Source organism: Lactuca sativa, chromosome 5 (assembly GCF_002870075.4).
Source record: "Lactuca sativa cultivar Salinas chromosome 5, Lsat_Salinas_v11, whole genome shotgun sequence".
In the NCBI taxonomy this organism is placed as follows: Eukaryota; Viridiplantae; Streptophyta; class Magnoliopsida; order Asterales; family Asteraceae; genus Lactuca; species Lactuca sativa.
In genome coordinates, this window is record NC_056627.2 from 319,309,874 (window position 1) to 319,381,962 (window position 72,089).

Consider the following 72,089-nt stretch of genomic DNA (forward strand, 5'->3'; position numbering starts at 1 on the left):
ATGATTTGAAAAGTTTCCCGTGTTGGAGTGCATTAGTGTTTTCCATGCTTGAATAATAGTGATAAAATTTGTGTTAACAATAAAATGGAAAACTGAAATGCATATATGAATCTCGTAAATCAAACTTCTTTTTATACTTTTATGTGAGTTTTATAACCATACTATTGACACTGACGGCCTGTAACAACATTCTTCGGGTGTTGTAGTGTTATGACATTTGTCACCCCAGACCTGCCGGTCTAACTGTAGCTAACAGTTTAGGTGCGGGATTGTCAATCCCGTATAGATCTATACACAAGTATCACGCTCCCCTACAAGGGATTATGGTATATAATACAGGACTTAATAATGCATACTCGAACGTACGTGAAGCTGTCTCACATTACTTGGTATAAACAGATTTACGATAATAAAGACTTTACTTCTTTTGAAAGCATTTCATTTGTCGAGATGTATATGTAAAATGTATGAATCACTTGAATACTACACTCATTATAGTTTCTCAAAAGTATGTTCCCATTTGGTAATAACAACTTGGTGATATAATAGCCCTTTAAACATAAAGTTATTTTTGTATCAAAACCCTATAAGAACGATATTATAAAAATGATACTTTGATTTGTAATGTACTTGTATTCCCCCCCTAAAACATGAAAAGAATTGAAAATTAGGGGTATGAACTCACCCGTTAAGTTTGAAGAGAGAGGCTAGGGTTGAGCAGAACTTCGACCGCGGAATGTGCGTCTTCGGGTTCTCGGGAATCTCTGCAGTGTAGATCTTTCGTCGGGGGCTTGAGTGTGGAAACCAAGGTAAGAAAATGGTCTCTGGAACTTAGTGATATGGGAGAATGACTGAGAAGTTGTGAATGGTGTGCAAAACTCGAAGCTCATGCCATCTATTTATAGTGTTGGAACTTCCTCGTACGCGGCGCGTAATCTTGGAGTACACGGGGCGTAATATGGCGTCATGGCTTACGACTCCTGGCTAGCTAAGCGTAGCTTGGGCGGGCCGATGGGACTCGACTCTGGGTCTAGTACGCAGGGCGTACTCCCAGAGAACGCGGGGCGTAATCTGGCCTGTCATCTTCTAAATTCCGTAACTTTCACGTACGAGCTCCGTTTTTCGTGTTCTTTATATCCACGCGTAGGTGAGATTATGCTCTACAACTTTCATTTAGACTCCGTCGGCTAGTTTTGACTTTATTTTTAATGATATATTTTTAATAGGCCGGGCCTCCTAAAGTTCGTTAAAAATTCATAGGTTCTTTATTCGACGTCGGTTTTCGTTTGTCTTTTTATTGTTTTATTACCACTGAGGAGATCTTCAACTTCCGTTTAGGTGGCGATAGCTAAATAACACTCGATCTTCAATCCGAGTTTTTAGCCCTATACTACTGTTACGAAACTTTGAAAATTCGTAACTTCTTCATACGAGGTCCAATTTGGGCGATCTTTTTATGCACGCTCACCTTTCAACGAGATCTACGACTTTTGTTTAGATACTTAAGGCTAAAATGTATTTTATTAAGATTTTTCTTTTTATGTCAAATAATGTTTTAACGTCGTGTCGTAAATATATGAGTGGTTATAATTTCTTCAATATAACTCGGTTTTGAGCGTTCTTTATGTTTTTGGAAACCTTGGCATGATATCTAATATTTGATGTAGCCCAACCTTGATACTTGAACGCTTTATTTTCGAGGTTAATTTCATTGTACTTAGCTTTCGAGTGTTTACAATGCTTTTGGAAAATATAGGGTTGTCACATCATCCCCCTGTTAAGGGAATTTCGTCCCGAAATTTAATCTAAGATAGTGTTTACAGTTTTAGGAAAAAGATGCGGGTACTTTTGTTTCATCTGATCTTCGCGTTCCCAGGTGTATTCAGGTCCTCGCTTGGCGTTCCAACGGACCTTTACAATGGGTATTCGGCTTTGTTTAGTCCTTTTGATTTCCCGATCCATGATTTCTACTGGTTCCTCCACAAACTGGAGGTTTTCATTTATTGCAATTTCGTCTAGAGGGACGACAAGGGTCTCGTCGGATAAGCACTTCTTTAGATTTGATATGTGAAAGGTAGGGTGTACGTTGTGGAGTTCCTGAGGTAGTCTAAGTTTGTAGGCCACTGGACCGATCCTGGCAAGGATCTCGAATGGTCCGATGTATCTAGGGTTCAGTTTTCCATGTTTTCCGAAGCGTATTAAACCTTTCCAAGGTGAGACTTTGAGTAGGACATGGTCTCCAACTTGGAATTCCAAGGGTTTGCGTCTCTTATCTGCATAACTCTTTTGTCTATCCCTTGATGCTTTTAGACGTTCTCGGATTTGAACAATCTTCTCCGTAGTCTCCCTTATGATTTCTGGTCCAGTGAGCGTGTTGTCAGTTGCTTGTCCTTTTGCTAGTTGTGTGTCCCCCACTTCGGCCCAGCACAAAGGTGACCTGCATTTGCGGCCATAGAGGGCTTCGAACGGGGCAACTTTGATACTGGTGTGGTAGCTATTGTTGTACGAGAACTCGACCAATGGTAGATGTGTGTCCCATGCTTTTCCAAAATCGATTACGCAAGCTCTCAGCATGTCTTCTAGGGTTTGTATAGTTCTCTCGCTCTGGCCGTCGGTTTGTGGGTGATAAGCGGTACTCATGTCTATTCTTGTCCCCAAAGCTTTTTGTAGCGACTGCCAGAACCTTGAGGTGAATCTACTATCTCGGTCCGAGATAATGGATATGGGCACACCATGTAGTCGTACAATTTCTCTGAGGTATGTCCTTGTTAACTTCTCCAATTTATCCGTCTCTTTGATCGGTAGGAAATGCGCTGACTTAGTTAACCTGTCGACAACTACCCAAATGGTGTCGAGTCCGCTTGCTGTTTTGGGTAATTTTGTTATGAAATCCATGGTTATCCGCTCCCACTTCCATTCAGGTATTTCTGGTTGTTGTAATAAACCCGAAGGCTTCTGGTATTCCACCTTGACTTTGGCACATGTCAGGCATTTGCTCACGTAGGTAGCAATATCGGCTTTCATGTTCGGCCACCAGTACAACTTCTTGAGATCGAGATACATCTTATCGGAGCCGGGATGTATGGAGTATCGTGTTTTATGGGCTTCGTCCATGACGATTTCTCTGAACCCACCAAACTTCAGTGTCCATATTCGATCCATGAAATAACGAACTCCGTCGCTCTTGGCTTCAAGGTTCTTATCCATTCCTCTTAGGGCTTCTCCTGTCACGTTTTCGGATTTCAAGGCTTCTATTTGGGCTTCCTTGATTTGCGTGGACAGGTGTGAATGGATCGTCATAGTTAGGGACTTCACCCGGCGGCCTGAGTATTCCTTCCGACTGAGTGCATCAGCCACTACGTTAGCCTTTCCGGGGTGATATCGAATTTCGCATTCATAATCACTAAGTAGTTCTACCCATCGTCTCTGTCTCATGTTGAGTTCCTTCTGGTTGAGGATATGTTGGATGCTTTTATGATCGGTGAAGATTGTACATTTTGTGCCGTAGAGATAGTGTCTCCATATCTTCAGAGCGAAGATGACTGCCCCTAGTTCAAGATCGTGCGTTGTGTAGTTCACTTCGTGCGTCTTTAGTTGCCTTGAGGCGTAGGCGATGACCTTCCCTCTTTGCATTAAGACACACCCAAGTCCTTGGTTTGATGCATCACAATAGACCACGAAGTCCTCCGTTCCCTCTGGCAGGGTTAGGATGGGTGCACTACATAAGGCTCGTTTTAGTGTCTGAAATGCGCTGTCTTGTTTTTCTCCCCAGTCGAAGATCACATTTTTCTGGGTTAGGGTGGTAAGTGGCTTGGCAATCTTTGAAAAGTTCGGTATGAATCTTCGGTAATACCCGACGAGTCCCAAAAATTGCCGGATTTCTGTAGGGGTTCTTGGAGTAGTCCAACTATCTATTGCCTTTATCTTGGAAGGGTCCACGTGTATTCCTTCCTTGCTTACAACATGTCCTAGGAAATCCACTTCCCGAATCCAAAATTCACATTTGGAAAATTTTGCGTAAAGTTTCTCTGCCCTTAATGTTTCCAGTACTTGGCGGAGATGTTGGTTGTGTTCTTCCTGGTTTCTTGAATAGATGAGTATATCATCTATGAATACGATCACGAATTTATCCAGGAAGGGACGACATACTCGGTTCATTAAGTCCATGAACACTGCTGGAGCATTCGTCAATCCGAAGGGCATTACTACAAATTCGTAGTGACCATAACGTGTTCGGAAAGCTGTTTTGGGGATGTCTCCCTCCAGTACTCGCAGTTGGTGATAACCAGATTTTAGATCGATCTTTGAGAAGTAGCTTGCTCCCTGTAGTTGGTCGAATAGATCGTCTATGCGCGGTAAGGGATATCGGTTCTTGATCGTGAGTTTGTTTAGTTCCCGATAATCGATGCACATGCGAAAGGATCCGTCCTTCTTTTTCACGAATAGGACTGGCGCTCCCCATGGTGAGAAGCTCGGTCTGATGAATCCCTTGCTCAGCAGCTCGTTTAATTGACCGGATAGTTCCTGCATCTCGGCTGGGGCTAAACGGTAAGGTGACTTTGCTACAGGGGTAGCTCCGGGGATTAAGTCGATTCTGAACTCGACTTGACGTTCCGGTGGGATTCCTGGAAGATCTTCTGGGAAAATATCCGGGAAGTTGCAGACTTCCGGAATATCTTTAATGTTTTTCGATTCTCGTTTCTTGTCTACTACATGGGCTAGAAAGGCATGATATTCCTTACGAAGATACTTTTGTGCTTTAATACAGGAAATGATTTGTAAACTTGAACTAGGTTTGTCGCCATAAATGACAAGAGTTTCGCCGTTTGGCAGATTTAGGCGAACAACCCTTTCGTGGCAAAGGATATCGGCATGGTGAAGGCTCAACTAGTCCATACCGATGATGACATCGAAACTTCTTATGGAAATGGGCATAAGATCGACTCGAAACAAGCGCTCGTTTAAATTTAGTGTGCACCCTACGTACAAATCGTTTGCGTGTTCTGTTTTACCGTTTGCCATTTCTACAGTGAATATTTTATTGAGTGGTTGGGGTTTTTGATTAAGTAGGTGTTTGAATTTATGACTCACAAAACTTCTTTCCGCACCGCAGTAAAAAAGTATGCATGCATAAGTGTTGTTGAGTAGGAACGTACCCGTAACCACCGTGGGGTCCGCTATTGCTTCATTCTGTCCTACTGCCAGCACTCTCCCCACACCGCCAATATTCCTTTCCTTGGGACAATCCCTCCTGAAGTGTCCAGTCTCCCCACACCCATAACACGCCCGACTTACTCCAGTGCCAGAAACTTGAGTGATTGGTCGTGCCGGTGCTTTACGGAAACGGGTTGTGTGCCCCTTCCTGTCACAGTTCTTGCAGTGCATCTCGCGAAAAATACCATGGTGATGGTAGTTGCACTTGCTGCACTTGGGCAGATTCCCCGCATATGGTTTTGTTGGTGCAGAGGTAGCAGGAGTTGTGGTGGAGGTAGTAGCAGCATGAACCGCAACCATTTGCTTCTTTGAAGGTTCTTGCGAAGTTTGCCCCTTCCTTTTGTTCCAAAATTTATTCTTGTTGTTGTTGTTGGCATTGATCTCATTGTTGCTGTTCCCTTTGGTTGGTTCAGCCATGATAGCCGTGACTCCTTGACAGACACCATGATCAACAAAAGATTGCGCTAGTTCTTTGGCGCTGGCGAAGGTCAAGGGTCTGGAAGCTAGCACACTTCCTCGAAGTTGGGGTGATAGTCCCCAGATGTATCTCTCGACCTTTTGGCTCTCCAGGGTTAACATTCCTGGGCAAAGTGTTATTAAGTCACTGAACCTGTTGGTGTAATCTGCTATGTCCGAACCTACCATCGAGAGGTTCCACAGTTCCTGTTCAAGCTTCTGAATCTCGCCTCTTGGGCAGTATTCTCGAAGGAGCATTCTTTTCAGGTTTTCCCAACCCATGGAGTTTGCCACCACCAGGGTTAGTGTCTGGACGTGGCCGTTCCACCATGTCAGGGCGCGTTCAGAGAGAGTAAAAGCAGCGAACTTTACTTTGCTTTCTTCAGGACATGCACAGATTTCGAATACAGCTTCCGTTTTCTCTATCCATTGAGATAGAGCCAATACTCCCCCAGTCCCGTAAAAGGGAATAGGTTTTCCGTTGGTGAAGTCTTTGTAAGTGCATACCCCTGAACGACTTTGACCTTGGCCATTTGTAAAACTGTTTGTTCCTCCCCCCGATCCGTTGTTGCTCATTTGTGCCATTGCTGCAGTTACAACAGCGGTTACAGCAGTCTGGAACATAACGATGTCCATAATTGGAGGAGGTGGTGTTGAAGTTGAGTTTTTGCGTGTTGATCTACGAGGAGGCATGTTCTGGTAGAAAAAGAAAATAAGAATGAATACTATAAGTTTCTAATGTTTTGACAATCGTGTGTTAGTTGTATCTTGTAATTTGTTTTGACTTTAGTTTATGGTTTCAAGGTAGGCATAGAAATTTAAAACTCGTAATTTTTGAGAGGTATATAATAAGAAATACTTCATATTCATACATATAGGTCACACCTGAGGTGTGTTACATTACATGTTTTTGTTTGGAAAATTTGATCCTCCTAGAGATCTCCGATTACGGATACAACAGGGAAAACAAGGGAAATAAGGGGAAAACTTTTATCCGAAATCCTAATCTATAGCAAAATTGTTGGGGCTCGAACAAGTTCTACTTGCGGCGTTTGGAGCTAGATTCGGCATCCGACCGTTTGACTCCCATCAGTCGCCTCTCAAGATCTGCTTGTTGTTCCTTCATCTCTCTTATATCTGCCAGAGCTGTTATCATTTGGTTCTGAAGTGTCCCCGTGTAGATTTGGGTATTCTTATGTAGTCCTTCCAAACGGCGGATGTCAGCGACGTTACCTTGGGTAGCAGCATTGACCTCGCGAACTCTGGCTGCTTGCCTGTCCGTCTCGTAGTTATGGGTAGCTATAGCGTTCACAATAACAGGAAGTGCTCGATCAGCTGAGCTTCCCCCACTGACATTGTAAAAATCTCGGCACATGCCGAAAGGAGGGCGTACACCTTGCTGGCGGCTCCAATAGTAGAGGTGACTTCCCCACATGGGAATGGGTCCCGATTGATATGGTCTGATTTCGGGAGGATGAGGGATGGGAGGGTCGAACACTTCTGGCTCGGAGTCTGTCCCGCTAGAAATCTCCTCGATCTCTTCGTCGACTTCGAATTCCTCTCCGACTTCGACTTCGAATTCTCCCTTGATAACCCCTTCGGGTTCTTCCTCGACCTCTTCTTCGATTTCCTCTAGGTCTTCCTCCGGGTCTTCTTCTATCCAACCGCTGTTGCCTTGGTTTGGGTAGTAGTGATCTCCTGGTAAATGGAATCCGGCCATTTGTCTGTACTAGGATAGATGTATGAGAGCTTTTATAAGAAAAGAAAATTCTATTTAACGACTTACTATTTTTAACTATAATTTGTACGACTATTTTTAATAATACTCCTATAATATTTCAATTTGGCGAAACTAAAATAATTTGTATTTGGTAAGTTCTTGGCTTGTTGTCCACTACGACCATTCCTCGACGTACGTTGGTCAAATCCAGGATAAATATAGTTGATCAGGCTATATTTATTCTCGACCTGATTACATACCTCGGGGCTCAATCGTAGTGTCGTAATTTGCCTTAATACTTTTTAGTAAAACTTGTTATGGTACGAGATTAATGCATGCTTGTAAAAATGTATATCTTTAAAAGAAAGTATTTTGTTCATGAAAATGTTTCGTTAGAGGGTTTTTGGTCCCCTTTGCATTTATAGTTTGTATATCGTATGTGGTTCGATATACTTAGTTCACTATAAACAATGCTCTGATACCAATCTGTCACACCCCCAAACCAGAATGACGGAAACATTCGGGGGTGGATGACTTCACGTAGTATCACAACCATTGAATATTGTAAAGAAAGTAACACAACCATCACATATATAATGAAAACGTATGTTGTTGCGTTATACATATTAGCAAAAGAATATTACAATGAGATGATAAATGTTCAATAATAAAACATCCTTAGTGTTCCTTTCTCCAAAAGCTGGTGGTTACCTGTATTACTGATTCCCTGAGAAATACAAGTGGTTTCGAAAAAGTGTAAACAATTAAGTTGGTGAGTTCATAAGTGTTTTGCATTGAAAAGTATGTCCTTTTTGATAGTAACTCGATGAACGAGGTTTTCAGAAAATCCAATATTTTCTATAGATGATTTGAAAAGTTTCCCGTGTTGGAGTGCATTAGTGTTTTCCATGCTTGAATAATAGTGATAAAATTTGTGTTAACAATAAAATGGAAAACTGAAATGCATATATGAATCTCGTAAATCAAACTTCTTTTTATACTTTTATGTGAGTTTTATAACCATACTATTGACACTGACGGCCTGTAACAACATTCTTCGGGTGTTGTAGTGTTATGACATTTGTCACCCCAGACCTGCCGGTCTAACTGTAGCTAACAGTTTAGGTGCGGGATTGTCAATCCCGTATAGATCTATACACAAGTATCACGCTCCCCTACAAGGGATTATGGTATATAATACAGGACTTAATAATGCATACTCGAACGTACGTGAAGCTGTCTCACATTACTTGGTATAAACAGATTTACGATAATAAAGACTTTACTTCTTTTGAAAGCATTTCATTTGTCGAGATGTATATGTAAAATGTATGAATCACTTGAATACTACACTCATTATAGTTTCTCAAAAGTATGTTCCCATTTGGTAATAACAACTTGGTGATATAATAGCCCTTTAAACATAAAGTTATTTTTGTATCAAAACCCTATAAGAACGATATTATAAAAATGATACTTTGATTTGTAATGTACTTGTATTCCCCCCCTAAAACATGAAAAGAATTGAAAATTAGGGGTATGAACTCACCCGTTAAGTTTGAAGAGAGAGGCTAGGGTTGAGCAGAACTTCGACCGCGGAATGTGCGTCTTCGGGTTCTCGGGAATCTCTGCAGTGTAGATCTTTCGTCGGGGGCTTGAGTGTGGAAACCAAGGTAAGAAAATGGTCTCTGGAACTTAGTGATATGGGAGAATGACTGAGAAGTTGTGAATGGTGTGCAAAACTCGAAGCTCATGCCATCTATTTATAGTGCTGGAACTTCCTCGTACGCGGCGCGTAATCTTGGAGTACGCGGGGCGTAATATGGCGTCATGGCTTACGACTCCTGGCTAGCTAAGCGTAGCTTGGGCGGGCCGATAGGACTCGACTCTGGGTCTAGTACGCAGGGCGTACTCCCAGAGAACGCGGGGCGTAATCTGGCCTGTCCTCTTCTAAATTCCGTAACTTTCGCGTACGAGCTCCGTTTTTCGTGTTCTTTATATCCACGCGTAGATGAGATTATGCTCTACAACTTTCATTTAGACTCCGTCGGCTAGTTTTGACTTTATTTTTAATGATATATTTTTAATAGGCCGGGCCTCCTAAAGTTCGTTAAAAATTCATAGGTTCTTTATTCGACGTCGGTTTTCGTTTGTCTTTTTATTGTTTTATTACCACTGAGGAGATCTTCAACTTCCGTTTAGGTGGCGATAGCTAAATAACACTCGATCTTCAATCCGAGTTTTTAGCCCTATACTACTGTTACGAAACTTTGAAAATTCGTAACTTCTTTATACGAGGTCCAATTTGGGCGATCTTTTTATGCACGCTCACCTTTCAACGAGATCTACGACTTTTGTTTAGATACTTAAGGCTAAAATGTATTTTATTGAGATTTTTCTTTTTATGTCAAATAATGTTTTAACGTCGTGTCGTAAATATATGAGTGGTTATAATTTCTTCAATATAACTCGGTTTTGAGCGTTCTTTATGTTTTTGGAAACCTTGGCATGATATCTAATATTTGATGCAGCCCAACCTTGATACTTGAACGCTTTATTTTCGAGGTTAATTTCGTTGTACTTAGCTTTCGAGTGTTTACAATGTTTTTGGAAAATATAGGGTTGTCACACTCGCCGAGTCCAACAACTCTAAGTCCACTCGCACACAACTCACCGAGTCATCCCTTGACTCGCCGATTCTCAACTCGACCAGAAAATATTGGGACTCTTCGACAAGACTCGCCAAGTCCAACAACAAACTCGCCAAGTCTATAGCTATCTTCAACCTACTCGCCGAGTTGTTCATACAACTCGCCGAGTTCCAGGCCATCTTCATCCAACTCGCTGAGTTGCTCATCCAACTCGTCGAGTTCCAGCTCATCTTCAAGCAACTCGTCGAGTCCACCCATGTGACTCGCCGAGTACCACCGATCTGAATCCAAACAGAAGCACTCCAGGCCATGCAATTGATCCAAAACATAGATCTAACCTCCTACCACTCATCCATCACGTAAAGTGGCAAACTTTACGTGAATCCAAAGAGATCTATGCATTTTCACTCTAGGGTTTGGGTTTGGGACAAAATAGCTCCATCAACCACTCACAAACAGAGACTTTGATGCATCCCAACCCTTCTCCATTCAAGATCTGAGGTAGCAACCTCAGATCTGACCTCTAAACTCCAATACATCCAAGGACATGGTCTCTAACATTCCCAAAATGATGCATCTAAGAAATAGCAGCTCAAAAACGAGATGTTACCTCAAAGGAACGCCCCCAATCTGCAATGAAACTCAATTCCAAGAAAAGCCCCTTGCTCCAAGCCTCTTCTTCTCTAAGATCTCTTCAACAACCACCTATCCAAGCTCCAATTTACTCAACAATGGGATTTCTCCACGAAATTAGGGTTTCTGGGACTCAAGGGGGGATAAGGAGGCTGAGAAGGAAACATAATGTTCTTTATATAGGGCTCAACCCCGAGAATTAGGGTTTTCTCCACTCAGCGCCTACTCGCCGAGTCCATCTCATTGACTCGCCGAGTCGGCTACTTAACACGCGACCAAATCGCGACTCTACTCGCCGAGTCCATCCACGGACTCGCCGAGTCACTCTTTCCCAAATTACTCTTTTAGCCCTTCAACTCTACTCTTGATATTTCGGGATGTTACATATATAATTTCATTCGTAACACATTAAAATAAATATAAACACTCATTTACACAAATAGTGTACAGGTAATTGAAGAAATATTATACATACATTTAGATTAGTAGTAATGTAATATTGTGATATTAATATTATATCATGTGTGCCAGTTTGAATTTTTATAAAATATGTGTATGTCAATTTGACGTTTTATTAAATAAGTTACCAATATAAACTAATAAAATATATTAAATTTTTTAATACACTTTAATTTTTTTTATCACGTTTAAAATATACCAACATAATTAGATATTTTCAAATTATATAAGCACAAATTTAAAACAAGTTATATATATATATATATATATATATATATATATATATATATATATATATATATATATATATATATATATAGGTGAGATCTGTTGAGAACTTATAGTTTTCCGAGAACTAAAGGTGGAGCATCAGATCAAAATTAACTCCTTAAAGGCATGATCGTCTTCTTATCAATCTCATGTAACTTTTTGTATTATTAGAAGTATTAATAAAAAAACTCCTAAATTAACATTATAGATCAAATTTTTGGAATTTTTTATAAAAATAACAATTTTCGTTTTTTTTAATTGCAGATTTTTTAAATTTTTTCAGAAAACATAAATTTTTCAAAAAAGTTGAAAAAAAAAACATTTTTTTTTTCAAAAAATGCATTTTTTAAAAAACAATAAATTTTATAAACTTAGTAAATATTAAAAAAAAAGCTGGAATGTCTAAAAAAAAACTATTAACTTTTTTAACAAAAAAAAAATCAACATTTTAGGAGCATATAAGCATATTTTTTCAAGTGAATGTATACATATTTCTTATACTATAATATCCGTAAGTATATTATACAAAAGACACATTTTTATTTGCTAATCTATAAACACAACAGAATAAATATCTTATTCGATACAAAATAAAATATAAACAACAAAAAATGCTACAAATTTCAAAGCGTTTCATGTCTTCGTGTCAATATTTTCATATTTTCTTCAATTTATTATTTTTCATCTCTGCAATATTCACCACAATTTCTTTCAAATCTACAAGAAAATTAAAAAGAAATTTATTGATGCAAAAACACTCACAAAAATACATATGTGATTTACATGTGAATCACATGTAATTCATATGTGATTTACATGCGAATCACATGTAATTCATATGTGAATTACATGTGATTTACATGTGAATCACATGTAATTCTTATGTGATTTACATGTGAATCACATGTAATTCATATATGAATTACAGGTGATTTATATGTGAATAACATGTGATTTACATATGATTCATATGTGAATCACATATGATTCATATGTGAATCACATGTAATTCATATGTGAATTACATGTGATTTACATGTGAATCGCATGTGATTTACATGTGAATCGCATGTGATTTACATGTGAATCGCATGTAATTCAGATGTGAATCGCATGTGATTTACATGTGAATCGCATGTAATTCATATGTGAATTACATATGATTTACATGTGAATCACATGTAATTCATATGTGAATCACAAGTGAATTACAATATGCAATATATGAAGCTATTCTATGTTGCACGATTGCAAATATGGGTGATCGTATTTGAAATGTTTCATCTAATAGATTTTATATTTTTTAAAGCCAATACTAACCATGGTTTTAATATTAACACAATATGACCAATACTGATAAACAGTGATAGTTAAGAGTGACAAGATATTGTGAAAGACTACTAATTTCTGAAAACATACCCTAAATTTTTTATTCTCATCCATAATAACACATAAATACTGCTCATTGATCCATGCCAATTGACATCAATTCACATATGTGAAAGGCATAATTGACTGGGGCATTTTGTCGAACACATGGAAGGCGTAAATGATTTCAAAAAAACTTTATGAAACATACCTAGCTCAAAACAAAGAGATACATTAAACATATATGTGATTGATTGATACCAGAATCGAATGATGGAGAATCAATTTGTATTGAAAATGAAACAAACCAGAGAAAGAAGTGTAGGCTAGTAGAGAAACAAAACAATTAACCTAAAATCAGCAAAGAGAAGAGAGATAAGAGAAACAAAACAATTAACCTAAAATCAGTAAAGAGAAGAGAGAGAAGAGAAACAAAACTATTAACCAGAGAAAGAAAACTCACCAAATTTATAACAATGGCGTATGTCCACTTTACGAACCCTAAATCGGCCCTTGGATATGCCTCTTATCCTTCGGAATCACGTAACTTTATCATGTTGATAATCTAAGGCTTCATAACACTAAGATTTCAGAAGCATCAAAAGGATGAAGGATTGAATGTGATTCGACGGATGAGGTCCGAAGACGATGGATCGTGGGTTCCCAGAGAGTGAGAGAGCGTAGAAGTCAGCGTGATTCATTTGATAAGAGGGTATGGATTTTGTTATCCTAAAATGCCCCCGATTAATTTAAAAAAAATGCCCTCGTGCCTTTTCTTTCCCAAGTATTTACAAAAATGCCACAAAAGATCCTAACCATTGCTTATTTTGATCTAACGATCCCCATTTGTTTCTCGGGTTCTCGGGAAACTATAGGTTCTCAAATGATTCTTCCTCTCTCTCTCTCTCTCTCTCTCTCTCTATATATATATATATATATATATATATATATATATATATATATATATATATATATATATAACCAAACTATAGGGTCAAATATGACAATACAAAATTACCATATATATAAATAAAGAAAATGAATAGTAACATTTCAAAATTGGAGTTTCACGGTTAATTTCTATATTTATAGAGTGTAAAATAGAATTGCATTGAAGAATTTTCTATATTTTACACTTTATAAATATAAGGTAAAATCCAAATTAAAATTAGGTTAGAGATGCCCTAAGGACTTCCCCTATAAATGCCCATTAGAAGCAACAACATAAAGAAAAACCATATCAACAATACTATCACATACACATATACACTCTTTCTCAAGTTCCACACCCCTCTCCTACATACATATCTCCGAGTCCAAACGTCGGCATCAAAATGTGTGATGGAAGACACCTCGATAATACTCTGGACTCTTTTTGTTTTGTCTTTGGATACCATGCTCAATCTAGCTTAATGGAGACCGACGTAACATCATATGCTATAATAATTTATACGATGAAAATAATTTTGTTATTAGTTTACACTTTGATATTTTAATCTAATAGCAATTAGTCAATCGATGCAAATCATGCAATTAAGTTGATCTCATTTCAATTTATACATAAAATAAATTAACACTATATTTAAAAAAATAGTAATTTTATTTTCAAGATAAAATATTTAAATAGTTAAGTTTCTATTTAGCTTTGAAAGCCTTAAAAAAAGGTTAAGAAAAATCACAAAAGTTCCACCCATTTTACAAACTTATATACAATCTCTAGAGTAGATTTAAGAAAAGTAAATTTATACATGCAAAACACGTTGAACTTCAAAAACCTTACAATATTGTGAAAGGTACGTCTAAAATATAAAACTAATATCTAAAAACTGATATATAGAGAAAAGATATTTAGTTGGCCAGGAACAATGTATAATTATATTATCCATTTATATAACAAAATTTCATCTAAAAAAACAATATAGTTATTTACCTTTCTTAATGTTTTTAATTATATCCAATGTGAATAAGGTTGGAGGGAGTGGTGTCGCGCTCCCTCACGAAACCGCAGTGACACGTAGGTCCCACCTCACCCATTACCACAAAAGTGTGGCATGGACGGCTCAACAATTTTGGAGGCTCTAAGCGAACCAAAAATTTGGGGCCTTTTGGCCTTTACTATACTCGGAAATCGAAAATAGATGAGATGAATATTTGCATAAATCAAAATCGGTAGAAAAATGCAAAGTCGTTTTAGCTTCATGAGTGCAACGATCGTTGATTTATTCTTCTGTTTCATTTATTTCATTTACCGGATTGAAAATTTTAATAGACTAAACCTTTGGACTTTGGAGAATAGAGCTCCCTTTAGAACTGGGGCCCTAAACCCTAACTTAAAAAACCTCTATACAGAGTCGGCCCTGAAGTGTGGTCTCATACCACACCCAAGGAGTGGTGCCACACTCCTTTAAATTATTTTTATTCTTAAATAAATAAAATTTTAAGTTTTAAATAAAAACAAAATATTTCATTAATTAAAAATAAAAACCATTACAATAGTTAAAAAAAAATCCTAAGAAATTAGAAAATAAAAAACTAGAAAGCTTTAAACGTACAACTTAAAAAAAACACATCAAATAATTAAAACTTGGAAAACAACTACAAATTAACCACGATTAATGTAACGTTTTTTCGCATCTTCCTTCATTTGCAAAACGATTTGAAGCGCATCCCCGGTTAAATTTGACGTGTCCATCGATAGCACTCTCAGGTCGATGTCCCTTTGTTTCCGATTCTTTCTATCTGAAGCAAGTTGCAAAAATTTATCCATTCTATCTTTTATGCCTTGCACGTTCTCGCTCATTTCTTTCAAGTCATCCGATTCCGACACTTTGCTCTTGCCTTTATTTTTTGTGTTGTCCCTTCCCATTGGTCGGGGAAGGGAGGGGATGGTGACACTTGAATGGACTCATCTTCGTTGAGGTTAAAACCAACACGCGCATCCGATGAAGTGTGTTCGGATTCAAAAGTTTTTGACCGTTTTGATCCGCTATCGATGTGCTCGTCGCTTGTTTTCAGTTTTTGCCATTTCTTGTTGCTTTTAAGTAGATTCCAAACTTCAAAAAACTTGAAAATCTTCTTTTGCTTTATTTGATAAATGTTAAAAGTTTTCTCCAAAATCACTTTGTCACTTTCGCCACTTTTCCATTGCCGTTTCATGTTATATAAATCGTTAATCAACATCACATCTTTGTTCATCTTTCCCCATTTTGAGTACACCTGATGTTTAGTATGATATGGTTCCAAGTTCATTCCTTTGTGGAATCGAGCTCTAATGCACATCCAAAACGATCATGTTTTTGGTTCCCTCTCGTCTTCGCGTCCTCTGAATTGTCAATCCATGATTGTGCTAATACTAACTCTTCTTGAGGTGACCACGCTTTAGCTTCCGCCTTCTCTTTTCTTTTATTTTCTGGTTGAGAGGGTTGAGTTTATGGAACAAATTCTGGTTTAGATTCGGAAATGGGTGTTTGTATTTGTGATTGTGTTTCCGGAACAAACTCTAGTTGGGAACCAAAATCAAAAGGATCAAAATCTTGGTCAAATTGTGGTTGGGTTTTGGAAATGGTTGCGTAGGATGTGGTTGTTGGATATGTTGTGGAAAATAGGGAAGCATACCCCCGTAGTGGTAGAAAGGAAGCGAATAAACCGGTTGATCGAGTGAAGGTCTTTGAGTTGTGGGTTTTCTAGTGGGTGTTTTTTCGTTGGTTGGATTTTTGGAGGATGATATTTTTTGTGGGTTTGAAAAGAGAGAAGATGGTAAAATGTTGATGAGTTTTTTTTTTTGGTTAAGTTGATAAAGTATATATAGTATTGGTAATAAATAAATAAATAAAATAAATAAAATAAAATATTTTTTTGAAAAATGATCGTTTAAAAACGGTAAACCACGGAGCCAATCAAAATTAAGCAAGGAGCACACCCCTGGAAGGCCGCAGTGCGGCCTAGACCGCACCCAGGGGCGGTGTGCGTGATGATGTGGCGGGTGGAGTGCGGCCTAGACTGTACCTACTCCCTCCGGTCTAAAATTGATATCGGGTCGGTACGGTCTTTTTCTAATGTTTAGCAAGGTCGGTGCAATCTTTGAGTGTTTTTTTTTTTTTTTTGTGTCAAGTTTTAAAACCGTGTCTTCTATGGTGTCAAGTTTTAAAATATTATTTTAGTAAATAACATTGTGTGAAAAATTAGATTATTATAAGTTTAAAAAACAAGCTACTTTATCGTTACTCATCTTCTCTAATACAAGACATAAAACCAAATACAAGACATAAAACCATAGACAGATCCCATCTCCCATGGGCCCTTATCAAATGCTTTATTTTTCATCAAAGATAAACATGAAATTTTGTAAATTGCCTTAAGGGTGTTGTTTGGTTCGTAGAATGTTGTTGAATGAATTTGAATTGGAATTGGAAAATGAATCTGTCATAAATTTGAATCTAATTCCATATGCTGTTTGGTTGGTAGGAAATGAAATTGAAATTAATTCCAGAATTTGTTTGGTTCGCAAGAAATGAAATTAAAATTCATGTAAAATGACATAATTACCCTTTTTGCCTGTTTTGCTTAATTTTATATTGTTTTCTAACTTATATGTAAAATACATTATGAAAATTATAAAAACAATAGAATTTTGACGGTGGTGGCAGTGGTGGTGGGGGCAGTGGCGGTGGTGGCGGCGACAGTGGTGGGTGGCAATGATGGTGGTTGCAATGGTGGTGGTGATGGTGGCGGTGGCATTGATTGTGGTGGTGGAAGTGGTGGTGATAGTGGCAGTGTCAGCTGGTGGCGACAACGACGACGATGATGGTGCTGGTGGAAGCAGTGGCGGCTAATGGCAGTGGTGGTGGTAACGACGATAGTGGTGGTGGTAGTGTTATTAGTGGTGGTGGCGGCGGCGGTGGTGATGGCATTGATAGTGGTGGTGGGTAATGGTCATGGTGGTGGCGGCGGCAATGGTGGCGGTGGTGGTGTGTAATGGTCATGGTGGTGGCGGCGACAATAGTGGCGGTGACAACGATGGTAACGGTGATGATGATAGTTGGTGGTGGGTGGCGACGGGGTGACAGTGGTGGGTGGTGGTAGTGGTGGTCGGTGACAGGGGAGGCGGCGGCAGCAACGACGGCAGTGATAGTGGTTGTGGTGGCCGATGTGGCGGCAACAGTGGTGGTGATGGTAGCGATGGTGGTGGCGGTGGTGGTAGCGGCGGTAGTGGTGGTGGTCAGTGATAGTGGTTGTGGGTTTTCTGATAAGTACAAAGGGTATTTTTGTAATATGTTACTTTCCTTGATGAGAATGAATGTTTTCCATCCAACTTTGGAAGGAATGCATTTTCCTCCATATAGTGGAAAGTTTATTTTATTTATGAATCCTTTTTCCTTCTCTAAATCCAACCAAACGCATGTATTCGAGGGAATTGAAATTCTTTTTCCTCGAATTCCATTTCTTTTCCACCAAACAAACGGACCCTTATTGACCCTAAAAAAGAAGAGGCTTTTCTTTCTGAATTTGGAACGGTGTAGAAAATAAAAAGAAAACTAATGAAAATGGCCCTTCAACTCATGGATGATGGCTAGCCATTATTAAAATACGTAAGACGACACCGTTTTTATAAAGCAAAAGCAATTAACATCAACTTCACTCTCACCACCAATATGGGATAGAATTTGTAACATAAATACCACAAATAATAATAATAAAATTTGTCTCTAATTCAGTAAAGACAGGTTCGCTCATTGTTTACTTACATAAAATTGAGAAAAAAAAATATTTAACCCAATAAAATATTATCATCATTCATTTCTCAACTTGTATTTCACAACACCTTGACATCAATTCATCAAAACCTCCATCTCCATTACAAATATAACACAAAAAGAATGTAAATAATTTGATCAACTGAGTTTATTCGTCTCCAAAATCCACTTCCTTACTTTCTTTACACATTCCTCATCAAATCTTATATACAACTCCTTCAACTTCAAATTTCCCTTCACTAAAACTGAGTCAACATGTTCTTCATATCTCTCATATGCAACCGGAACAATAAGAGCAACAAAAACACCTGTCATGAAACAACATAACAACTTAAATAATCTTTCTTTATAACTTTATATGGATGTTTTTTTACTTATTCCACCACTTAATGAGAAAGAAAAAAATAGAAAGAAAAAAAGTCTTACTTGTGTAGCACAATGTTCGGAAATCAGTTAGACTTCCAATAGTTGAGATGATAAATAAATATGCAGCAACTTTAACAAACATTTTAGGGTCTTTTCCAAGTGCAATATCATGGGATACAGATAACACTGTGTTTATTTGTTCACGAATCAAAGCTGCGGCTTCATTTGTTGTTTCTTCTGACAGCTGTAAGTATGGTATTGGTGGTGTAGGTCTGTTTGTCATCATGTTTGCAAAGATTTAAAAAATGTATATAATTTCCTTTTTTTTTTTTAAAAGAAAAATTGAAGTGTAATAATGATCGTGAAAATAAGGGCTGAAATCTATGTTACCTGTTGAGAATTTGTGCTGATTTGGCCCAAAGGAAAAGAATGAGAAGTAGGAGTAAGAGAACATTGGAGACGTATGATAAGAATGTGTAATCGGATCTTTCAAACATCATCCAAGAAGCTAAAGTTACTATGAATATTCCCAATGTCACATTTGTATGCCTCCATAGAATCACATCTGCAACTGATCAATGCATATAATAAGACTTTGAAAACATACATAGTTACTTTCAAAAATACACATCAAAACACCCTTTAGGAACTTGCATCAATTACGAATTTGAATTTTGTATCTTGAGAACTAAGGCATACCCAGAATCAAGATCAAAATGACATCAAGATTCAAGACAACAGAGCTGATCGTATCTTGAATTATGATCAAAACAAGATCTCGATTAATGATAATCATTACCCATGAATGGAAATTTGATAAGATAAGTTTGTACATTGAAAACAATTGAGGTTAAGGCCTCTTCTAGTTTTGCTCTACCTTTAACTACGAAAGATATACAGATTGTTTTGTCTTTTTCAATTCGAGCTAAAATCAGTAGTTATCATATTTCATTTTGACGCAAAAATTGAAGTTGAAAGCAAGTTAGAAGTCAAATTGTACACTTCTATCGGGAACCAAGAACATTGTTCAAGATAAGAATGGGATCCTGACCCATCAACCAAAAAAAACCCAGGAATTTAAATCCGATATGCGATAAGAATTAAAAGGGAAAAAAAGAAGGTTTCAAATCAGAAAGACTTACAAAGTCCGCCTCCGAGAGCCTGATGAACACTTGTTTGCCTATTGAACAACAATCGATCTGATGAACTCATTAAGATTCTGCAGAGCAATCAAAGATCTCAAAGTAAATCCTACAGGGGTTCGATATGATTTTGAAAAAGGGAAAAAACTGTAAAGGACTGTGTTCACCTTTCTGATAGTATTGTATTGCAATTAGAGTGTTAGGGTAGTGGTGGGTGAAATTTGTGGGGTTTGAGAGCTGTAAGATTACAGCCTAAAAGATCAAAAAGCAAAAATGGGTCTCTGGTTTGGCTTTTCTTTCTATAAAATGATGAGAGAGAGATATAAAAGTCATTCTTCCCGTGAGTGACCGGGTAGTCTCTATACTATACACATACATTACACAGGGACGGCGAAGACGTTCCTACCAATTTCCCGTGAGCCGAGTAGGACCCACAGACCCAATAAAATAATTTAAATATGGGTTAAATTCTATGTAGTTAATATTTTGAGGCCTACAGACAACAACATTATACTTCGGAATCCCATAAAATGGATTAGATATAAATGTGAATACTTGTGTCTCAATTGATGGTAATATATATATATATATATATATATATATATATATATATATATATATATATATATATATATATATATATATATATATATAGAGAGAGAGAGAGAGAGAGAGAGAGAGAGACTAAAATCTCTCGACCTACAGGTGTTAATTTTAAATAAAATTAAAATAAAATAATATATCATTTTACAATTACTTTTTGTTCAACTTGTTAATTTTATTTATTTTACATTTCCCCCTTACAAGCTTGTTGGAATTTTTACTGACATGAAAAAAGTTTGAAAGAATGATGAACATAAGACTCGAACTCGAGACCTCTTGAACGTATGTCTACGCTTTATAGTGAACCAAACAAAGTTTTTGTAACTAACATTACTTTAATTACAAAAGTATGTACAATTAACGATACCTTACTTACATTTTTGTAATTAATGCATTGTATATATCCACATGTACATGTTAACTAAATACATTGCACTAATTATGAAAATATTTATGAAAATATAGTTAAGGCATGGTTAATTATATATAGCTTTGTAATTAAAGTAACATTAATTACAAATATTGTCTAGTTAATTAGTAAGATGCATCACACATGCATACACCTTTTTTCCCTATTTGTTCAATTTCTTTTTATAAGGTTTTGACTTTCATATCACATAAACAAAAAATGACACTCACATTCAAGGAAAAAAGATAAGCCAAGTGACATTGAAAAATTGCATGAAAATTATGTGATTAAAAAAAAAAAAAAAAAAAAAAAAAAAAAAAAAAAAAAAAAAAAAAACCTTTAAGTAACATCGAGAAAAAAATTGCAAACGTTAGGATTTGTTTGCAAGTTTCATTTTTGGGGAACTTGGAAATTGGTGGTAAAAGGTATAGAAACATAAAACTAAAAAATCGAATTAAAGTTATAAGGTATCATCAAACAGAAAAAAGATAAAAATGTACAAACTTAAAGTTTTTTTTTTTTTTTTTGAGAAATATTCATATTATATTATCAGTATATAAAATTAATGTTATCAAAGCCCAAACTGAAAGAAGGCGCCGGCTTAGGTCAGATTTATTTCATGACTTCCTCCCACATTGGTGCAGATTAAAAATGAGAGCAGCTATATAAGGAGTCGAGAGAGAAGAAGAAGCACGACCTTACTTGAACAGGATCTGTTCTATAGGCTCGTACCTCTGTATTCTTGATTCCTAAGAAGACAGAAACCCATGTCTGGTTGATGAACCACGACCATGTAACCAGAGCGTGATTAACAGAACTTCATGGTCTCGGCCATGGCTCGGTAGATGATCGTTGCCAATCCATCTAATGGTCCTGGCATGGCTACATGGTTGTCTGACAGACAATCTCAACTTTTTTTTTTTTGGTTCTATTTCTCCATGATTCCTCATTACAGTTGACATAAATTTCGTTCTTTCATTTGTATCCAGTATCAATCCATCTCCCTCGTTTGTTATTTTAGTTATTGTTATATGGAAGGTGCTGAAGTTATATAGAAATGTGTCCAAATTAGAGCTGCAGACCAAGTGTTTGATGAAATGCCTGAAGGAGATTGCCTTTTCTTTTTTGCCTTCTTCTACAGTCAGGTAATGATTCATTCCCTACTTTGATCATGAGTGACTGAGGAAACTAACAGGTTGGTGTTTGTAGGAAGGATGATAATCTGTATGTTGCTGGGCTTTTTTATGATTCATGGCCTCATGTGATTGTCAAGAATGGGGGAATTCTTGAGTCATTGAATTTGTTTAGGAAGATACAATGGAAGGGTGTAAATTGTAATCCGTTACAAACAATGTGACACTATGTGCTGAGTTTTTTTGGTACATATTATAATTGGACTGGTTTATCAAGATGATGCTTTTAAAAATCTATGAATTATAGCAACAACAAAATTTTGTAATTGTATTGATTTTGGATGTTCAGTTGACCAATTGTTGACCTTCTTTTGGTGTTGTATTTGTAATGGTCTTCTCGTACGAAGATGGGGGTTTTGGTGTTAAGGTGTCATCGAAGACAAGCGAGAAATGACAGTTTATAACTGCAATCATTCAAGGGACAATTTCTTATTTAAAAAAAAAAAGAAGAGAGGATAAAATCATAAATTGTAATATTAGAAACAAATGCTAATATAAGAAGAAACAAAGCTTAAATTTAAAGTTAAAGACTGGGTACGTTATCTTTTACAACAAAATAGAGTGTTAGAATATGATAACCTATTTATTGGTCATGTATTTTTAACTTCATAGCTTGTCATGTTTTCGTATTAACATACTATATGTTATATGTTTTCAATTATTAAAAAGTATACATTAAATTACATTTAATAAAAAAATCTCAAAGTAATATATATCTAACTTACTAAAATGTTATTTAACAATAAGATAAACTAAAAGTACATATATTCGAAAATTGAAAGCCTATTATTTGAAAGCCTATTCCAAATTAGATATTTTATTATTTACAGCACTAAAATATTATTAGAGATGTTTTATTACAAAGAAATAAGTATAAAAAACAAGGGATGGAAGAAATACCTAAATTCAATGGGAAAAACGGAAACGGAAACGGAAACTTTTGGTAGGAGTTTTTGGTTGGTTACATGGTGTAACCTCCTTTCTACTGTTTATCCTATCTTATAACACCTAAATATAAATTCTTCTTAATAAATAAAGAATTTTTTGCTACTTATCAAATCCTTATGTAAATTGATATATGACATTTTATTGATTTTTTGATTTATCTAATATGCCACTTGTCAATTTATTATAATGCCACCTAAACAATATATATACTGCCAGATGCATATTCTTGAATGAAAACACAGGTATACAATGTTTGATTTCCTAAATATATATGCAAATCAGAAATCAGAATTATAATGACATTTTCTTAATTTCCTAAATTTTAGTCCATATATAAAACAAAAGATAGTTTGAGTTCATAATAATAGGAAAAAATGTCTATTTTTGAAACCTGTAATCACACACCACTAATAATGAATTATATTCAAATTTCAAATTAATTCAATTTCTATTAATTAAAGAGTAGCACATTGTCACATGTCAATCAATTAGAGCTTCACATTAATTATTTGTCACTTGTCATTTTAAGGTTTTTCCTCATTAATTAAATTCCCACTAATTCACTCCTCCATTTTACACATATCAAACACGTCAACAAAAAAAATATTTATAATATCTATTGCCTAATTTATTAATTTTTTTTTATCATAGCTCAATAATTACCTTATAATTTGATTAAAATTATTTTTACCTTTCTAATCTGTGGTGCCCACGGGTTATAAACTAATATATATATATATATATATATATATATATATATATATATATATATATATATGGTTAGGTTATTTTGTTTTCACTATTTATTGTGTGCATGTATGACTGATTCTGAACCAATCATTTTAGTTATTTTAAAAAAGTAATTAATGCATATTACATGTTGAAGATATAATAGATATTAATTACATCTTCAGCATTTAATATGCATTAATTACTTTTCTTAAAATAACTAAAATGATTGGTCCAGAATCAATCATACATGTACATAATAGATAGTGAAAACATTTGAACCTAACTCTCTCTCTCTCTCTCTATATATATATATATATATATATATATATATATATATATATATATATTACGCTGTGATTTTTTTTTTCAGAAAATCATATGATATATGCTAATATAAATTCCATATATATATATATATATATATATATATATATATATATATATATATATTACGCTGTGATTTTTTTTTTCAGAAAATCATATGATATATGCTAATATAAATTCCATATATATATATATATATATATATATATATATATATATATATATATACTTTACAGTATTTAATCTGTTTTGCATCTCAATATCAAGATTACTTTGCTGCTTTTGATATACTTTCATCGCCTACAACTGCTAACAAAGGTTATCTCTTATGCTTCATCTACATTTGTACAATTCTTCTCCTCTTCCTCATTCTTCTCTCCTGAAGTCACTGTGTTTTGTAATAACATCGAAATCATTGTGTTTTGTAATGAATCACTACGAATTTAGACTAAATTGAAAGAAGCTCCATGTATTAAATGGAAAGTATTACTTCAACAATGTAAATTGCATTGCTATTTCCTGTTATCATGTGTGTATTGTCCCAATTACACCAAAAATTCACAAACCTTTACATGAATATTTATGTTTTTTTTTTCTCTGTACATGTCAGGAATTTCATTTTATTACAAATAATAGCATCTCACTTTCTTTGTGGTCCGTTGCATCTGTACAGCACCACCCTACTTCATTTTTTCCATATGTGCTTCTTTTGCATTTTTTTAATGTATGAGTGGATTGGGCCAATTACTATCATGTTGGATAAAGATAGTATATTTATCTTTCTACATGGGTTTACTTATTATATTTTGTCATTGATTTGTTTCAGTTTTGCATATAATACTTAATCATCCATCTCATTATATGCAATCATTGATTTATTTAATGATATTTGTAAATGCAACAAATCTAAATAGCATCCTACTTTTAATGTCTCTATATGTGTATGTCATTAATATATATATATATATATATATATATATATATATATATATATATATATATATTGTTTCTTTGTTTTTGTTTCACGTGATTTTGGATGATGATTCCATTTATGGTTCAGGATTAAGAGTTGTAGATGTCTACTTATCTAATTAGTTATATATAGTGGGCTTTTTGCATTTGCAGTTTCATTTTATTACAGGTTCACGGGTTGATTTAAAAAATATATAATTTTTTTATGTATAACTTTATGTATATTACCCTACACCATATAATTTTTTTTGTTTGAAAGCAAGTCGAGTAGTCGACAACAATGCATGTAATCAACACCCATCAAAGTATTTTGTGTTCCCTATTTCAAAACATGTATTACGTGAACATAATGGAAGTACAATACCCAATGAGGCAATGACATCAGGTACCCACCATTTGGTTTTGGATTCAGATCCAGGTTGTGGTTCCTAAAGTTTGAATTGATTGGGCTTAATTCAGAATATTTGTTTTTAAGAATTGTTTTATGTCGGGTACGCTAAATAAGTTCCACAAGACCTAAATCCTATGCACTTCAAATATATTGAAGTTTAGATAGTTTCATGCTACATGCATATGGTTAAAGTGGGCATGATATTTAAGAAGTCGACGTTCCAAAGCCTGATTGTTGTCAAAATATGTTAAAATGGGTCCAAAGTTGGTTGAGAATGACCAATATGCAGTCAAAATCATATTTTTACTCCAATGAATTATTTGCTTATCATTCTCAATTTTGTCAGTGTAATAATCATAGTTTTTATATTTCTTTTACAACTCATGGATCCAACCGAAATCACAATGATTAATGATCTAGGTCTCTTAAATGACAAATACACTATTAAGGTCCGAATAATCAGGCTTTGGAAACAAACAACTTGGTAGAAACCACATGAGACACGACAAATCGGAATGATTTTAATGGATGAAGAGGTATTTAAAATGAATTGCTTTTAAACTATTTAATGATTTCATAATATCATATAATTAGTTATACACTATCCATGTTAATCATATAGTTGTTTATTAGTTATTTACTCTTAGCATCCTATTCATATGATTATTATTATTTTTTTTACAAGTCATTTAAGGAAAAAAATCTCTATATGGCTGTTTTTCCCCTGCTCATAAAACTAATTTTAACTACTTTTAAATATATAGTTGTTTATTATTTATTTATTTAATCGTTTTTTGAAGGGCAATAAAATTGAATGCACCGTGGACAAATCATATGTGATATTGGGGCAAGCACTTGAAGAATATGTTGATGTTTACATTCATAAGCCAACACTTGGTTTATATGTTGATGATGTTATGAAGTTTGTTGACACTCAAAACAAATTGTTCGTTTTCGATAAAACCCTCTCGTAAAAGTATTTTAACAATACTTTGGCTGATATTAGTAGATGCTACTCGAACCACGCTTTTTCTATACATATCGGCATTTCGTATAGAGGTTATTATGTCAGCAATAGTATCACTACCCATGATTAATTAAAATTATTGGTGCTTGTTGGCCCCATCAGTCAAATAAAATAGATCATTCCTTTGGGAAGAACCAATCAAAGAATTTCTTTATATCCATTCTAAGCGTTCTATTTCGTATGGTATTTCGTACGAATAAAGGATACATGGGTAGCTTACAAAATCTATTTTTTAATTGTCTTTCTTTTTTTCTATTAAAAAAAAGACGATTAAAACTAATCAGGTCAGGAACGACGAATCTCTTTATGATAAACAGATCCGTTTTGCAAGTTCGTTATTACGAGTAGTTCCTACAAAGTATCAGACTAATGACGTATACAATACTTGAATTCTCGGTGTAGATGCTACATAGTTGGTTCTCATCCTTCAGAGACTACGAGTGTAATAGGAGCATCCGTCGACAAAAGGATCACCCTAAGATGACCATCTCATGAAATAGGAGCTAATAAAAAGACCCGCGATTCCGTAGAAAGACATCACAATTCCTTGTGGAAAAAAAACTATTTCCTAAGACGGAAATAAAGATATCAAATTTCTACCAAGATAACTCGAGGTTCCAACCAACAAGAATCCTAGTGAACCTAAAAAAAGGATAACAGCCCAGCAGAAATTACTTGTTTTTCGAGCCCCCGTTATAGGTTCTATCCATATATGTTCTGATCGACAACTCATACTTGATCCAGTTGATTTTTTTGGAATTGAGAGAATAACCGAGCCGGATCTGGTGTATCATAAGAGATTTGTCTTTTCTATTGATTCCTATGGATTGGATCCAAAACAATTCTTGAATGGGGTGTTCGTAGAGCTATTTACCCGATCGCAGACATTTCTGGAACACCTCTAACAGAGGGACAAATAGTCAATTTTGAAAGAACTTATTGTCAACCTCTTTCAGATATGAATCTATCTGATTCAGAAGGGAAGAACTTTTGAGAAGAGTTGCTCTTTGGAGAGCACAGTACGATGAAAGTTGTAAGCTGTGTTCCGGGGGGGGGGGGGGAGTTATTGTCTATCGTTGGCCTCTATGGTAGAATCAGTATTTTTCCAATATACCACTAGAATAACCAAGTGCATTGGTTTTAATGGGCCCAAGAATTATTTCGCTTTTGCAAACTTCCAAGATCTTATCAATAAGGTTATCCCTTCAACTATTTCTTTTGGTAAGTTCATAACGTTGATTTCACATTTTACATCTTATAATATTTGTATATAATTTGTCCATCCTAACACTAATTATATACTAACATTTTCCATCGTGTATATTATAGATGTCATTGGTAATGTTTTTCAATGCTATCCACTTAGCCTGCAACACAAAAACCGGATAAAAAGATTACATTGAAATTGGAAGATGTAGAGTATGTTTCTTTCATGACTTGTGTATTATTAGTTTTAAAATTGTTGATTTAATTCATATACATTTAGGGACGACAAGTGTTTACTACTTTGTGGGGAGATTACGCTGAACAAATTGATTCCTATGTATCCAAACACCGGGGGGATTTGTAATGATTATTCAATGTGCTAAGTGGATGAATCACCGAGGTCCTTTTATTAATACAATGTTTTATCTTTACCATTTTCAATATTTATATAAGAAATAATTTAATCCAACATTTTTTTCATCTTATTTTCAGGGCGTGCATATGTGAATAACACATATTTAGCAACAAAGGTATTCAATGACGAGCAAGTTGAAGAAATTATTGATTTCAAAAAAAAGTTTGATTATATTTCAATTGAGTCCTTTATATATTACTATTAACCTAAATATATTTTTATTGATATTATACTTACACTTTATTTGTAAACATGTTGAATGAAAAAGAAAGTGGATCGGCTTCTTCATGTTCTCGTGCTACGTCTTCCATCATGTATATTGTACATGATCACTTTCTTAAAAATAATTTGTTCTACCAAATTTCCATGATCCATGAATTAGATGAGGTATATTTACATTATTAAATCTTAAATTAGTAATAATTAATTTTCCTAATTCACCATCATTGATTATTACTATAGGGGAGTTATGCCATCATTCTTGGCACAATCAAGATGTTTGAGGGTATTCAACAATGGTACTGCCCAACTTACAAGAACCGTAAGAGAAAGGTTTGAAAAATGCCCCTTGAACAATCCAGTGTTTTGGACCATGTGGCTGAGAATGAATCATGGGTATGTACACATGAGAAGTGCAAAGGACAAGTCATAGGTGTTGAACCAAGGTATCATAAGAAATTTAATATTCTTTCATTATTGTATTTATCTAATTTGTATTCTTTTATTTGTTTGTTAAATACCTTAGTTTTATGCTTAAAATTCGAGTACAAGGCTTGGTGGGAGTAGTGACACTTACTTTGTTTGACGAGGATGTTAGAAGTATTCTAAACATTTATGCATCAGATTTGATAGAAAAGTATGAAAAGGTATATATTATAAAATCCAAAATATAAAATCCATAATTTATTCTTATCATTTCTACATTTTAATTCTAACTTTTGTTTAATTTACATTTTTTTGTAGATGGGTAAGAATGTTGATTTTTCTCTTGAGATTAATGAACTAATTGGTAGAAAAATGGCTTTCAAAGTTATAGTTAAAGGCTTTACCTTCGGAAGAAAATACATCCGTATCTCAAAAGGTAACATTAATTTTTATATATAAACTATAATTCATTTCAAGAATAATGTATTTATATCTTTAATCAAGTTTTTTTAAACAAATAATTTCGACCATGGTGATCAGAGTTTTGTTTGTATGAGCTATCATGCAAAATTATGGCAAAATGAAGCCCTTATAGGCAATAAAGATGGCAACAAAACATATTTTTTCAATGTGTTGTGGTAACGGAAAGGTCGAGCTTCCTGGATTAAATCAAGCACCTGAAGATTACCAAAATCTGTATCGTTTTGTTCATCCCAAATGGAAACATTTTCTGAACAACATTCGTCTTTTCAATTTGATGTTTTCATTTACATCGATGGGTGGAAAAGTTGATTCTTCAGTTAACAAAGGTAAAGGTCCATATATTTTTAGACTTAGTGGTCAAAATTACCATTGTATGGGCAACCTTCTACCTATAGATGGATCAAAACCAAAGTTCTCTCAACTATACATATATGATACTGAGAACGAACTTTCAAATAGACAACACGTTTTCAGGTATATATTCATGCTTATTTTTTTTTCTAATAATCCCTTTTTTTAATTATACTTATTTAACATTACACAAAAAGATGGGTGCAAATCAACTTCTCAGCAACTTGATATTGAAATCATAAGATTTTTGAAGGTTATGTTGGATTCAACAAATGGGTTGGTTAAGTGTTATAGAATGGCGAGAGATTGTTTTAATGTAAGTCCTAATATATATATATATAAAGTTACGTCTTATAGGAAGAAGACAACAAGATGGAAGGACATAAAACCTACCTACCACTTCTGAGGTTGTTGCTTTAATTGTTGGTGACATTGGTAATTTAATTGATAATAGAGATATCATCGTAACAACTAAATCAGGCAGTCTACAACGTATAAATGAATTGCATCGTGCTTACCTTGCTCTTCAATACCCACTGCTCTTTCCTTATGGGGATGATGAACATAGAGTTGACATCCCTTATAAAGGTGTTACGTGTTCAACGAATAGCAAACGGCGTAACTGTACAATGAGATAATTATTTTCTTATAGAATTCAAGACAGAGTTAATATTTTCTCATTAATTCTGAATTTAAGAAGGTTTTTTCAATAATTTTTGGTCGATGCTTATACGATGATTGAAAGCGAGTGACTATATTACATACGTAACCAACAAAAATTTATTCGATGCGAATCCTATGAAACTTTACGAAACATGAAAAACAATGGAAATGCATATATTTTGAATATTGGACAGTGTGTGATATTGCTTTATGCTTTTACTGGTAGTGCATGCTACATGATGCAAAACTATTTAGATGCCATGTCACTTTGTAAGTGGTTTGGCTACCCAGATTATTTCATAACTGTAACATGCAATCCAAAGTGGCCCGAGATTCAAAGGTTTATTATTGACACAAACCTCAAACATGAAGACAAACCAGATATCCTATATAGGTTGTTCAAAATGAAGCTAGATTCATTGATTAAAGACTTAAAGAAAAAATCTTTATTCGGTTCGATCGAAGTAGGTAACTTATATTAATAAGGCATTGTTTTTTTTATATATTTTGTTGCTATGTTTTTTTTTTTATTTTTTCAAAATTTTATAATACGTCTCTATGTAAATAAATTTCTAGTTGTTTATACGATGGAGTTTCAAAAGCGCGGCCTACCTCATGCTCATATATGTCTATTCATGCACTCTGATTACAAGCTCCAAACCGTTGAACATATTGATCGTGTTATTTCTGTTGAAATTCCAAACAAAGACGACGATCCAAAATTATATGCACTTGTCATCGAGTTCATGATACATGGTCCTTATGGTAGTGATAATCCTAAATGCCTATGCATGATTGATAACAAGTGTTCAAAAAACTTTCCGAAGACATTCATAGAGCATACTTCGGTTGATGAAAATGGTTATCCAATATATAGGAGACATAATGATGGATCTTTTGTTGAAAAGTATGGTGTTAAGTTAGACAATAAAAGTGTGGTTCCGTATCACAAACTCCTTTTGAAAAGATACCAAGCTCACATTAATGTTGAGTGGTGTAATCAGGGTGCTTCCATCAAATATTTGTTTAAATATATTAACAAGGGTCCCGATAGAGCTACTGTTGCGGTTGTACCAAGCAACAACGCATATGATAATGATGATGTAGTTGACGAAATAAAAGACTACTACGATTGTAGATATTTGTCTGCATGTGAAGCTTCATGGCATATATTCAAATTTGACGTTCATTTTAGGACTCATTTTGTTGTGAGGCTTCCTGGACAACAAAATGTTGTATATGGTGTCGACGATGATATTGAAGATGTCCTCAATAAATAGTTTGTTTCTTCTTCAATGTTCTTAGCTTGGACGGAGTGTAATGAACATAATAAGGAAGCACACAAACTTTCTTATGTTGAATTTCCTACCAATTTTGTTTGGAAATTGAAGGATCGTTGTTGGAAGCCAAGAGAATTTTTTTTTTCTATCGGTCGAATTCACACCGTCTCTCCTAATTTTGGCGAAGCATATTTTTTGAGAATCCTTTTAAATAAAGTCAAAGGTCCGAAATGTTTTGCAGACATTCATACAGTTAATGGACATGTGCTGAAGTCTAATAGTTTGTTTAGACTGTTATTTTTCACTATTTAAATTAATGTTTTACTTATTAATGCAATCGAGGAAGCAAATCATTCAAGTTCTGAATATTATTAATGCAATTGAGGAAGCAAGTCATTCAGGTTCTGGAAATTATTTGCGTTATCTATTTGTAACTATGTTGAAGTCTAATAGTTTGTCTAGACTGTACTTTGTCTGGGAAAAAACTTGACAATACTTATCATATGGAATTCTCTACAATCAACAACTAAGATTAAAGACACAAGGTAATATGTTATTTTTCACTATTTAAATTAATGTTTTACTTATTAATACTTACAAAATATATTATATTTATTCAATAAAAATTATTATATATATTTTTATATATTAACAAAAGCTTATTAACCTTATTATTATCGGTAAGTTTTAATTTTATATAGTTATATATCTAAAAAAATTAACTTGCAAATTTCTACAGGTTTATCGCTTTCTGATGATCAAGTTAAGAACTTGACACTTTATGAGATTGATTTTTTTTTTTACTCCAGAACAATTGAAGCCTCAAAGATTTTGATGGAATGCCTTACCATGATCATGAGTTTGTATCTTCTTCAAATAATCTATTAATTACAGAGGAACTAGATTTTGACAGGACGACTCTATTGCAAGAGTTTCATCAGCTTCTTGGTTCATTAACAGATGAACAAAGAGGTGTTTTCGATGATATTATCACAAATGTTAAACAAAAGAAAGGAGACGTCTTTTTTGTTTATGGTTACGGAGGTACAGGGAAAACATTTCTCTGGAAAACATTATACGTTGCTTTAAGTTCGGAGGGTGAAATCGTGTTAAATGTTGCTTCAAGTGATATTGCTTCCTTATTATTGACAGGAGGTAAGACAACACACTCTCAGTTTATAATCCCTTTAAATCTTACTGAGGATTCGTTTTTTTCTATAACGCCAGAAAGTGATGTTGTTGAATTGTTAAAAAAAACATCATTGATTATCTGGGACGAGGCACCCATGATTCACATGCATGCCTTTGAAGCTTTGGATAGATCTTTGAAGGATATATTAGGTTTTGATCTTCGTAGCAACTCAAAATTTCCATTTGGAGGAAAAGCAATTGTTTTTGGAGGTGATTTCAGACAAATTCTATCTGTTGTTCCTAATGGAAGTAGACAAGACATCGTCAATGCTTCAATAAGTTCCTCCTACATTTGGTCAAATTGCAAGTTCTTAAGATTAACAAAAAGCATGAGGTTAAGTCTTCAAACATCTAATATTGAAGAAACAACCACATTTGCAAACTCGATTTGGGTTTAATTACATATGATTTATTATTATTATTATTATTTTGTAATATGGGTTCAATTATATACTTACATAATAAAGTCTTTACTTATAAGTATTGTATTACTTTAATAATTGGTTGGTGTTTAAAATTTTATATATTTTTTTTAACAAACCTGTGTAATACACATTTTCTTTGTTCATAGTGATGAATAGATACCATGTAGTTGTAACTCTTACCCTTACTCATATTCTTATTTTATGACCATGAAGTTTAACTTCTACCATTGATCAGGTTTTTGTATTAAAATATACATGCAAGTGGTTTGTTTAAATTAAACATATTATTGTGTTTTATCTACAAAAAGTTAACAAGTTTTTATAATAAGTTGAATACTTGAAAAATATAGCTATTAACACTTAAAACTTAATAAAAACCCGATTCATTTAAGATACATTACACAATTCAACAAGGTAAAATTACATACATCTCAAAATTAGAAGACAAGTTTGTAAATACCAAAACTATAACAAAAAAAAAAGCTGATTGTAAAAATTGTTGCAGCAAATTTGATATCTTACTATTAACAACATTTTAATGATTCAAAACTTTATAGATTTATTAAAGAAAAATTATTTAGTATATTAATTGAAATTGAAGTTATTCAACCCAAAAGGAAAGAGGCGTACGTCGGCTTAGGTCAGACTTGTTTGATCCCACATTGGTGCCGATTAAAAATGAGAGCAGCTATATAAGGAGTCGAGAGAGAAGAAGAAGCACGACCTTACTTGAACAGGATCTGTTCTATAGGCTCGTACCTCTGTATTCTTGATTCCTATGAAGACAGAAACCCATGTCTGGTTGATGAACCACGACCATGTAACCAGAGCGTGATTAACAGAACTTCATGGTCTCGGCCATGGCTCGGTAGATGATCGTTGCCAATCCATCTAATGGTCCTGGCATGTCTACATGGTTGTCTGACAGACAAACTCATATTTTTTTGGTAAGGTTGTATTTCTCCATGATTTTCGTTCTTTCGTTTGTATCCAGTATCAAACCATCTCCCTCTTCTGTTATTTTAGTTTTTATTATATGGAAAGCGCTGAAGTTATACGGAAATTTGTCTAAATTAGAGCTGCACACCAAATGTTTGATGAAATGCCTGAAGGAGATTGCCTTTCCTTTTTTGCCTTCTTCTACAGTCAGGTGATGATTTATCCCTACTTTGATCATGAGTGAATTCTTGAGATATTGAATTTGTTTAGGAAGATGGAATGGGAGGGTGTAAATCAGTAAATTGTAATCCATTATAAACAAAGTGATACTATGTGCTAAGATTTGATGACGCATGTATAAAGAAAGTAAGGAAGTAGATTTTGGAGAAAAATAAACTCAGTTGACCAATTTGTTTACCTTTATTTATTTATTTTGGTGTTGCATTCTTCAAGGTTTCTTCTGTGGAAATGGAGGTTTTGGTTTCAAGGTGTTATGAAATACAAGATAAGAAATAAAAAAGTGTGTAACATTGATTGGGTGAAATATAGAAAAATATAAATATAATCTTTGGTATTTAGTTTTTAAATTAATAAAAAAAGCTAGACATCAGGGTAAATCGTAAATGGTTTGTGTATAGAAATTAGAAAGAAAGTGGGACGGGTTTTATCCCACATCGCGCTGTGAGAGAGTCAAGTAGAACTTTCAACAAGCGTTTTCTTCTTATTTACTACAACAATCTATTTTCTTGAAGTAAAAGACTTTTTTTTTTTGTTTTAAAGATCAAAATATGTAACATACATTGTTACGTAAATTGATAATATAGAGAGTATTGTTACACATAGTCAAGTTCAAATAACTGAAACAATAACAACAAAAAGATGCTCCCAAGATCTCATGGCAATAGGATAGGGGAGGTGAATGTAGTTAGTCTTGCACTCTTGCTTCCACCTTGGGGATAATGCGGTTTCTATTTTCACACAAGACCTCACACATAAGAGAAAGGCGGTGCAATCAGTAAATAAATGCATCGAGTATTTACAAACAATGCATAATAAGATTATAATAAGCAAAGGTGTTCAAAACATATATCACTGATGAATATGTGGAAGGGCATGTAGATGTTAAACGCTAAACTGACATGCATAAACAAATAGAAGAGAGGTAATGACTAGACTATCCCAATACACTCATTCTAAGTCAAAGAAAAGACAATCCCTTCACATCTGATACGCTATCTTCGCATGTCCTTCTAAGGAGTCCTCTCCTCCTTGTACCATCAACTAAAGTTGTCTCCACCCTCCTCCTAAGGCCATGTGATGGCCTCCTATGGACGTGTCCACCTCAATTCTCATTAGGAGGTCGAACCAAGGACCTATGGAAGTCAAGCTAGCCCGTCCCCATGGGCAACACAATAATGACCATCACAATCTTCCATCCCTCAAATATCGATGATTGATGACACACCTAACGCATTTCTAATTGCCTTATTTCAATTTTTTTAAACAAAGTTCTAAAGTATATCCATCGTAACATCCTTATTTTTGCAAATTTCATATCCTTTTCGAAGTCCTTCCGCATCGGCCAATAATATTCTAATCCATATAACGTAGCAAACTGAACTACCACCATATAGATCTTTCTTTTTGTTGGAACTTTGTTAAATGGAAAACACTCTCTTTGGGACTTGTCCCACATTGGAAGAAAGAGGAAACTTATACTCCCTTAAAAAGCCTCTTACTAGTTGTTTAATAATTAGATCAAAGGCTTGGACTAGAGGGAGTGGGTTGGATTTGGTGATTGGGCTAGTCAAATTGGTCTTGAAAGCTTATGTTAATATATATATATTTAATGGTCAAAGATTGGTTCTTGGGGTCTCATTGACTAGTTACAATATTTTATATATATATTAATTCCGATTTTGACTTGTAGTATATATTAAAAATCTGTTAAATTCGTTTTAACTGTTTTGACAGTTATTTTCGGTTAGCAGTTTTGGAGGGAAAAAACCTGTCAATCTATATGTATAAATAGATCACCAAAGACCAGATTTCGGGTTCAGAAAAATTACATACAGATTCCTCTTATAATTTCGTACTCCAAATACAATGAAGGGAACATAGAGAATTTCGTCAGAATCAAGAGAAGTTCTTGGTTGATTGTTGTATCCTCTAGACAGATCCCTACCAGGGAAATTTCTATCTTAGGACATTGCAATTTGCAGGCCTCAATCTACATAATTTCATTTTTTGTGTTTCTATTGTAAACATAAACCATCAAGTATGTTTTCTGTAAACTGATTCTTGTATATTTCATATATATATATTTCAATTTTGTTTGTTTTATTTCTAGTAATCCTGTTGATTGTATACTTCTGTCATAACAATCTAAGACAGAAATCAAAGAGTGAAGAATGGATCAAAATTCCATCATCAAAACACATGTGGAAAAATCTGAGAAATTCAAAGGCTTAGATTTCCGGAGATGGCAACAGAAGATGTTGTTTTATCTAACAACTCTTCATGTTTCCAATGTTCTCACTGATGATTCTCCCTCTCCTCCTACTGGTGTAACCACTGCAGAAGGAACAACACCACCCACTGCAACCCAATTGGCAGAACATCAAAGGGTTGTGGAAATTTGAACACAAATGAATATAATTGCAGAAATTATATTCTAAATGCCCTGGATGATTCCCTCTATGATATCTACTCTACCATCACTACTGCAAGAGAGATATGGGAATCACTGGAAAAGAAATACAAAACAGAAGTGGCATGTTCCAAGAAATTCGTGATTGGAAAGTTCATGAATTTCAAGATGGTGGATACCAAATCTGTCCTCAAACAGGTGGAGGAAATTCAAGTCATTGCACATGAAAAGAGTGATAAATCACCTTATCATCTGTGGAAAGGAAGGTTACCCTCTTATAAAAGGATGAAAGTGTGGGGTTGCCTTGCTAAGGTACAAGTACCTCTTCCTAAGAGGACTAAACTTGGACCAAAAACCATAGATTGCATCTATCTTGGCCCTGCCATGAATAGTGCAGCATACAGGTTTCTTGTGTATAAATCACATGTTGATGAGATCCATAACCAAACCATCATGGAATCAGCAGAGGCTGAATTCTTTGAAAATATTTTTCCTTTTAAGGATAAAGGGAAAAAGGTTACCCTGCTCTAGGAAAAGACCTCTAGATGATGGACTGAATGATACAATTCCAGACAAAAGTTTACAATCAAATGAAGAGAATTCTTCAAAGGTTCAAAAAGAGAACTTAGAACCTAGAAGAAGAAAACGGGGCAAAATAGCCAAAGATTTTGGACTTAATTACATGACCTATGTAGTGAATAAAGAACCACAAACATATAAGGAAGCTATGGACTCTTCTGAAGCTCCTTACTGGAAAGAGGCAATCAAAAGTGAGATTGACTCCATTGTGCAAAATAACACTTGGAAATTGGTAGATTTGCCATCTGGGCAAAAACCAACTGGGCACAAATGGATATTCAAGAAGAAGTTTAGACCTGATGGTACCATTGAGAAGTACAAAGCTCGTTTAGTAGCTAAAGGGTATCGTCAAAAAGAGGGTCAAGACTTCTTTTACACCTATTCACCTGTTACAAGAATTACATCAATTCGCACATTAGTAGCAATTGCAACCATTCATAATTTGGAAATACACCAAATGGATGTGAAAACTGCCTTCTTATATGGTGAACTAAATGAAGAGATATATATGAATCAACCTGAAGGGTTTGTGGTTAAAGGTCAAGAAAACAAAGTCTGTAAGTTAGTTAGATCACTTTATGGACTAAAACAGGCTCCAAAGCAATGGCATGAGAAGTTTGACAACACATTACTCTCTAATGGATTTAGAATAAATGAATGTGATAAATGTGTTTATGTCAAACAATACAAGAATGCTTATGTCATCATATGCTTGTATGTGGATGATATGCTTATAATGGGTACTAATTTGGATGTGATCAATCAAACCAAGAAAATGTTACACTCCTCCTTTTCCATGAAAGACTTGGGAGTAGTAGATGTGATCCTTGGTGTAAGAGTTCAAAGAAGACCAGATGGTTATACTCTTACTCAGTCCCATTATATTGAAAGTGTACTCAAGAAGTTTGGACACTATGATGACAAGCCGGTTGTCACCCCATTTGATGCTTCTAGTCATCTAAAGAAGAATAAAGGTGATATTGTAGCTCAGTTAGAATATACTTAAGTTCTCGGTAGCTTAATGTATATTATGAATTGTACTAGACCAGACTTGGCTTATAGTGTAAGTAGATTGAGTCGTTACTCCCACAATCCTGGGAAAGATCATTGGTATTCATTAGTGAGAGTGCTTAGATATTTAAAGCATACAATGAACTATGGACTGCATTACACGAAATATCCTCCTGTTCTTGAAGGGTATTGTGATGCAAACTGGATTTCCAATACTTCTGAGGCAAAATCCACAAGTGGATATGTGTTCACTCTTGGTGGAGCTGCTATCTCTTGGAAATCATCTAAACAAACTCTGAATACTCGTTCTACAATGGAAGAAGAGTTTGTTGCTTTAGACAAAGCTGCTGAAGAAGCTGAATGGCTTAAAAGCTTCCTAGAAGGTATTCCTCTGTGGCCTCAACCTGTTACTGCCATTGGCATACATTGTGATAGTATGGCTGCCCCCCACTTTAGCTAACCCACCTTATTGAAGGTATTCCTCTAGTTTCAACGAGATCTTCTGGTATTCCTAGAAGGTATTCCTCTAGTTTCAACGAGATCTTCTGGTCGAACAAAACACTTGAAGCTGCCCCCCACTTTAGCTAACCCGCCTTATTGAAGTGAGCACTATCTACCTGATACGCCTGGATGATTTGGTCGGGTGTATCAAAAACGGAAGAAGTGTTAGCATACATTTATGTATTCGTATATGTAGCCCATATTGTATTAGAGAGCCCATTTACATTATAACCTAGTCCATTATTGTATTATATATATATATATATATATATATATATATATATATATATATATATATATATATCAATGGAATGTCCATACGCCGATTTATGGGAAAATATTGATCGTCCATGGGGGACTTGTGCACATGATAACTTTTAATGATACTCTGATAAATGTTTTAAGATCTTTGTAGTTGTGATTTGAATACTTAATGTTTTAATTGGAAATTTCGGGTTAAAATTTGGGGCGTTACATGTAGTTATTCTCCATTTTTAGGTAATGGCTTTGTACTTTGGTAATTATCATGACCCGTGTAAAATAATATTTTTTTTTATCCTTTCCCTGAATTTCCAACATGTTGCTTTTCTACTGGGGGAGTTTTTTATTTGGATTGTATCCTAGATATTAGTTTGTGGTTAGTAGTGGCTAGATGTAGTTTTCTCGACCTGATTCTCTATCATTTGGGTTATACACTCATTTTCTCCAATCTCGGAACTCTAAATGGCCTTGTGTGATACAACATTACATGTGGTGATTGAAGTGACTCAAAAGGGCACTCGACAATGATTGACGACGGCGTTAATCTCATAAACACCACACAAGACCCCACCTGAGCCACTATGACTGTCGTCAAGTCATGTGCCTTTTCCACGATTGCTTCATCATCCACAACGTTCTTTGTGTTGATTTCCTCAATAGTAACATTGGTTGTTTCTTAAATGATCCAAGTGAAAAATTTGAACATTCTGGTTATGATCTTAATTCGCTTTTTGTTCTTCCGATAGAAGCATGGAAGAGGAGATCGATGTCAAAGTAAACTTGTGTTTAAGATGTCCAAACGAGATGAGGGAAATAAGGCAAACACACAATTAAATCTATATTTTAACATTTATTTTTGTATCTATAATCAAACCATATTATAACCTTGAAGATTGTAACCCTCAAATAATTAAGAACAATAATCCATCTTTAACATCTTGTTCCCGAGCCCAAATTAAAGTGAGAAGAGAAAAGGAATGAAAAGAACTAAAAATAAGAAACATATCTTGTTATCGAGATTTTTTTTGGAGGAATCAGAGAGAAAAGAATAGAAGTGGATGAACGATCTTCTCTCCTAATCTTACTCCTAAATTGGAGGGATTTAAAGGGAAGTAGGCTTAATGGGATTTTAAATATTGTTGTATAAATTGATAAAGTTCATTCCGTTATATAAATAAAATAGATAATCACAAAAATAAACACATGATTGTTATAACCTTAGTTTTTCGGATTTACCGAAACGACCACAATGGCCAAAATATTGAATTTCAAACTAAAATTTGGAATGTTAAAAGGTCACTGAAATGCAACATAAAAAAATTAGAAATATGATATTTCATACACTACGATATGTTCTGTACATTTAGACTTAGATTCAAGATATCAAAGTTTAATCAAATAAAAAATAGTTATATGGAATGAAAAGAAAAGAAAAGCTAAATGGAATAATAAATCTTCCGCAAATAAACATTTGTATTTGGAATATTGCATTTTCCATTTTTCTAACCTCTTTTGATACAATAAACAAATATGAAATATATTGAAGAAATTAGTGTTAATAAACCCAAGAGGAAAGAGGCGTACGTGGGCTTAGCCGCTCAGATCCGATTTGTTTCATGACCTCCTCCCACATTGGTGCAGATTAAAAATGAGAGCAGCTATATAAGGAGTCGAGAGAGAAGAAGAAGCACGACCTTACTTGAACAGGATCTGTTCTATAGGCTCGTACCTCTGTATTCTTGATTCCTAAGAAGACAGAAACCCATGTCTGGTTGATGAACCACGACCATGTAACCAGAGCGTGATTAACAGAACTTCATGGTCTCGGCCATGGCTCGGTAGATGATCGTTGCCAATCCATCTAATGGTCCTGGCATGGCTACATGGTTGTCTGACAGACAATCTCAACTTTTTTTTTTTTGGTTCTATTTCTCCATGATTCCTCATTACAGTTGACATAAATTTCGTTCTTTCATTTGTATCCAGTATCAATCCATCTCCCTCGTTTGTTATTTTAGTTATTGTTATATGGAAGGTGCTGAAGTTATATAGAAATGTGTCCAAATTAGAGCTGCAGACCAAGTGTTTGATGAAATGCCTGAAGGAGATTGCCTTTTCTTTTTTGCCTTCTTCTACAGTCAGGTAATGATTCATTCCCTACTTTGATCATGAGTGACTGAGGAAACTAACAGGTTGGTGTTTGTAGGAAGGATGATAATCTGTATGTTGCTGGGCTTTTTTATGATTCATGGCCTCATGTGATTGTCAAGAATGGGGGAATTCTTGAGTCATTGAATTTGTTTAGGAAGATACAATGGAAGGGTGTAAATTGTAATCCGTTACAAACAATGTGACACTATGTGCTGAGTTTTTTTGGTACATATTATAATTGGACTGGTTTATCAAGATGATGCTTTTAAAAATCTATGAATTATAGCAACAACAAAATTTTGTAATTGTATTGATTTTGGATGTTCAGTTGACCAATTGTTGACCTTCTTTTGGTGTTGTATTTGTAATGGTCTTCTCGTACGAAGATGGGGGTTTTGGTGTTAAGGTGTCATCGAAGACAAGCGAGAAATGACAGTTTATAACTGCAATCATTCAAGGGACAATTTCTTATTTAAAAAAAAAAAGAAGAGAGGATAAAATCATAAATTGTAATATTAGAAACAAATGCTAATATAAGAAGAAACAAAGCTTAAATTTAAAGTTAAAGACTGGGTACGTTATCTTTTACAACAAAATAGAGTGTTAGAATATGATAACCTATTTATTGGTCATGTATTTTTAACTTCATAGCTTGTCATGTTTTCGTATTAACATACTATATGTTATATGTTTTCAATTATTAAAAAGTATACATTAAATTACATTTAATAAAAAAATCTCAAAGTAATATATATCTAACTTACTAAAATGTTATTTAACAATAAGATAAACTAAAAGTACATATATTCGAAAATTGAAAGCCTATTATTTGAAAGCCTATTCCAAATTAGATATTTTATTATTTACAGCACTAAAATATTATTAGAGATGTTTTATTACAAAGAAATAAGTATAAAAAACAAGGGATGGAAGAAATACCTAAATTCAATGGGAAAAACGGAAACGGAAACGGAAACTTTTGGTAGGAGTTTTTGGTTGGTTACATGGTGTAACCTCCTTTCTACTGTTTATCCTATCTTATAACACCTAAATATAAATTCTTCTTAATAAATAAAGAATTTTTTGCTACTTATCAAATCCTTATGTAAATTGATATATGACATTTTATTGATTTTTTGATTTATCTAATATGCCACTTGTCAATTTATTATAATGCCACCTAAACAATATATATACTGCCAGATGCATATTCTTGAATGAAAACACAGGTATACAATGTTTGATTTCCTAAATATATATGCAAATCAGAAATCAGAATTATAATGACATTTTCTTAATTTCCTAAATTTTAGTCCATATATAAAACAAAAGATAGTTTGAGTTCATAATAATAGGAAAAAATGTCTATTTTTGAAACCTGTAATCACACACCACTAATAATGAATTATATTCAAATTTCAAATTAATTCAATTTCTATTAATTAAAGAGTAGCACATTGTCACATGTCAATCAATTAGAGCTTCACATTAATTATTTGTCACTTGTCATTTTAAGGTTTTTCCTCATTAATTAAATTCCCACTAATTCACTCCTCCATTTTACACATATCAAACACGTCAACAAAAAAATTATTTATAATATCTATTGCCTAATTTATTAATTTTTTTTTTAAGGAATCGAGAGCAGCTATATAAGGAATCGAGAGAGAAGAAGAAGCACGACCTTACTTGAACAGGATCTGTTCTATAGGCTCGTACCTCTGTATTCTTGATTCCTAACAAGACAGAAACCCATGTCTGGTTGATGAACCACGACCATGTAACCAGAGCGTGATTAACAGAACTTCATGGTCTCGGCCATGGCTCAGTAGATGATCGTTGTCAGCCCATCTCATGGTCCTGGCATGGTTACATGGTTGTCTGACAGACAATCTCATCTTTTTTTGCTCCGGTGGAGGCTGCCTAAGAGGTTACTCTCTCCATGATTCCTCTGCAAGGTCATATGGATAGGCGTCCAATTTACAGATGCAGGCCAACTGTTTGATGAAATGCCTGAGAGGTTACATATTTTGCCTTCTTCATGGTTTAGCCATGGCTCAGTAGATAAATGTTGCCAGCCCATCTGATTGGCTCCTAGCATGGTTATATGGTTGTCTCACATACAATTTCATCATTTTTTTGGTCCTGTGGGAATGTGGTCAACATTGTATTTCTTCAAGATTCCTCATTATAGTTAACATAATTTTCCATGTTTTCATTTGTATCTGGTAATATGTGCGAATGGAAAATGTGGAGAATTTTGGATATGCAAAGCAAGTGTTTGATGAAATGTCTGAAAAGAAATTAATTTCTTCTACTGTCTTGTTGTCTAAAACCTTTTTTCTTAGAAAGGATGCTCTGTATGTTGCTGATATTTATGATTGTTTAGACCTTTGGATTCTCAAGAATGTGAATATTGGAGTTGTTTGGGAAGCTGCAAAAGGATGACAAATACATAAAAAGCACTAATTAAAAAACATATACAAGTACACGAGAGGTTGCAATATAGCAATATCAAGGAAAGATGGTAATTTTTTTTTAAAAAAAAATTATTTGACATAATGAATGTTTTATGATGGTTAAACTGAGATTTTAACATTCAACAAAAACTATTCATATTCATTAAAGTCTACAATAAATGCTGGAATTCACAAGAGATCCATTGTTGCAACCCCAAATATGTCAAATCGACTATTAACTGTGTGTTTGGCTAAACTTTTTTTCTTCAAAAGTCATTTTCATAAAAGACCTTATTGACTTGCATCTTTTGCAAAAAGATGCTTTTAAAATGTGTTTGAAGGACCTTTTAGCTTTTTACCTTTTAAAAACCCCAAAAGATCAAAAGACACCTTCAAATGGTCCACAAGTCCAATTGTTGACCAAACCCTAAAAGTCAACAAAAGTCAACGGTCAAACTTTGACCAGACTCGTCGAGTGCACTCGTGTGACTCGGCGAGTCCATGCATGTCCTCTTCGCCCCTGGTCCTCACTTGACTCGCTGATTCAACCCTACACTCAACGGGTTATCACATGTCGTGAATCGCGGGGCGACCCGACTCGACACGTCGAGTCCCTTTTGGACTCGGCGAGTTCCTCCCATGAAAACACTCAAACGATCTTTTGAGGTCAGATTTGCTTCACCAACCAGTAGATCTAACCTTGTAACACTCGAAAGTCACGTAAAAGTTCAAACTTTATGTTCATGCATTGCTTATAAGACCAAAAATGGAGAAATAACCTTTAAAATGGGGTTCTACTCTCAAGCCTAACATGAAACCTCATAAAGCTGGAAGCTTGGGACCTTTTGGACCTCCTAAGGTCCAGATCTATCATCTATGCCCAAAGGGACCTCATATGCTTCACAATCTAACTCAAAATTGTGCAAAGGAAACCCTAGATTCAAGGAATCTATCAAATACACGGAATGGGAAGGAACTTGTACCTCAAAACGTGAATCTCAGTGTGAACACCACAGATCCAAGCTCCACATTCGATCTAGCTTGGATTTTCCCACTCCTTCTTGCAAGATCCCACCAAAGGATGAAGAATTAGCCTCCAAATTGCTCTATATGCTCTCTAGGGTTTTCACAGGGGAGTAGTGGCCGCAAATGACGGCCATAAGGGCCTTTAAATAGGGCTCAAGCCCTAAGATTTAGGGTTTCACTTTACAGCGCAGACTCGCCGAGTCCACTCATCGACTCGTCGAGTCTGGTCATTAATCCAGACAAGAATTCGTAATCCTACTCGGCAAGTCTGAGCGTCTACTCGCCGAGTCCCTCCATAAAACTCAAAATAAATAATTAAAATAAGATACATGAGAATCCGGATGTTACAGAAAGAAAGCACAAAAGTAGTTCTCACAAGTAATTTAATTTTAAAAAACAATCGTATGCACTACTTCTTAGAAAATGCACTTATAAAAGTTATCCCATAATAAACAACATTAATACTTCAAAAAGGTTATAATACAAAAAAGAAAAACGGCGGAATAGCGAATCCCTAAAGTAATCCACCAACGCTTTACCTTATACCATTAAATCATCAAGCCATGTGTATGTACCCAGTTTAAGCCCTAAGTTATCAATCATATATATCAACTGATCAATAATTCAACATGATGATAAAACTACAACTGGAAATTTCGTCAACAAAAGAAAGCAAATTCAATTATCAAATCACGTGGATTAAAAAAAAGGGGGGGACACGATTGGACTATCAAAATCACAAAATCCATAGACGGAGATGAATTTTATGGAATCATACAATTAAATATGTAGTATACTGAGAGAAAAATGTTACGAACCTTTTAGCAAAATCAAAACCATCGAACATTATAAAATTCCAGAAGCCCTGCTATAAGTTTTCATTACTATTAAACCCGTCTTCATTAGATTCGAGAATGCCCGGTGGCGGAGCAGGCGACGAATCGAAGGTTCCTACAAAGCAACCATTGATACAGATGAAAAAGAAGATTAGAGTTTAAGGGATCGACAAAATATTTAAGGGTCAACAGAGTAGTAATGGGTAATTTGGTAATTTAATTTTAGTGTGAAATGAGTGAAGGAGAAGACACGTAGAATGAAAAGATTCTTTTATTAGATTGAAAGATATTGCATTTTCCATTTTTCTAACCTCTTTTGATACAATAAACAAATATGAAATATATTGAAGAAATTAGTGTTAATAAACCCAAGAGGAAAGAGGCGTACGTGGGCTTAGCCGCTCAGATCCGATTTGTTTCATGACTTCCTCCCACATTGTTGCAGATTAAAAATCAGAGCAGCTATATAAGGAATCGAGAGAGAAGAAGAAGCACGACCTTACTTGAACAGGATCTGTTCTATAGGCTCGTACCTCTGTATTCTTGATTCCTAAGAAGACAGAAACCCATGTCTGGTTGATGAACCACGACCATGTAACCAGAGCGTGATTAACAAAACTTCATGGTCTCGGCCATGGCTCAGTAGATGATCGATGCCAAACCATCTAATGGTCCTGGCATGGCTACATGGTTGTCTGACAGACAATCTCATCTTTTTTTGCTCCGGTGGAGGCTGCCTAAGAGGTTACTCTCTCCATGATTCCTCTGCAAGGTCATATGGATAGGCGTCCAATTTAGAGATGCAGGCCAACTGTTTGATGAAATGCCTGAGAGGTTACATATTTTGCCTTCTTCATGGTTTAGCCATGGCTGAGTAGATGAATGTTGCCAGCCCATCTGATTGGCTCCTAGCATGGTTATATGGTTGTCTCACATACAATTTCATCATTTTTTTGGTCCTGTGGGAATGTGGTCAACATTGTATTTCTTCAAGATTCCTAATTTTCATATACAATTTCATTACAGTTAACCTAATTTTCATGTTTTCATTTGTATCTAGTAATATGTGCGTATGGAAAATGTGGAGAATTTTGGATATGCAAAGCAAGTGTTTGATGAAATGTCTGAAAAGATATTAATTTTTTCTACTGTCTTGTGTCCCATGGTTTATCTTTTACTTTGATCATGATTCATTGAGTAAGCAAAAAGGGTGTTGTCTAAAACCTTTTTTCTTAGAAAGGATGCTCTGTATGTTGCTGATATTTATGATTGTTTAGACCTTTGGATTGTCAAGAATGTGAATATTGGAGTTGTTTGGGAAGCTGCAAAAGGATGACAATTACATAAAAAGCACTAATTAAAAAACATATATAAGTACACGAGAGGTTGCAATATAGCAATATCAAGGAAAGATGGTAATTTTTTTTTTAAAAAAAATTATTTGACATAATGAATGTTTTATGATGATTAAACTGAGATTTTAACATTCAACAAAAACTTTTCATATTCATTAAATTCTTCAATAAATGATGGAATTCACACGAGATTCTTTGTTGCAACCCCAAATATGTCAAATCGACTATGAAGTCAAAACGTACGGAGAAATTTTGGATGAAATTGTTAATTGATTGTAAGCAATGTTTGACTTTTAGATTAATGTTTAACTCATTGAATTTGTGATTAAATATCAGGGTTATTTGTTAAAAAATACCTAACATTTTTGTTTTTTCAAATTAAAGCTTAGCGTAAGGTATAACTTTGATTTCACAATTTTAGTAGATTACAAGACGCAACATGTTGGTTTTGCTTATTTGGACATGACATGGCGCCACATCATCATCACATGATACCATGTTAGCACCTTAAAAGAAAGGTAAATTTCATATTTCTAAGAAACACATAACACTATGGTTTAAAACAAAATAGAAGTATTAGTAATATGATTCAAGACTCTTTCAAGAAAAACCAACTTTTGTCAAATTGTAACGCCACATAACACAAGAAAAACAGTACGAAACAATTAGGTATTTATGTTACTTTATTGAGATTCTAGGGTATTGTATAAGTATTTATACAACAGTATAACTGTAAACTCATAATCACATGAAGGTATACAACAAATTGGGACTAAAAATCAAACAAAATATATGGAAACTGTTTTATCAAGTGAAAGAATACAAAAGGTTAACTGAATATGAAGGAGGTTTATTTGGTCCTCTTCTTGGCTTCACTGTATAAAATCACCCCAAACACTGTAAGCAAGTAACCTAGCATCCCTGTTACTGACACTGGATTCTTAAATATCAAAATTGATATCACAACAGCTACAGCTCCTTTAGCATTCCCCAAAACCTGGTATGTATTAAGTAGTAACATTAATAAGATTTACAGCTACATTTCCTGCAATTTTCCATTAATGGAAGCATTGATATCATATAGTATATACCTGGAGAGTTAAAGCACTTGTATGCTTCGTAACCAAGAAATTGGTCAAGTTAACAAGATAGGCTAAACCAGAATTAAACAGCAGATACCACACAATGTTGACATCTTTTCTGGCAAGAGCTATAGTAATCCCAACCACATTATCTTCCATTAACAATGTTGCAGGAAGCAGGATCACAACAGCTACTGGAGCCATGTACAACAAAAGATTCATGGAATTTAACTTCTCCCTGTTATCATATTTCAAATCAATCCAATATTCCAATATGTTATGTTGTTAATCAATCAGATACAACTAAGAGAGATCGAGAAGGAGAAGAAGAAGAGAAGATTACCCTTCTGAGGATAGCAAAATTCCTTGAAGCACCGACTTTAATGCTCTTGCAGCTGTGGCGCCAAGACAAATGATGAAACCAAATAAATGGAAACTCGGTTCGCTCTGTCATCACGAAATGAAATAATCAGACAGATGAGGATTTTGAGTTTTGAGAATTGAGAATTGAGAATGAAATTAGGTAATTTTACCCCACTAGCAATGACAACGCCGGTGACGACAGGGATGAGAGTTACATAGGTCAACCACGCCTCTCTTTTCATAGTCATGATATAGGCAAACACCGCCGTGAAGAATGGTGTGGTGGCACCGACGGCCTGCGTAAAGGAAACGGGCAAATACCTAAGCGAGACATTTCCGCTAACGACGGAGGCACAAAACACCAAACTGAGGGCGGAGATCTTGAAAAACTGAACCCTAGACCTAAGAGTTTGGAGAGGCACCATCTTCATCCAAACAATGGCGATGTAACTGAGCAAAGAACAAGCGGTCATATGGCACATGGTGAGGAAGATCGGGTACTTGAATCCATAGTTGCTGAGTAAGTATTTGTTGAGAAGGAGTACTCCAATGTTGGATGTGTACCATGATAAGACGAGTCCGATCGTAAACCACTGTGTCTGTGACTTTGTGCTGCCTCCCTTCATTAAATCGAAGGAGGGAGGTTGCAGGGTTTGGTGGGATTTGAGTTTTGTGGGTTTACATGGATGATGATGGATGTTGGGGATTGAATTAGGAATTGAGTAAAATGTGGGAGATCTGGGGAGTTTGGTGAGGGTTTTTGATGGATCTGATGGACGAATTTTGCAATGTGGATTTCAAGTCAATTGTGTTTTGGATTGATATGAGAGAGAGAGAGAGAGAGAGAGAGAGAGAGAGAGAGAGAAGAAAAGAAGAAGAAGCGCGAGGTTGACGTGGCAACGGTAAGAAAGGAGAATGTGCAAGGGAGATAGAGATGCCCTCTCTCCATCGTCTTTCATAAAATGGTTTCATACAAGGGGATATTGACTAAAATCACCAAATTTTATTTTGGATTTAAATAAAAAAAAAATCCATGTTTTTGCATTATTGGTGAAATGATCATTTAGTCTTTTGAGTATTTTATTTCTGGAAAAGAGCAAGTTGTTTCGAAGTGTTGGTGGGTAGACTTAATTTGACATAAAATGGTTTTAAATATGATATATCGGACTTGTTTTCGGCAAATTTATTTTGGAAAAACGTGTGAGATACTGAGATACACAATTCATACTTATTTTGATGTTTGCATCATTGCATGTGTATTTACATATGTATCGGTTAAGAATGAGATATACAAATACCACCGACTTTAGCCGAAAAGTAATTCATCTAACATAACAAATTAGCTTAATGTTGATGTTATCGAATTTGATGTTATTGGAAATACACATGTGCAACATAAACCTTAAATCTTAACGAAATACAATGCATTACAAAATATTCCCTAAACCAAAAACTTGAATTGTAACTAAATAGAATATCATTTGTATGTCTACTTGATTTAGGTACTTTGTTACTTGCGGCCAACATATTGGCCCGATGTCTTTTGCAAATGATGTTTTGACTCGCTTAGTATGCATATTTAGTAGGCCTCTCGGCACCCTAAACCAAGCCTAAAATATAAGGAATTATATTTGGTTATTTTCGGTCCCTAAGCTACTAACCTAGATTTTTTTTTCTATGCGCACTTGGGGTCTTTAAAACATACAAAGGAATATAAAAAGGAATTTAAAAAAGGTAACATTTGGCATGACAATCATTTTAGATTTTTTCTTGTTTATCGATGTTTTTTTAGAATTTTTTTACCATTCATAGTTTGTCTACATATAGACACAAATACATATAGACATATATGACGTTAATTAGGAGTACATTAATTAGAAAATTTGCCTTTTGGGCTCGTCAATCAGAACACATATTCAAGCTTGAATGTGATGATTTAGTCTATAATACAACGGACTCTTCAAGAACAATGTTTCATAATGTTGTTTTGGCCTCGTACAACTAAATCAGGACTTACTCTTTAAAACCGGTGCAATATAACAAACACATAAACACAATAGATGTTATGTTAACGTTGCGGCTTTGAAAAAACTTGTAACACATTTAAACCTTAGAAAAGATGTCTTTGGGACTCGTATGTTAAAATCGAAACACATATACAGGTCTTTCTGAATGTTTTGTTCTAGCATCATACAACTAAATTCAGACTTACTATTCAAAACCAGTGCAATATAACAAACATAAAATAAAAAATAGATAATATATTAACATTGCAACTTGAAAAGGCTCGTAACATATTAAAACCTTATAAAATATGTCTTTTGGACCTACAAATTTAAATCGGAACACATAATTAGGTTCGAAATATAACAAAGTTTTTTTTACGATATAAGAGAATTGTCGGCTGCCATTTCGAGGAATTCTCGGTGAATCCAAACATCTCCTTGGAGAAAGGGTTGAGAAAATTTTTTGAGAGGGGTTGATGCAAATGAAAATGAAATCAACTTTAAATAGGGATGGAATCCAAAATGATTCATTTGGATCATAAAACACGGTCAAATATAATATATTCTGATACACCTTTATGTCATGTTTCACCTATTTGTTTTTCAAAAACAACATTAAATCCGGAACGGAAGTCCTAATATTATGGTCATTTTTCAAATGGATTAATATCATAAAAACCTTATATATTGATTTTTTTGGATTAACTCTCTTAGTTGTTTCCTCAAAAAGACATTGTATTTTTCAACTATTTTCGATTCTTCACTTTTGGCAAGTTTAGTGGTAATTTCCCGGTTTTACACAATTTTTTTTGGAAAACTCACCTTTTTTTTTTTCCTAAAAAGATACTCACATGTGACATTTTTTTTAATTTAAAATAACTTTCATGTTTTCCTATTTAGAATATTTTCAATTTTAGAAGTGATTTGATCTGTAATAATATCTTTGTATTCCATTGAGGCTCAATTTATGTTTCCATTTGAACCAACCTTTTTCTTTTGACTCATAATTCTCATGTTCTATTTTATTGTTGTTTATAATGTTCTTAATGGTTTTCAACATTTGAATATGAAAAAAACATTTGATTTGTTCGAAAAAAAGACTAATGTCTCAAGTTTCTGTTTGCAGATGTATATCGAAATCTATTTGTAAGATGCTAGGAGATTATACAAGGTGTATAAAAGTGATCTAAGTTGAATTGATATCTTAAATTGTTTTAAGAACTAAAGAGAATGATACTTTTTGAACAACAATCTCTGTTTATAACCTAATCTAAGGTTTCATGTTTTGTCCGTTAGAAACATTGCCAAGCAAGATTAGACAACAACAATCTATGTTTATAATCTAATATAAGGTTTCATGTTTTATCCGTTAGAAACATTTTTAAACAAGATTAGACAACTGTTTTTTACCTGTTACACTCTAAGCATCCTACAAATAAATTCTAATATGAATTTTGTCAGCAATATCTAGACATGACATCTCTCTCTCTCTCTCTCTCTCTCTCTATATATATATATATATATATATATATATATATATATATATATATATATATATATATAAAGAAATCAAATGTCTTATTTATATTTTAATGTTAAAACTATCAAACCATAAACAACAACAAGTCAATTATGAGCCAAAATGATTATTTTGTCAAATGTGAGTTTTTCTAGAATGGCAAAAAAAATGGTATTTTGTATAAAAACTTCTCATTCTCATTATATATATATATAAAACATCCAAAATATCACCAGTGTTCCGTTATTGTTCCGTTATTGACATCTTATGTAGTTATGAGGCGGGTTGACGTGAGCCACTCAAATGGTTTGGTTTACCATTTTTTTTATCCATGAATATCCCTTGAATTTAATCTCCTTTTCAACCCAAAATACTTTTAAAATTTTGATTTAATATATAAGTACATAACTTAATAAAAAAATCAAGTTTTTGTTTACTTGATGACGTTTCGTTATTATTTTATGGTATAGAGTTGTTTTTTAGACAACACGTAATCATGTTGCATACGATGACCAAAATTTATAATATTTTACTCCTAATTGGTATCAATTAGATAGATTGGTAAGAACATAAACCTTTATTGACTTATTGATTAAAAAAGTAAACATTGTAGTATAAATTGTGAAAAACAAAACATTATTGTATATAAAAAACTATACCTGAGATCAGGAGCATTTAACTAACATCCCTGATAGATTCAAAGTTATATAACAAAATTTTAATGGAAATGCACAAAATCTGTTTTGTGGGAGAAACTATTGTTTGAGGAGATAGGCATCTCTATTTTTGGAAAAAATCCACCCTACTTATTGCCTTATTAAGGCATGTGGGACATGAATTGGTTATGGTATCAAACTGTCTAGAAAGAGAGTCGTTATGAAGTGATAGTGGGGTTTCTTTCTTTATTGCAAGTCTTGTATGTAAACTAGGGTTATCATTTTTTTAGTCTATAGTCGAACTTTGGAATTAAGAAGCAGATGCACCACTTTCGTTGTTAGTGGCTTATTTTTTATGTAATCACAAGGATGAGGATGAGGATGAAGATGAGCCTTCCTTTTGAAGATAGATGATATTGGAGTTATTTTATTAATTTGCTTTATTTATCGTGTTTTTCTAATAGTGTAGTATAGCTGTATGTGATGAGACTCAATAACTATCGTCGACAGTTTAATACTACTAAAAGAGATTAATGGGTCTACGTTCGTTTATATTATGTTATATTTTTGTTGTGTAGTTAATGTAAAAGGACATTCGTTGTAGAATAGACAAAATGGTCAAGGCCCACCTCTACGTAAGTCCAAGCCTCTAAGGCCTGGTTGAAGCCCAAAAGTCCTGAGCCCAAAACTACCTGAAAGCTCGAAGCTATATTTTTTATTTATGTACGGTTTGAAAGCTCAACGCTAAACTTATTAACTTTGATTTGTTTACAACTGTCTTCGCTAGATGTCTTTTTGAAACCTTTTAGCTTTTAATAAAAGGGATAATAACTTAAAAGAGTAATATATTTTTCGATTTTACACATTTGGTTACTGAGTTTTTTTTCGTCCATATTTACCCCTTCAACTTGTTAAACTGTACACATTTAGTCCTTATGACCAGTTACTCCAGGTTAGCCGATAAAAATGACTTAATAGGGTAATATATTTCTCATTTTGTACATATTTAGTCCTTTATATTTTTGTACACATTTAGTCATTAATATTTTTTTGTTTCAAAATAAGTCATTTTTGTTTTTATACTCATTCAGTACTTATGAATGATTTCATTAAGTTTTTCTCACGACATCTTACGTGGGACAATTGTTGATGAAGTGTGTGGGGTTGTTGATGTTTATGTGTAACGTCTCATTTTCACAACAAAAAATTTCCATTTTTAAATAAGGCAAAACTCCATAGTTATAAATCCATTATTAAGAAAAAAAACGTTTATTCTAAAATACATTTATCGAAAATCAGAGTAATATAAGAAACGTGGAATCCTCAATAGTGTTGATGAGTGTGTATTGTTATGTCTTCGCCTTCCCACGATCAACGATAGAATTTGAAAACATAAACAACTAGGTAAACACAAAGTTTAGTGAATTTCCCCCAAAATACGTGATACAATAAACATATTATCATGTATAACAGCCCCACACTCATCAGATTGGAATACCTTGGCCCAAGCAGTCATTGGAATGGAATGCCAACATGCAACATGTCCAATTAGTCATCGGAATGGAATACCCAGGGTTTGTCTGCATGCCACCTTAACCCAACCGCTCTTCTTGAGCATTCGTGCCTATGGCTTACAGCTGGCCCGCACTACAATATATAGCAGACCCACCTCAACCTATCCCACCACCATATGGCTATCTACATAAGATGTTGTGAGAAAAGCCTAAAGAAATTATTTATAAATATTGAATGAGTACAAAAACAAAAATGACTTATTTTGCAACAAAAAAATATTAAGGACTAAATGTGTATAAAGTGAGGAATATATTACTCTATTAAGTCTTTTTTACCGACTAACCTGGAGTAGCCGGTCATAAGGACTAAATGTGTACATTTTAATAAGTTGAAGGGGTAAATGTGGACGAAAAAAAAGTCAGTGGTTAAATGTGTACAAATCAGAAAATATATTACCCTTTAGTTTTTATATTAAACAAATAGTTCATAATCCAAAAGCTATTTAAAATAGTTTTTGGGAGATTTTAGATTTTTAAGAGCTTTTAATTTATAATTTTATGTAATTTTATATATTTTGAAAACTTAAAACTACTCTTGCCTAAATCTATACACAAATAAAAACTACAATTTCCAACTAGTTTTATCAAACATACCCAAAGACTAAAGACTAAAATCTCTCAAAAATTATTTGAAATAACTTTTGGATTATGAGTTGTTTATTTAAAATAAAATTTTAAGCTCATACTCCCAAACTAAACTTTTTCTTTAATTCGAGTTTTTTTTTTCTTAAAATTAAAAGTAAAAATTCCTAAAGTCAATTAGAAGTTCTCAAAATCTTGTTGTCGAACATTCCCATAGTGTTAAGTTTTACTTGTAAAAATTGATCATTCAACTTTGAACTTATTTATTTTTAGTTTATTGCTTGTACAATAACAACGTATACTTAATATTGTTATCAGTGTTATTAATAAGATTGTTGTTTCAATAATATGATAATTAATTATACACGAATAATGTCATTTCATTACCAATATCTAACGATATAATTTATAGTTACTGTGATAAAAAAAATACGTGTCAAGTTTGTAACAAACTAATAAATATAAGGGTTGCTTTCAAACCATTTTTATCCATTTGGTGTAAAAGACACTGTTAGGGGTCAGGGATGGTCTAATACTTGCAAAAAAAACATTTGAATTTTAATTTGTATTATCTTTTTATATTTCAAAATGGCATCAAATGGATCCAACTCCAACATGTTGAAATAATATAAAGTAATTATCAAGAAAAAGGTATTGAAACAGCAAGGCGTTTACGCCTACAAAATTCCAAATAAATTGCTTCATGAGATGCATAAATCATAATTAGATATTATGGTGTATGAATAAGTAAAAAAGTAAAAACAGTCAAAGAAGCTATAGTAAATAGTAATACCTTTCTACAGCTTCATTGCCTTGTGAAGCTACAAGTTTTGCAAGTTGATAAACTGCAATGAAGTTTCTTTGAGCCATCGCCTCTTTCTCAAAAATAACATCAGATAAAATAACCGTTGATGCTCCCTCACCAATCTATTCACCAATTAAATCTATATAATAACACATATATCATGTCATGTCATATCATGTCATGTGATGTGTAACAAACATAGTATATATCATTATAACCTACCAGTTGTTATTCCTTGAGAGGCAACTAAAGGAATATGAGGAAAAGGCTTCTTCAAAGTTGCTATGTATCCAACACCACCAAGTGAAGAAACAGGGTATACCTTTAAAGATACACAATCATTATAAATTTTGCTTTTTTGTTACTAAATTCAAATGAGTAGGTAACATAATAATGTAATAGAAAGAAACATGAATGTTAAAGCACCTAACCTTCACGATTTTGGCGCACCAACATTATATGATGAAAGTATCTGTAAAATAATTTTACATATAATATATAACTCTACAAATGCCTTAGTTTTTTCTATTAATAAATATGATTATATACTTACTTCTGTTGGGGTCATTACACTAGGTATATATAGCAAATCATCACTGTCTTCATCAAGAATACCCTGCAAACAATTTACATTATTAAAGGAAGATTTAAAAATAGTAAACAAACGTTATAGTGTTGTAATAATTTCTGACATGCCTTTACAATTGCAGGACGCATGATGAATTTTGCACCAACTTTTTTTTTTTTTTTTTTGCATTTTCTGCATCCTCAATATTTAAAACAGTGCCAATCTGGAACATGTTAGAGCATTAAGAATTTAAGATATGTTAAGAATTCATCCTTGACAAAAATAGTTCACTAAAAAATGATCATACAATTGACGATTGTGGAATACTTACTCCTAGACTTGTGGTTGGAAAATCCTGCACCAGTTGATGTAAAACCTATCAAATAAAAAAAGTGGGAAACTGTAAGCTTTCAAGATCATCAACTAGAAATGTATGAAATGAATGTAACTTATACAAGTGGCTTTATGTTAAACAACCTCAAAAACACCTGGGGTAGAAACCACAATCTCCAGCTGCAAATCAACAAACATTGCTTCTATGTCAAAACATCACAATTACATCCATTAAGGCCTTGTTTATTTGTAAATTAAACTAATAATTAGAATTTGTCATTGCATACTTATTCTTGCTTAATCACGTGAGTTAAAAGCATTGGAGAGTGAAAAGTACAAGTGTTACATTAATTTAGTTTTCTTTACTTTCATTCATTTTGGCTACTTTATCTTATATGCAAGTTATCACAATTGACAAGGGCAATACTCAAGAACACTGTGAGCTACAAGGTGAAATCACCCCAGAAAGTTCAATTGGATGCTAATTACAAAATCTGTTTTCATATGCTTTTTGTTTCAGAACTAACAACCTAATTCAAGTAAATTATTAATAAGAATTTTAAATTTGCAATAATGAATTAAGAAGTTACTTTGTATATGAATCTTAGGTGACCTGGCAATTCGTGTATTCGTGTCAGCCATGAATTTGACACGATACGATTACACAATGAGAAATAAGCTTTTTCTCAATTTTTAAGATGTATTCGTGTCGTTTCGTGTCTCTCACAAATTCGTGTATTCGTGTCTGAAATTGACAGGTCTAAGTACGAATGCTATTTCTTTTGGGAGCATAGCTCAGGTGGAACTTTGCATGAATTCACTCACCCAAAGAAGAAAACATACACCAATTTCAAGTTTTCAATCCTTAATTCTACTAACAATACGACAGCAACATACTTACAACCGATATTCCACCCGTAATTACAGCCTTTGCAACTTCCAATGCCACATCCGGGCTAAACACCATAAACACACGCACGAACGGATAGAATTACATGATAATTGGAATTATTGATATAGCGAGGAAACAACAATCACCTGAAATCGAAAATTCATTACACGGGAATTGAGCATAGAGTGTTAGATGATGAGGATGATACCTTTTGGCACGAAGACACACAATAACGCTAGAATTTAATATGCTACTTAATGTTGTTGCATTGGTGGAGGTGGATGGTCAAGTATGGAAACTGATGAGTTGAAAAACTCTTTGATCGTTTAGATCTTATACAGGTTAACCAGAATAATGCAAACATAAATATCATACACGAGAATGAATCTAAATAAGTTGAATGATTCAATAGATTCACGCCTCAGCAGAGCTCGATAAAGAACTTCCGTTGTAGAGGCTTTTTAGGGTTACAATCGATAAAAGGTATTCGCTATGAATGATCGATTCCGAAATCTTACGTACAAAGATACATGCAAGCATCTATAAATACTAAACCCTAAAAAATAAATCACGGATGGACAGGCCCAATCCGGATACAAAATTGGACTATGGACCGAGCCCAAGACGCTACACATAATGGACCCTACAATCTCCCCCTTTGCGTCAATTGGAGCGAGACCCTACTTTGGCTTGCTGGATCCTACTGCAGGAACTTTCTTCGTGGTATCGAACAGACGAGGAATGATGGAAAGAATGGTTTGTCTGAAACGAATGTACCACTGGATCATATCATTGAAATACTTTTTGTCATCTTCAGAATTCTGCTTGCACCGATTAATGATCCCCAGAACATGCTCCAAACACGAAATGGTATATAAATGCTTGTCAGCCAAGGCGAACAGACATTTTTGGCCTTCATCCCTAGTGAACATGACTGAGTTTCTCTTTGGATCGATCCTCCCCATCTGCATTTTATTCAAATCACTTGCAGAACCAACTGGGGAGATGGTGGGCTTCTTCTTGAATACACTAGCAATTTCCTGATCCATCTTGGCAACCTCCATGATGTAGCAAACCAACATCCTTTTGAAGTGATCTATGATCGGCCCATATTCAGCTTCATTGGTGAGAAGGATGTTATGCAGGATGATCCAATCGTGTGGATTCAGGTTAGGAAGATCAACAAGAGAAATGTCATGTTCGACTTTAGCTGACCCCCTCAATACTTTGGACCTGACATTTGTGAAGTTACCCTCTCGAAAGGGTTTGAGGACCCGAACATTGACGATCTTCTGTGCACTCCACCTCTGATACTGAGGCTGGGCAGACCTCAGATAGAAGTTAATAAGCTACCTATCAACCTTCGGGTGAGGATGAGGGACTTCAGCAACGTGAGAAAATGCATGAAATATAAAGGCCTTTCGGGTCAAGGGCATGTCGAACTGAGAGTCACCATAATTAACCCTGTCCAAGGAGATAACAGGTTCAAGCCAGATGATGCTGGGGGTCTCGATAGCTTCTTTGATAAGCTTCTCGAGAGTCCAAGGAGGAAATAGGGTTTTTCGACTTTCAAGGAGATCATGAGCCTCCTTCATCCTCCTTTTGTTTGCTTCTGCCTCTCTAGCGATCCGAGTACTCATGTCTGGATCCTTATCCCTGGCCAGTTTCTTCAAGAGATCAGCAATGGTCTATTTGTCATCATCGCCATCGATCACTGTCATCCATAGCCTTTTTCCCTTTATCTTGAGCACCCGAACCTTAAGCATGACCAGTTGTTGGAGGTTCGGTTGCTTTAGTTGAAGCTGATGTAGAAGTAGGAGGCGGTTGAGATTAATTTTCGCCCTTTGAAACTCCTTCTCCCCCTTGTTTTGGATGGGCCACGAACTCAGGAAGCCCCTCAATTTTGATGACCAGGGCAAGGGCAGGAGCAAGCTTCTCAGCAAGAGTTCGCCTCACTGAGTAGTTGAGAATTGGGTCGTGTGCTTCAATAATGTTGGAGAGAGCTCCGTGGACATCCGAAACACAACTCGAAATGACCGCTCGCTCAGATCGAAGAGAAGCAACCTCCTTTTCTGATTGGGAAAGCTGAAGACTCTTGATCTTTAGAGCAGTTGTTTTGCGTGCAAGCGCATCCATCACAGAGTTCTCCGAAGTAAGATCTTCTTGGAGCTTGGTCAATCGCTCCTCAACAACCGTCTGGAAAGATTTATTGTCAGCTTCAAGAGTCTAACGAAGACCGGCAAAGAGTTGATTTTCTGATGCAAATGAAGTAGCCAGCTTCTCAACAGCGGAATCAACCTTCGCTGCACTATATTCAGCTGCTCCCTGTAAAGACTGTAAAAGAATGTTAGCATCGTGAAATAGTTTTTCGACTTTTTCGGTTGCTGCAGCACAGGCCTTTGTGGATGCATCTATAGCAGCAGTGGCAGAGTTGATAGAGGCTTCATGTGCCTTGGTGAAAGTATCAACCAGCCCATGAATGTCAGCCTCTGAGATATTGGACCGAGAGGAGGAAGAGGAAACGACGAGACTATCAATTTTCTCATGAAGTTCCTTGATGTGCTTTTTGGTGACAGGAGCATCATTGTCATCATCGCTTTGAACCTGGTAGGGACTGTAATAGACAGAATCAAAGGTCATGTCTTCCCCTCCAAGAAAAGTCTCGGTATCGGCTGAGTGATTCGGAGATGAAGGCGAAGGTGGAGGTTCGGTTGTGGGAGTAGGTTCGGGTGTGGAAGTATGTTCAATTGCAGGTGTGTGTTTGAGTGCTGAAGTACGAGCCCCTGTATCAGATATGTTGGTTCGAATTCTAGTGGTTGTTGTTGTTGTAGCGTATGAGAAAATGGGAGGTAGTACAGGAATAGAAGTAGAAGGAATGTGAGTAATGGAGGTTATGGGGGGAATGGAAATAGATATAGTGATTGGGGGAGGAGAGACATATTTGCTTGTAACAAGTACCTCATGCGAAGGTGAACGGGGAGGAGAGTCTCCTCGAAACGACTCCTCGGAGTCTGAACTCGCATCCTCTGATTCACTGGAGGAAGAAGCAAGAATGAGCTTTCACCTGGGTTGGGTTTTCCTCTTCTTTGGTGGAGGTGATTGGACAAACTTCGTTGATTTTCTCTTTTTAGGAGAAGGGCCTTTCGCCCCTTTGACCACTTTCTTGTCCTTCCCCTTTTTTGGTTTCTTGCCCCTGGGAGCAGGCTTGTCAGCATCATTGATGGACTGAAGCATCTCTGGGTCAGTTCTCTAGGACCCGAAGGAAGAAACTCCTTGTAGGTCTTGATGATGCGACTTTTTTTTGATACACAAGCATACATTGACTCTGGAATAGAGCCAACAAATAGGAACTTGGAAGGATCCGTCATAATGATCTTCGTAGTGTGGAAGACGCCAATAGAGGAGAGTGGTGAAGTGGCCACAATAGGGACATGATACTTGTCCATCGCCCATTTGGTGACGAGCGTCCAGAACCTGGCGTAGGAAATTTCTGAGTGGCGAGAAGTAGAGGCAAGACTTTGGATTAACTGCTGCCATAGAACTGAGCCATAGTCAAGGTTGACACCATTGTACAACCCATAGAGAATCGTCATGAACAGACGACTAGCCCCATCAGAACCTGCACTCCTCTCTGATAGACCCTTGAACAGAATCGTGAAAAAGTAATTCCACTGAGGAGGAAGACACGACTTCTTAAACTTCGTGACGGTGGTAAGGATTTCAGTGTAACCCATGCTGTAAAACATGGAGAACAATTGTCCCACAGAAATCGAATCAGGGTTAACCCTTGACTCATCAGGTTCAAACCCTAGAAGCGAGCAGAATCGTTGTTTTGAGATGGAGGTTTTGGTATCAAGAATGTCGAAGAAGATGCAATCAACAGAGTTATCATAATGAGCAGTGGAGAATATCTGGGAAAGACACTCCATAGGCACCGTTTCAACCTTGGTCAGTGCGAGAACCAGTGGAGAGTACTTGAGAAAAACGTTTCCATTTTGCACGTCTTCCCATCAAATACCTTTTTGAATTCCTGAAACCTTTAGTCTCCCGGCTGAGTCATCATCTTATCTTTAAAATGAGTTGTCTTCACTAAATAAAAACAAATACGTAGATAAACCATAGCATCCCTTTGAGAATATAGCATTAAAAACCGGAGCTATAAAAATAGCTTGTAGTGAACCAAACCAGACTTTTGGAAAATCAAAAAGATTTTCGTGCGTAGAGTGTCAAAGATGAAGAAATAAAGCAACATATATGTGGGAAATTGTGATGTCATTAGACACGAAACAGTGGATCCTGGGCACGAATCTCTTCCTTCAAAGTCAAGAGAGACTTTAAAGTGTCTGTGTGGTTTCCTGTTGGATTACGATCAAGCACTTGCTAATAAGTGTTGAAAGACATCTTTTAATGAGGCTTAAAGGGGTGGCTTTTCGCTTCAGTTCAGAGTTCCAGATCTTGACATAAGATGATAACCGAATGAAGTACTTGTGAGACCAATGTGGTCTGTTGAACAAGTAGGTTTGGACAGTATTTTAGTGACTTGTGGAAAATGTTTGGTGTGAAATCTCAAGAAAATATGAAACTGGATTCTATGGGAAGAAATGTTATGGTATGTAACAATTTAATAAGAATCACATAAAAAGAAAAATAGAGATTTCATGGTACAACCACTTGGGTGGATTCGTTAATTCATGAGTGAAAGCTAGAGCAAATTTAATTGTTCACCGTCAATGCACAATGGGTATTGAATTGTGGGTTTCACCTAGCACGTAGTGACACGAAGCTAAGATCACAAACACAGAGATTGTGTAACCATAAACCTCAGTGGCAATTTCTGAGAGTCTCAAGGGTTACATGTATGAACCGAAATATGATGGATAAAAATATTTGAGGTGGTGTAAGGAAACCAAAGTACCTCTGCTATAAAGATAGTGACCAAGCAGAAAAATCTTAACTCATATGAGAAAAGAGTAAGGTAGCTCATGATTAGAATAAATGTAGCAGCCTAATTGGGAAGACAAGGTTTGTATATACCCAGTCAATAAGGCTTTATTCAAAATCAGTTGAGGCTTTGGACAACATGCAGCAGCATGCTTCTAGGGACACTTAGCTAGTAAAAAGTGTGAGAATGAAACCTACCCCATTGATATTCCATAAACTTTTAATATAAACAGAAGTAGAGACAAAAAGAAAGAAAATATTTTTGGAATTTTTGATATTTTTGTAAAGAGAAAAATAAAGCAAACCAAACAAACAAATTTCAAATTGAACCCGAAATGGACCGAACGCTCGGTTCATTTCGTTTCCTTAAAAAAAATATTTTTGGGTTTTTGGAAAACAATTGTACAAATGTATACAACCAAAGATATCACCTTTTTGAGATAAGCGAAAACAAGTGCAGTGGGACTGAACCCGAAATAAACCGAGAGTTTGGTTCATTTCGGTTCCCGTGTGAACCGAGCCCGAAATAGACCGAGCGTTCGGTTCATTTCGCTTCCAACTTTTAGTTTTGAGAAGGTGTTTTTGGAACAGACTCTGATTCCATCATACCTAGGCCTTGTAGGATTTTATTAAAACTTGCTTCAGGAAGGGCTTTGGTGAAGATGTCGGCCAATTGATCATTGGTTCGAACAAAGTGAATTTCTACGTTTCCATCTTCCACATGATCCTTAATAAAGTGATACCTCAGTGCTATATGATTTGTCTTGGAATGTTGCACTGGGTTATGACAGATCCTAATTGCACTTTCTGAGTCGCAATATAGTGAGATCTTTTTCATATTGAGTCCATAATCTCGGAGTTGGCTTTGGATCCAAATCACTTGAGATGTGCAGGAGGCAGTGGCAATGTATTCTGCTTTGGCTGTAGACAGAGAAACACATGTTTGTCTCTTAGATTTCCAGCTCACCAACTTCCCGTCGAGGAATTGACAACCTCCTATAGTGCTTTTTCGGTCAAGACTACATCCTCCTAGGTCTGCATCTGAGTAGGCTTGAATAAAGAAACCTGAGTTTGAGGGATACCAGAGATCGAGAGAGGTAGTTCGCTTTAAATACCGGAAAATATTCTTCATTGCCAGCATGTGTGGTTCACGAGGATTTGCTTGGAACCTGGCACACTAGCACACTGAAAACATTATATCGGGCCAGCTAGCTGTGAGGTACATCAGGGAATTAATCATTTGGCGATATAGCGTTATGTCGACTGTCGGTTTTTCCAAAGATGGTGTGAGCTTGGTGCCGAACGCCATAGGGACTTTGACGTTGGAGTCTCCCATCATGCCAAATTTAGCAAGGAGAGTCTTTGTATATGCTTCCTGGTTGATAAAGATACCATCGGGTCCCTGTCTAATATTTAAACCAAGGAAAAAGTTAATCGGACCCATTGAGCTCATTTCAAATTTAGTCTCCATCAAATTTCTGAATTCAGCTGTTAGGCTAGGATTCGTTGAGCCAAAGATGATATCATCGACATAGATTTGAACGATCATAAGGTGGTTACCTTCCTTTTTACGAAAGAAGGTTGGGTCAACCAAACCTTGTTTGAATTTAGACATTTTTAAAAACTTAGTTAATATTTCATACCATTCCCTAGGTGCTTGTTTCAGACCATAAACAGCCTTATCCAAGATGTAGCAGTGATTTGGATGCTTTTCATTTACAAAACCAGGAGGTTGCTCCACGTACACGGTTTCTTCAAGTTCCCCATTCAGGAACGCACATTTCACATCCATCTGGTAGACCTCGAAATTTTTGTGTGCAGCATAGGCAAGAAATATTCGAACGGATTCCAGCCTTGCTACCAGAGCGAATGTCTCTTCGTAATCGATTCCTTCTTCCTGGCAATATCCTTTCACCACTAGCCGAGCCTTATTCCAGATTACATTTCCCTCCTTGTCCATTTTGTTTCTGAACACCCATTTGAGACCAAAAACCGAGGCATCTTTTGGTGTTGGAATGAGTCTCCAGACCTTATTTCTTTCAAACTCATAGAGTTCGTCTTGCATTGCCTGAACCCAATCCGAATGATCGAGAGCAGTATTTACGGTCTTCGGTTCTATTTTGGAAATGAATGAATTAAACATGCAGAATTCTACTTTGGAGAATAGAGCAGTTTGCTTTGCCTTCAATTGAGATCGAGTTAGAACCTTTTCAGATGCATCACCCACTATTTGAGACACAGGATGATCTCTGGTCCATTTGGTGAGAGGAGGATAATTTGGATCATAGGATGGATCCAATTCAACATTTACCATTTCTTCCAACTCTGATTGAATCATCATCATAGAGCATATCCGAGTTCTCCCCCTCGACAGATGATGAATCATATGGATGTGAACGAAGAAGTCTTTCTTCGTTTGGGCTTTCGGGCTGATCCGGACTTTCGTTTGTCACTGGATTTCGGGTGCTACATGACTTTCGGGTGCAACCGGACTTTCGGGTGCAACTGGACTTTCGGGTGCAACATGACTTTCGGGTGCGTCAAATATTGGATTCTCCCCTGGATATGTGAGTCCTGTTGATTTGAAGAAAATTGATTCTCCCCCTGGATCGAAGTACCACTATGGGGAGGTTCGTTTCGAACTGGTTCTTCTTCTCCCATTAGTTTGGCTGCATCTTCAACAATCTTCTTAAGGTGATCAATCTTGTTGTCTGCTGTCGTGGCCTCAGAATGAGTAGCTTTCTCAGGTTCATTAAACAAATCCATGAACTGGTCAAAGAAATTGGCGATCGATGCTGTGACTTGACCTGTTTGAGTAAAAATCTCCGTAATTGCTTCTTCGGTAGACTTCAGCTTCTTGACGTAATTGTCATCGAACGTCACATAATAGGTTTCTTCAATTCTTTTAGAACGCTTATTCAAAACCCTGTATGCCTTTGAAGTAAGAGAATATCCCAGAAAGATACCTCCATCAGCTTTGATATCAAACTTGTTGCGATGTTCTTTGGAGTTGAAGATGAAGCACCTTGAACCAAACACGTGAAAGAACTTGACATTCGGCCTCCTGTTGTTAATAATCTCATAAGGGGTGAGAGAGAAACACTTGTTGAGATAGGATCTGTTTTGAGTAAAACAAGTTGCAGCAATGACATCAGCCCATAAATATAGAGGAAGGGAAGCAAAACACAGCATGGTTCGGGCCGCCTCACACAGGGATCAGTTTCGCCTTTCGACAATTCCGTTCTGTTGAGGTGTATAGGGGGCTGAGAAATTGTGACTGGTGCCTTTTTCTGCTAAGAAATCTTCGAATTATTTGTTCTTGAATTCCAATCCATTGTCACTCCTGATGTTTCGAACGACTTTTCTCAGTTGCACTTCGATTTGCTTGATAAAGATCTTCAGTTTGGGAGTCGCCTCAGATTTGTGCTTTAGAAAGAATACCCAAGTAAATCGTGAGAAGTCATCAACAATAACAAAGATGTACTTGTTACCGCCAATGCTCTCGATTGATGATGGACCACATAAGTCGATGTGAAGCAACTCAAGTGGTTCAACAACTTTGGTGTTTATGATTGTTGGGTGACTTTGGCAACTTTGTTTCCCCATTTCACATGCAGCACATAAGTGTTCTCGATCGAACTTAAGCAGTGGAAGTCCCCGAACATGACCACCGGTGACTAGCTTGTTGATGTATTTGAAGTTGAGATGTGAGAGCCTTCGGTGCCACAACCAACTTTCGTCTGAATGGGCTTTGGACAAAAGACATATGGATGGATTCCCTTTGATTGGTCTGAGATTCAGAGGGAACATTTCACCTTTTCGTTCAGACTTGAGAATAACTTTTTTGGATTTCTTCTCTATTATCTCGGAACCTTCGTCATCGAACGATAATTTGAGACCTGTACCTCCCACCAGTTGAGACACACTGATGAGGTTATGTTGCAATCCCTCTACATACGCCACCTTCTTGATTGTAAAATCTCCATTGGTTATCATCCCATAACCCTTTATTGTTCCATAAGAGTTGTTACCAAACTTGACATTTCCACCGTTTTGAAGTGACCGAAACTCCCTTAGCTCTTCCTTCCTTCCTGTCATGTGACGTGAGCAGCCACTGTCTATGTACCATTCTTCGTCGAACTGCTCGTCACTTATAACCTACAAAAATTAAGCAGATTTAGGAACCCAAAGTTTCTTGGGTCCTTGTGAGCCTTTACAGAAACAGGAATAGTAAGAGAAACATCAACAAGATATGTTCGTTTTATTAAGGTTGTTTCATCTTTCCTCTTAATAGTAAATGCTTTGATTTTATTGGAATTAGATGCAGGTATTTTAGATTTAGGTTCGGGAGTTTGGACTTTAGCTTGTTTTCGGTCTTCATTTTCTGAGGAAATCTTACTTTTTCCTTTCAAATCCTTCTTCGAGTGTGAATTTGGTGTAGGACGAGAATTAGGCTTAGAAGGAGAATGAGAACGAGAAGAATTAGAGGAATAGAAGTTAGAACGAGAATCTTTCCTGACTTGAGGTTCGAAATGACCCTTTCGGTTGTGAACATTTGAGGGACCGAACCTAGACCTTCGGTTGCTGTTGATTGATGGACCGAAACTGGATTTTCGGTTGTTGTGGATTGTTGGGCCGAAACTCGGTCTTCTGCTATAAAAGCCTGATGGACTGAACTCTGGTCTTTTTCTGTTGTTGTTTAGTGGACCGAAACCAGGCTTTCGGTTGTTGTTACTTTCGGGACTGAACTTGGCCTTTCGGTTTTGTTCTTCCTGTGGCCTGAAGGTCTTTTTCTGGTTCTTTTGATCCAATGGACCGAAGCTTCTTTTACTCTTATTGTCTTCTCCTTTTGACTTGGAGTTTCTATCAAAATGAGTATAGTGAGGATTTTAGGAGCGCCAAAATTGCTTTCGCTCTGAGAGATTTTTCTTGTATCTCAGATTTCTCTGCTGCTTTTGATTTTTCACCTGTTTCGGCTGTCTGTGAATGTTTGCCTTTTGTTTTGGATTCTGAACAACTGGTTCACTTTCCATGGAAGAGGTTTCGCTTGTAGAAGAGACGCATTCCACCAGAACCTCTTTTGTGCCACTGGAACTGGGCACGTCAAAGTTGGTAGGTTTATTTAGTGGTTCTGCCACATATCTACCTTTGGCCTTCCATGATGTTCGCTCTGACAAACCAACTGTTTCATCTGTGTTGTCTATCGGTGCAGACCAGAAAAACTCATCACAGCCATCTGCATTATCTTCATTCACCAATGCAATGAGTTCAGCTGTCTGATGTTCGGTAACTCCTGTGATCTTATAAACCTGATTGGGAGTGGTTCTTACCTTTTGGTAAACAACCGCCTACTTTTTAAGGATTGGGGACTTATTTTTGGACAGACGATCGAATTCCATAGAATTTTCAGAAATCAAGTTTTTGTGGTTTTCAGGTTCGCTCCTAATAAACTCTGAACAGTCAACCTCATCCTCTACAGAGATTTCACTCATGTCATCATCCTCATTAAGTTTAGATGCATTTTCAACATCAATTTTATTTTCTGAACTTAATTTGGTACTCAATGAGTCAAATTTTTGTATAGTTTCGGCTCTGAGTTTTAACTTATCATTTTCATCCAAAAGATTCTTAAGCATGTCCTTATGGTCTTTGGACTTTATAAAAGATTCAATTTTGTCCAGACCATACATATAAGTGGGATTTACATCATCTGAAGATACAACATTTTCACATTTGTATGCTTTGGCATCGATTTCATCCTCCTTTAACTCAAGGAAGGGCAAAATCATGCGATGTATCTTCTGGCCTATTTCACAGTCTAAATGCAGCTGAGTAATGTTAGTATAAAGTCTTTTTGCAATCAAACAAAAAATGTTTCTCTGTTTCAACAACTTAAGATTGTCTCTTTGCAAATAAATATTCTCATCCCTAGACTTAACCAGCTCCATCTCCTTCTACTCAATCCACATCCTTCGCTCCTCACTCTTGGATGATACCCTGCTTATTTGGTCAGTTAGATTAGAATTTGTGACACGTGTTTGAGTTAAACAACTATCTAGATTTGAAATTCTTGAATTCAAGTTATTTAATTCCTTTTCATATGATTTTTGTGGAATTTTAAACGAAACAAAAATGGATTGTACCTTGTTGATCAGTTCATCTAGTTCACTGATCTGCACACTGAGAGGCTTCGCTGTAAAGCACACGTCCTCTCGCTCCTTAGCCACTTCGTTTCCACCATCAGTGTTGTATCCTCTCATCTGGGATACATCTGTCACCATCAGACATCTTCCACCAGCATCACCACTCTTCGCCACATAAGCCTTTCCATGAGAAGGCTTTCTTACCTCATCATCTTCTGAGTCGGTTGACCACACCTGTACACCACCGAACTCATCATCATCTACCGAATCCTGCACAACAAGAGCATTCATAAAGGGATTAGTAGTAGCTTTCTTTCTTTTAATCTCCTCCAGTCTTTTCAGGAGACTTGCTTCTTCATCCTTCTCCTCATCTTTCTCTACCATTTTCTTCAGCACGTAGTCTTTTGCGTAGTGATTTTTCCCACCACAATAAAAACAGCTGACACCAGAATCAGCTTCACCCTTCGCTTTTTTCTTTGATTCTTCAACCTTCGGCTCCTCTTTCACTTTTTCAGAGCTGTAGCTTCCCTGCCAGTTTCGGTTCTTGTTGGTAGGGAACTTCTTCTTGATGAACCTTCTGGGATTTGGCACCATCATAGCATAGTCTTCAGCTGTTAAATCGTAGTCTCCTAGATTCAAATCTTCTTCTTCTACTGCTTCATTCTTACCTTTAGACAGAAGAGCCAAAGACCCCAAGTTTGAAACCACGTTCTTCTCTTGTAGCACAATCTTTTCCTGGGATTTCAGAATCCCCACCAGTTTTGCCAAAGAATATGATTTGAACTGCTCATGCACTTTAACCATCGACACAACTGCCCTTCATTTGAGTCTTAGGCCATTTAAGAAAGTGACCTTCTGTTCGATGAGCTTTCTTTCAATGTCATGTTTGATCATCTTGCTGAGAAGATGATTGAACCAATCAAATGTTTGTGTAACAACCTCCTCTGGCATCTGCTTGAACTCTCCAAATTCAGAGAGAAGTAGGGTCTGAATTGAGTGCTCTAGATCTTCATATGTGGAGTACAACTCTCGCAGCCGATCCCAAATTTCCTTTGCTATACCACAAGAACTTACTAATCGAAATGTGTCGGATTGAAGAGTGAATCGAATTAGTCTTAATGCCTTAATGTTGCATTAGAACTTCTCCTTTTCGTCCTGAGCGACGTCTTTCACATCTTTTAATAGATCATTATACACCTTTTGAGTTTTAATGATTCTTGAAGTGCTTGAATGAGCGAAAGGGCCAGCCGTGATAGCTTCCATATCAGATACCCATTATCTTCTGATCCAATAACGTAATCTTCAAAGTGGTGCGTCCACACTTCATAGTCTTGAGTGTAGAGGATTGGAATCTTGGTTGTTGATCCAATGTTGTTAGAGATGTTGATGGGATTGGATTGAGAATCGTCCATGCTTGATCGTTTAACCTGTAATAAGATCAGACTTTGTAATACGTAATATTAGGGCAAGATGAATAATTAATGAGATACGTCAATTATGGAGTGACGGCTCAATTAATATCAATGAATGCGGAATGAACCCTAATCACTTCTTTCACAGAAGAGATGTGTATGAATTACACAGTCTCCTGCTCTGATACCAATTGATGAGTTGAAAAACTCTTTGATCGTTTAGATCTTATACAAGTTAATCAAAATAATGCAAACAGAAATATCATACACGAGAATGAATCAAAATAAGTTGAATGATTCAATAGATTCACGCCTCAGCAGAGCTCGATAAAGAACATCCGTTGTAGAGGCTTTTTAGGGTTACAATCGATAAAAGGTATTCGCTATGAATGTTCGATTCCGAAATCTTACGTACAAAGATGCATGCAAGCATCTATAAATACTAAACCCTAAAAAATAAATCACGGATGGACAGGCCCAATCCGGATACAAAATTGGACTATGGACCGAGCCCAAGACGCAACACATAATGGACCCTACAGAAACAACGGATCGGAAGGACCTGAGTGGTTGGCGTAGGCGGTGGTAGAAAAGTGAAAGAAGAAAGCGTGGAGAATTGGGAAAGTGACATATAGTATCCTGGTTCCCTAATAACAGCAGTGGTGTAACTGTAACTACTTATGAATGATTGTAGGGGCAAAAGGTTTAGTGGACTGGTGAGTGGTGAAGGTGAATTCCATGATAATCATATATTGTTTCATTTGTTTTCGGTATTGAGCTAATTGCAACACCCGACTGAAATCCTTGATAATCATATATTGTTTCATTTGTTTTCGGTATTTGATGATTTTCCCACTTCTAGGAATCAATCATGTTGGTTTGTCGAAGAAAAAACAAATCATCATATATGTAATTGGAATCTTCATCTTTTTAATTGAACGGCAATTTATAAATGGTTGGAAGTATAAATTTTCATAAATTTCAACAAAATGAATCTACATCTTTTTAATTGATTCAACCTCCACCGTAAACTCTCAATTGCGAAGTGTCATCTGCAAATCCGATAATTAACGGTTCCTGTCAAGAATAGCTCTAATTCTTACTTATTTTCTTCATTGGAAATTGCCATTTTTTTTATTAATCGTATTACTAGCCTACCAGGTAAAAATATGTACAAGCCTTTGAATCAAGAATTTTATATTTTTCTATTTTTGTGTGGATATTAGATATTTGATGATTGTCCGCAAAAAATTTATCCATTTTTTTTCATGAAAATCATTGCATAAAAATCAATTATTTTAAAAATTACTTTTGATAATAGGTATGGAAATTTGTAAATGTTAGTAGGTAATTTAAGGTTTTTGGATGTTGGAATGCATATACGTTGTTCGATAGAATGCCTCAAAGAAAGAATCTTTTTTCCCCACTTTCTTCATGTTGTTCAATAAGGAAGTTTGTAAGTGATTTTCTCTCATATATGTATATTTTAATATCATTTGTTGAGTTTTATTTGTGGGGAAATAATACCTTTTTTCCTTTCTGTATATGTAAACAGTGACAAATGATGTTGCATCAGGTGAGAATGCCTAAGTAAAGAACTTGTACTTGTAAAATTAACTGAAAATAGCAAAGTACTTGTGTGTTTCACTTCTTAGCCGGCCTCCAACACTGTACTTTTTTTGCCTTATAATTTCTACAATAACAGTAGCACACTTCTATTTTTTACCGATAATTACATTATACTTATTCACTTAATCCCCTGTAAACACTCGGTGGCTGTGTTGTTACCAACTTTGTAGCATATATAAGATATCTTGGTTTTGGAGGCCATTTGCAAAGACCAAGATGCCCCCTGCTCCTGCCCATGTGTCTTAATGACCATGTCTGTTATAATTTTTACTAATTCAACCTCCACCATACTATTGCTAATATTAATACCTTAACTAACTCAATTAAGTATTATGTCTCAACAGATAGGCTTGGTCTTCAGAACAAAAAGGCGAGAATTGATGGTAATCTTGAGGTACATCGCTCAACCTATCTTGAAGTTAACTGTATGCTTATGTAGGAACCTTTTCCAGTCATATACCAGTGAGAATTTGTTCATTTGGCACGTTTGGGCAGGACCCTTTTTTACTTCATGTGTATTGTCACA

General features: G+C 35.4%; 3 protein-coding genes, 4 long non-coding RNA genes, 5 other non-coding genes and 1 pseudogene across 16 annotated transcripts; 9 read left to right on the top strand and 4 right to left on the bottom strand.

Annotated features, from left to right (window-relative positions):
- Nucleotides 1-18,458: 18,458 nt before the first annotated feature.
- Nucleotides 18,459-20,392, bottom strand: LOC111890667 (reticulon-like protein B12). Of its 4 annotated transcripts, none has more exons than XM_023886768.3 (5): nucleotides 20,200-20,391; nucleotides 20,033-20,109; nucleotides 19,281-19,455; nucleotides 18,951-19,162; nucleotides 18,459-18,832 (listed from the first exon to the last, which is right to left on the bottom strand). In XM_023886768.3, the coding sequence occupies exons 2-5, from the start codon at nucleotides 20,100-20,102 to the stop codon at nucleotides 18,663-18,665; spliced, it is 627 nt and encodes a 208-aa protein (XP_023742536.1). In that variant the 5' UTR covers nucleotides 20,103-20,109; nucleotides 20,200-20,391; the 3' UTR covers nucleotides 18,459-18,662. The 4 variants fall into 4 exon arrangements, with proteins under 4 accessions (XP_023742536.1, XP_023742534.1, XP_023742535.1 ...); XM_023886766.3 differs by having other exon boundaries at nucleotides 19,281-19,461; nucleotides 20,200-20,390; XM_023886767.3 differs by having other exon boundaries at nucleotides 20,033-20,392.
- A 1,187-nt stretch (nucleotides 20,393-21,579) lies between these two features.
- Nucleotides 21,580-22,472, top strand: LOC111890658 (uncharacterized). The gene is made up of 2 exons (XR_002849932.3): nucleotides 21,580-22,189; nucleotides 22,254-22,472. It is a non-coding gene; the product is annotated as an uncharacterized LOC111890658 (long non-coding RNA).
- On the top strand, nucleotides 21,737-21,948 carry LOC111890684 (small nucleolar RNA U3). The gene has a single exon (XR_002849944.1). It is a non-coding gene; the product is annotated as a small nucleolar RNA U3 (small nucleolar RNA).
- A 10,041-nt stretch (nucleotides 22,473-32,513) lies between the features above and the next one.
- On the top strand, nucleotides 32,514-33,263 carry LOC128126095 (uncharacterized). Its single transcript, XM_052763830.1, has one exon. It carries the CDS (start codon nucleotides 32,514-32,516, stop codon nucleotides 33,261-33,263), a length of 750 nt encoding a protein of 249 aa, XP_052619790.1.
- A 657-nt stretch (nucleotides 33,264-33,920) lies between these two features.
- On the top strand, nucleotides 33,921-36,147 carry LOC128126320 (uncharacterized). Its single transcript, XR_008224129.1, has 2 exons — nucleotides 33,921-34,237; nucleotides 34,317-36,147. It is a non-coding gene; the product is annotated as an uncharacterized LOC128126320 (long non-coding RNA).
- LOC111890687 (small nucleolar RNA U3) lies at nucleotides 34,010-34,221 on the top strand. The gene has a single exon (XR_002849947.1). It is a non-coding gene; the product is annotated as a small nucleolar RNA U3 (small nucleolar RNA).
- Nucleotides 36,148-40,444: 4,297 nt separating the features above from the next.
- LOC111890657 (uncharacterized) lies at nucleotides 40,445-41,656 on the top strand. Its single transcript, XR_002849931.3, has 2 exons — nucleotides 40,445-41,373; nucleotides 41,438-41,656. It is a non-coding gene; the product is annotated as an uncharacterized LOC111890657 (long non-coding RNA).
- On the top strand, nucleotides 40,921-41,132 carry LOC111890683 (small nucleolar RNA U3). The gene has a single exon (XR_002849943.1). It is a non-coding gene; the product is annotated as a small nucleolar RNA U3 (small nucleolar RNA).
- Nucleotides 41,657-42,787: 1,131 nt separating the features above from the next.
- LOC111890656 (uncharacterized) lies at nucleotides 42,788-46,705 on the bottom strand. 2 transcript variants are annotated; one of them, XR_002849930.3, is made up of 3 exons: nucleotides 45,686-46,705; nucleotides 44,825-45,454; nucleotides 42,788-43,816 (listed from the first exon to the last, which is right to left on the bottom strand). It is a non-coding gene; the product is annotated as an uncharacterized LOC111890656 (long non-coding RNA). The 2 variants fall into 2 exon arrangements; XR_002849929.3 differs by having other exon boundaries at nucleotides 44,825-46,705.
- Nucleotides 43,062-43,273, top strand: LOC111890686 (small nucleolar RNA U3). Its single transcript, XR_002849946.2, has one exon. It is a non-coding gene; the product is annotated as a small nucleolar RNA U3 (small nucleolar RNA).
- LOC111890685 (small nucleolar RNA U3) lies at nucleotides 46,197-46,408 on the top strand. Its single transcript, XR_002849945.1, has one exon. It is a non-coding gene; the product is annotated as a small nucleolar RNA U3 (small nucleolar RNA).
- Nucleotides 46,706-47,713: 1,008 nt separating the features above from the next.
- On the bottom strand, nucleotides 47,714-49,453 carry LOC111890650 (probable sugar phosphate/phosphate translocator At3g11320). Its single transcript, XM_023886758.3, has 4 exons — nucleotides 48,674-49,453; nucleotides 48,484-48,587; nucleotides 48,150-48,378; nucleotides 47,714-48,055 (listed from the first exon to the last, which is right to left on the bottom strand). Exons 1-4 carry the CDS (start codon nucleotides 49,127-49,129, stop codon nucleotides 47,909-47,911), a joined length of 936 nt encoding a protein of 311 aa, XP_023742526.1. The 5' UTR covers nucleotides 49,130-49,453; the 3' UTR covers nucleotides 47,714-47,908.
- Nucleotides 49,454-55,480: 6,027 nt separating this feature from the next.
- On the bottom strand, nucleotides 55,481-57,720 carry LOC128126096 (uncharacterized; annotated as a pseudogene).
- Nucleotides 57,721-72,089: the final 14,369 nt, after the last annotated feature.

What these genes read in the sequence shown, in the direction of transcription:
- LOC111890667 (XM_023886766.3), bottom strand. Translation starts at nt 20,102, where the DNA reads ATGAGTTCATCAGATCGATTGTTGTTCAATAGGCAAACAAGTGTTCAT. An exon ending in GGCTCTCGGAGGCGGACTTT is followed by an intron (nt 19,462 to 20,032) that starts GTAAGTCTTTCT and finishes TGCATTGATCAG; the next exon opens with TTGCAGATGTGATTCTATGG. An exon ending in CCGAACATTGTGCTACACAA is followed by an intron (nt 18,833 to 18,950) that starts GTAAGACTTTTT and finishes GTTTCATGACAG; the next exon opens with GTGTTTTTGTTGCTCTTATT.
- LOC128126095 (XM_052763830.1), top strand. Translation starts at nt 32,514, where the DNA reads ATGCCTTACCATGATCATGAGTTTGTATCTTCTTCAAATAATCTATTA.
- LOC111890650 (XM_023886758.3), bottom strand. Translation starts at nt 49,129, where the DNA reads ATGAAGGGAGGCAGCACAAAGTCACAGACACAGTGGTTTACGATCGGA. An exon ending in GCGTTGTCATTGCTAGTGGG is followed by an intron (nt 48,588 to 48,673) that starts GTAAAATTACCT and finishes TCGTGATGACAG; the next exon opens with AGCGAACCGAGTTTCCATTT. An exon ending in CAAGTGCTTTAACTCTCCAG is followed by an intron (nt 48,056 to 48,149) that starts GTATATACTATA and finishes AATACATACCAG; the next exon opens with GTTTTGGGGAATGCTAAAGG.